The following is a 65,978-nucleotide window of genomic DNA, read 5'->3' as shown; positions in this document are numbered from 1 at the left end:
ACATCGCCCCCAGGGGCCTCTAGGTGCCTGCATCCCACAGAGCCCGGGGCCCACAGGAGCCACGTGAGGTCAGGGCCGGAGCGCGCGGACAGGGCAGAAGGGCCACGAGAAAGCTGAGCAGGAGAGCCAGTGAGGAGGAAGCGGCCGCGCCCGGGGCCCCACCGCCCGCCCTGAGTAACGGCCCCGTGGAGACCCGCCGCACACACCGGGGTTGGCCCAGGGGCGGCCATTCTCCACCTCACGGCCCAGGCACCATCACCCAAAGATGGCAACAAAGCCGGCCAAGCCTCGGTCACCCCAACAGCTATGCACCAAGCACGGCTGGACCCTGGCGCCCTCGACGCTGACTGTGGGCAGAAGGTCCCAGGGAAGTGAGTGGGGCACGTGCAGCCCCGGCCCCCGCCCCAGCCCAGGGGGCTGCCTGCCGGCCCCGCCCAGCCCCGGCCCCTCACCAGCGCCAGATCACTGTGCGGGCCCTGCTCCTCCACGGGTGTGTGCTGGGACAGGTAGACCAGGTAGGCGCTGACGGTCTGCGGGTCGGTCTCCATGTGGATGGCCTGGGCACGGAGGGCCGTGTGAGCCCCACCCGCAGGCCAGCGGCCCCCGCCGCCCAAGCCGTCCGCGGCGCCCACCTGCTGCAGTGCCAGGGCGGTGGTGGGCCGGACGCTGTCGAACAGGGGCAGCCGGGGCAGGTCCCGCAACAGCCACTGGTAGCCACGCAGCGCCTCTGGGTCCCCTGGGTCCTCCTCCATCGGGGGCTCCTTCTCCTCGCCGTCCCGCACACTGCCCTCCGACAGCACCAGGGACAGGCCCTGCAGGCAGACGTTGCCGTGCCACGTCTCGGCCCGAGCCCGCACGGGCGTCTCGGGGGACAGGCACGTGGGCTCACGGCCCCGAGAAGATGGGCGCTGCCCGGCCAACGAGGACGCTGCGACCTGTCACAGGTGCTTGAGCCGACACGACACAGAGGCAGCGCGAGCCGGTTTCAAGTCGCCCAGCACCACAGAGGACCGGGCAAGACCGGTTCCAAGGCCACCGAGTCCCTCTTGGGGTCCGGCTCTCCCAGACAGCACCCCGCCACCCCTTCAGCCCCCGGAGAGCCCAGGGGAATACGTGCCTGCTGAGGTACGAGAGAGGCCCATGCCGGGGAGCGAGGGTGTGGGGGGACAAACGGGCCTCACCTTCATGGCCAGCACCCTGGAAGCCACCTGGGAGGAGCCGAGGCGCCGCAGGAAGTAGTCCAGCACCTCGCACGTGGTCTGCTCGTCGGCCTTGGGGCCCAGCAACAGGTCCTGCAGGCGGCCCAGCAGCTGCCGCTGCTTCTGCTGCCTCTGCAGGGGCGAGGGAGACCCCCGGTGGGCCTGCGGGGCCGCGGGCGGGACACGGCACCCCGGTGGGCCTGGGGTGGGGGGCGAGAACACCAACCTGCCGCTTCTTGGCCTTCTGCTCTTTGCTCTCGCCCTCCTCCTCCTCCTCCCCGGAGGTGGCGTCATCAGCCGCGTCATGCAGCAGGAACTCACACAGGCACTGCACGGGCAGCACATCCAAGGAGCCCTCGCTCGATTGCACCAGGTCGGCCAGCCAGGGCATGGACTGAGACGAGGCCTGGGCCGGGCGACGTGCACCTTCAGCCCCTCACAGCAGGAACCCATCGCGCCCCCTGCTGTGACCCGTCCGCCCACCACCGCACGCTCCCGCGGCAACAGGTCAGGGCCACCGCTCACTGTCGACAGTTGGCTACAGCCAAGGAGTCCGTCCTCAGTGGCCCTAGGTCCCAGGGTGCCCTCTTCTGGCCACGGTCTCACTTAATGCCAGAGCCTGTGGACACCTCGGCCAGGCCCCGGCCCCCTCACCCCCTGCAGACGCCTCGGCCAGGCCCCCGTCCCCCCAACCCCCGGAGCCGCCGGGAACTGGCCTGCCTCTGGATAATGTTGAGGAGAAAATCAGGGCTTCGGCTCCGGCACAGCAGGTGCCCGAGACGCAGGGACTGGTTGAGACCTTTCACTTGGTCCAGGATGTGGGGGGGAGGCCTCCGAGGGGGTCCTCTGAAGGTCCCAGAGAACACGAGCGTGTTAAGAAGCCGCGTGTGCGCAGAGTCCCCGAGTAACAGCAGCAGGTGATGGCAGGGGGACTGCCTGTGTCCCACCTGAGGCAGCCCCCACAAAGGCCCGGCGGTCCCTCTGCCTCCCCAGTTGTTGAGTGCACCCAGCTCCGTGGAGAGTCCCAGGGGCCTCGCTCCCCCACCCCGCCAATGCCCGCGCGGCCTTGGCCCGGGCACGTGGGCAGAACATACTGAGGGTCCAGGCTGGTGAGCTGGGACAGGAGAAGGCTGCTACTCTCGGTGATGGTCTGCTTGGTGGAAGCCGCCGCCAGATGCCCCTCGAACGCCAGGATCTCCTGCTTTTCCCGCTGGGAGGTCTGCAGCTCCCGATTAATCATCTCTGTCCGGGTCTCCTCATCCGTCAGGGTGCACGGCGGGTACGAGTAGTTGCTAGGGACCGAACAGGAGGAACATGCTTCGGTGCCCATCTGAGGCGTGCGGCCACCAGACAGCAGTGCAGGGGTCCAGGAGGGTCACAACTAAAGCCCCGCGCACAGCCTCAGCTGCCAAGCGCTCTGGGGGACCTGGCTGGGCCATCAGCAGTGCCGCCAGGTCGGGGCCCCGGGAGGAAGCCCCTGTGCTCGGCAAGCCGCTCTCCCTCCACAAGACAGCGCACTAGCCACCTCCCGAGTCAGGCCCAGCGGGCGTCAGAATCCTGGACTCCCGCTCACCCAGCCCTCCCCGGGCCAGAAGCCCCTTGCGATGGGCAGGCGTCCCGGCCCACAGGGCATCGGCAGGCGGACCAGCTGCTCCGCCCAGCCACCCAGCGGTCCCAGGTTCGGAGAGCGAACGCACCGCCGGTCACGGCCACGCGTGTCAGGCCCGTCTTCCGGGCCCCAGCGGCAGCCCACTGCATCAGCCCCGGTCACCCACACGCCTGTGCAGACATGGCTGGTTCCCGCCCCGCACAGCTCACAGGTGCACGCACGTGTGTGCACGTGCCACGGCCTCAGGCCCTGCTCCGTCTCAACCACGGCCTTCTGCGTGGTCACCCTCCTGTCCCTCGGGAAGGTGCTGGCAGACGGACCCAGCTCCCACTCCCGACGACTGGCAGGGAGCGTGTCACACGCGCGGCGGACGTCACAGTGCAGTCACCCAGCCCAGGCGCCGGGCACCCATGGCCCCGTGCAGCACAGTGCCCCCCGCGTGGACCCCAGGCAGCGTTCAAGTTTGCACCCGGTCCACCCAGTGCCTCGTCTCCGTGCAGCTCCATCCGGCCACACCCCCTCGCCGAGTGCCACCAGCCGTCCACTGACCTGCCCCCACGACCCCACCTCAATCCCACTCCGTCTCACCCACAGGAGAGGGCGCTAACATGCAGCAGACCCAGCTGGACTGGGCTGGGTCTTCTCTCTCGCTACGAGAAAGCGAACCCCGGGCGGCTACGCGGCAGCAGATGCTTCGGAGCGAGCCGGGGGCTCTGGGTCTACTCTGCTCCCCAGCGTCCGCAGACAGGGCCTGTCCTCGGGGGCCCTGCTCCCAGCAGTGCGTGTGCTCACTTACTTGGTCATCACCATTTCCATGAGCATCTTCAGCGTGGGGTACTCCTCCCAGGCAGCCAGCCCTAGGGAGCAAGGAGACAGCAGGTGGCAGCCAGAACACGGAACTCCCGCCCCACCTAGGGTCCCGGCCCACCACCCAGTCCCCGGCCAGGCTCCACTCTGGGTCCCAACAGGCAAGGTGCCCCGACAGGACGTAAGAGCAGCACCAGGCACGGGTGACCGCGAGCTGGCCGGGGGAGGCTCACCGATGTTCTCGGGGTTGAACGCTGCGACCACCAGCAGGAGGGGCCACGCCTTCCAGTAGAGGGTGGAGATGGCCAGGTTCGGAGGCTGGTACCTGAAACGCAAGGACACTAGGGCGTGGCTCGGCCTCGGGGGTGCGAGGCAGTGATGGGAATCGGTACTGACCAGGGTGGAATGGCCCAGAGGCGATTTGGTGATGGACCAGCGAGGGGACTACTTCGAAGATTGAAATGTGGACACCTGGGCCTCCACAACCCCCGGATCTGGTCATCCAGCAACATTGGCGTCCCCAGGAAGGGCACTGTGGGCACCACTACGCTGCCCAGAGCCCAGCACCGGGACTCGCTGCCCAGGTCCCCGAGCCGGCTGAGCCCTGGCGTGCCGTCTACAAAGTGGGAACGAGGGTGGTCACGCTGCGAAACCTCAGTGTTCCTTTTATTCTCTCCCTCAGAAAGCCAGAAAGAGCCCTCTATCCACCCACACAAACTGCACCACTGCCACCGTGATTTAAAAATCACGTTTATGACGCACTCATGCTCAAAGTGCAGTTCTTTCAGGTGATGGAACGTTCCAGAGGGTGAAACAGAGCGTCGCTGTTGCAAAGAACAAAGGAGATCTGAGAAGCTGACTTGGAGAGATGAGCAAATGGGCTGCCACGTGAAAGAGAGGTCGGGAAGCAGAGCACGCGTTAGCAACCTAAAAGGGCAACGAAGGCAACGAAGAAGTGGATCCTGGGCATGATAAAGAGCAGCAGAAAGAAAAAGATACTTGGGTACAAACGTAACAGGGAACGCGTGAGACTAACCCACTAGAAGCTACGGGACGATGTTGAAAGAAACAAAAGATCTAAACGAATGGAAACCAGAGCCTTAATATCGTGACCGTGGCCACACTCCTCAAACCCATCTGTGAAGCAATACCCGTCAAAGCCCACGGGGCTTTTCTTTAGAAATTCTCTAGAAGCTGACCCGAAAATTCATGTGGAAACGCAAAACAGTCTTGAAGAACAAAGTTGGAAGACTGCTACTTCCCAATTTCGGAACTCAGCGCCGCCCACAGGCGTGAAGACGGTGGTACGGACGTGGGACAGACACACAGACCAACAGACAGAACCGAGAGCCCAGAAGAAAACCCACACATCATCGTCACCTGATCGCCGACCAGGGTGACAAAACCTTCAATGGGAGAGGGAACAGGGAACAGCCTTCAACGCACGGTGCTGGGACCACGGGCTGTCCACGTGAAGGAGAATGAAGTCGGACCTCACGAGCTAAAACTCTCAAGCCCTTAGGAAAACACATGAGAGAGCTCCGTGGCCCGGGTCAGCCACCAGAGCCACGCGGCAGCAGAGTGGCCCACGGGGCCACGTCGTCAGTGCATCCCGCACGGAACAGAGCCGAGGGCCCCAGACAAGCCACGTGTGCGCGGTCAGCAAACAGCGCTGGGGCAACGGCTCATCCACCTGTGGCGGAGTGAACCTGGAGCCAGCTTCTCCCTCCACCCACAAAACTAGCTCGGGGGATCAAAGGCCTAAGTTCCAGAGCTGAAACTGTAAAACACAGAGGTACATCTTCACGATCCCGAATGAGGCAGTGGTTCCTTAGAAATGACACGAGAGGACAGGAAATGGGAGAACCCCAGAGGAGCCGGGCTTTCCTGGAACTAAAGCGTTCGTCTCTCAAGGGCTCAAAGGGCACGATCAAGAGCCTGGGAAGACGAGCCGCAGGCCAGGAAAGACACGTGCAAGTCACAACCCGTTCGGGGTCTAGATCCAGGATGTATAAAGAACTCCCAAAACCCAACGACAAAAATCCACACCACCCCATTTAAGAACAGGTCGAAGAACCCGACAGACATCTCTCCCGACAAGACAGACGCGTGGCTGCACGGCACAGGAAGAGAGGCTCTGCGCCGTCGGTGCTCAGAGGCGCCCGTGGGAGCCACGGCGTGACAACTCCACACACCCGCCGGGACGGTGAGCACAGAAGACTCGGGCGCGGGCGTGGCGAGGACGCGGCGGGCACTGCTGTGGGCAAGTCGGCAGTGCCTCCGTTAACCCCGTAACCCCACCACGTCCAGCCTCACGGGCGTCTGCGCCCGTGGCCGCGGGGAGGGGCGGGTGTAAGGGGCGAGGAGCACCTTACCCAGGCGGGAGCTGGATGTTCTCGGGGTGATGGTAGGTGCACAGGTTCAGGACCGCGTCGATCAGCTGGATCCTCTCCACCTTCAGCACTTGCACATCTGAAACCCGAGAGCCATACGGAGCTTCCAGAAGCCCACTCACATGCACCAGGGGGCCCCGAGGCACAGGGTTCAGGCTGTGGAAGGGCAGCAGGCAGACGGGACCTCTCTCTCCAGCAGCTGAGGGGCACGGGGGGACAGACAGGGGGGCCCGAGAAGGGTGGGGCACAGACGCTGGCCCAGCAGCGGCCAGAGACGAGTCGCTCTCTTGGCCTGAGTGCCGTCCTCAGGACTGCTGGCGCGGCCCTTTAGAGGGGCAGACACAGCCCTGCCACGGTGCATCACATGGAGAACGTGCGCAAACCCCAGGGCGAGCTCCAGAATCACGGCCAGAGATGCGCACCTCCTACCCCATCCCCAATTCCAGAGACCAGTAGGGTCCACCGAGCAGGGGCTGCAGGACGAAGCAGACCCACCCGAGCAGCCCGAGGGCACGCACGCAGGTGCCCGGAGCGGAGCCCGGCTGGGGGAGGCCAACACTGGGGGCGGTGCGCGGACAAAGTCTGGAGAGACCCTCACCATCTGCTTGCACGGCCGCAGCTCGTTTCACCAGGTGGTCGGCAAGCTCCATGGCATCTGCGGGGCCCAGCGGGAGCTCCCGGGACAGCCCGATGACCAGGATGCGCATCAGTGTGTCCTCCAGGATGGGCACCTCCGAGCAGAGGCGGAGGAAGAAACTGCGGGCAGAGCAGGTAGAGGCTGGGCTTGGTGGGGGGCTGCACGTGCCCCCCCACCCCCGGTGCGGGGGAAGCCCCAGCTCGGAGTCTCAACGGGACAGGGAGGAGGGCAGCCATCCCGCTCCCATGCTCCCTTGCTCCTGAGGCCTCCGTGGACGAGGCCTGGCCATGCCAGGGAAGAACGTGAGATGGTGCGTGACCCCCAGGGGCAGACACACCGGCCACCATCCACAACCTCTGAAACCGCAACACAAGGAGCGGCAGAGAGCACGGGAGGGTAGGAGCCACGCAAGCTGGACTGGGCACCAGGGACCCAAAGGTGAAGACAGCTGGGAGCCACTCGAGAGCGCTCGGGAGGCGGGGCCACAACACTGACCCGGGGAGGAGGTCGCGTGCATGTGGCTGCCTGGAGGCAGAGGGAACAGTGGGTCTGAGGGTCCCGTGGGCACGGGTCGGCTGAAGCCCTGGGAGTGGACGGCAGTGCAGGGCCATGGCAGGTACAGCACGTGAGGACGGGGGGCGGGGGGACAGGGATGGCCATCAGGAAGAACAGACAGAGGTGGGGGCGTGCTCGGGGGAGCCCTGGTGTCCGTGGTGCTCACGGGAGCAGACCCTCCACCGCCCCGTGCGCGCGGCAGGCATGCTCACTTGCGGTCACTCTCGGGGGGCCAGTTGTCCCACTTGTAGTAGGTCTCCGGCTGCTCAGTGAAGAGCACCTTGTGCAGGCTGTGGGGGACAGAGGGGCTGTCGGTGCGGGTGCCCCGGGGGCTCTCCCCGCCCCACTAGGCCCACAGATGCAGGAGCGGCACGCTCCAGCAGGGGCTCCCGGGGAGTCTTCTGGAGCCTCCTGCAGCCCCGTAAGGCTGGTACACCGGACCCCAGAGACGGGCCCGTGTCCCCCGGCTCGGGGGCACATCTCTGGCTGAGAGGCCGGGCCAGCGGGCTCCCACACCTGGCGTGGCAGGTCCCGTGGGCGAAGCACAGGGAAGGGCCGCCGTGGAAGCAAGCCTGGCCCATACCAGTGCACGTAGTCCTTGGGGGCGAGCTTGCTGATGGAGGGGACAACGGTGTGCAGCCACCACACGGCATCCCGCTGGATTGCGGCAATCTGGTTCTGGAAGGAACGCAGCACCTCGAGGTCTGAAAAGGACACGCAGGGTTATGGTGCACCTGCATGGCAGCCTCCGGGCTCAGGTGCCAGGCGGGTGCAGGGACAGGAGCCTGGGCATCACAGGGCGTTCTGAGCATCCATCTCTGTGCCTCCTACGGGCTACGGGAGGGACACACAGATGGACGCTGACGCAGCTGGAGAAACGTTCAGGGAGCCGCGTAAGCCTCCGGTAGGTTGGAGAAATCCTAGATAAACGAAATCCCCAAATTCCAAATGATTTCATTTCTAAAGTTTTCATGACTTTGTTAAGACACTTGAGAGAGCTCTGTAGCCAGACTCCCGGCAGGCTTCATGATGAGGCAAAGCAGCAGAAAGACCCACCCACCCTGCCCTCCTGCCCTCCTGCCCTCGGAGGTGGGACTATGAGCCTGAAATGGCCCCCAGTGAGCAGATGACTGAAGCAGCCAGCAGGCCCTGGGCCCAGAGAACAGGCAACGGCAGCTTCCAGAAACTCCCTGAGTGTCCGGCGGTGCTGGGCAGGGCCCCCAGGGGACGGCCTGCAGCCTTGGGAATGCCCCCCATCCCTGCCCTGGAGCTGGGTGGTGTTGGGTTTGTCCTGGGTCCTTACTCTTTTTCTCTCCTTTGTCCCAGGCAGTGCCGGCCTCCTTCACCTGGGCGGTGATGCCCAGCATCATGGCCACGGCCAGCACGTCTGTGATGTGCACTACGAACCGCTCCTGCAACCACAGCCCCACACAGCCAGGTTCGTGTGGGGCAGGGGCCTGCACCCCAGAGGCCCGGCTCAGGCCCCCAGCCCACGAGCAGCCGGCCCTAGAGGACGCCCAGGGAGCACCATGCCTGGAGACGGCCCACGGGAGGAGGTCTGGGGACCAGGAGCAGGTCGGCAGCAAGGCTCAGACCACAGAAGGTTCAGCCGACAAAGCTGGGCAAGGCCCACCCTCCAGAGCGTGGGGCCATCTGCCGACTCACCCACGTGGCCCTCAAGACCCTCCACAATCTGCCCCCGTTCTCCTCCTCCCCATCTCCCTCCGCACCTCAAACTCTAACACCTCCCTGGGGCAGACCTGTGGCCCCGCCGGCTCCAACTCCATCCCACCTCCAGGCCAGCCGGAAGGTCGCCCGCGTGCGGCTATCCCTCCCCCACACAGAATGGACCCCAGGCTGCCCTCTGGGACTGGCCGCTGGCCGCACGGGATGCCACCCACAGATGGCAGGAGAGGCCGCGGAGCGCAGGAGGTGAGGGGCAGGCCAGCTGGGGTACCTTGAACTCCATGTCCAGGTACTGGGGCTCCTTGCGCTCCTGCATGAGCCCGAGGCAGAAGGCCTGGAAGTTGACCTCGTGCTTGGTCTGCTTGATGATCTCCCGCAGTAGCGCCCGTGAGGCCCGCAGGTAGTCCTCCTTATTGGTCAGCAGGTCCTGGAACACCATGGCCAGGAACTGGGAGGAGAGAGGACACGCAGGGAGGTCACTCCCCACCGCCGCCAGCTCCCCTCCCGTCGCAGGCCTGCCGTCGGGGCCTCCCTCGGCCCTTCCGGGAAGACGCCCCGGTTTCCCTGGAGCACGCCGGGCTCAAGCGAGCACGACTCGGCTTCCACACTGGCCGCTCCCGGACAGCAGGGGACATGGCTTTCGCTCTCCTGGCAGCTGGCTCGTGGGGGACTGGTCCTCATTAAATGAGGTGCCAGGTTAACGAAGACACTCGCTGGGGGTGGGGCGTGCCGGACACCTGGGCGGCTGGGATGGGCGGCGAGAAGCAGCACGACGTGCACCTGCTGCTGTGTGCGCATCCGAGCCATTTAAAGGCCTAGCTCGCTTCCGTAACAACTGAGGCTGGCGCCACCCCGGCTCTCCCTTCAAAAGCCCCTGGAATCCGGGACCCAAAGGCCGCACCAGAGACGCCGGCCTGGGTTGGGAAAGACCAGCCCTCAGGACGGCGGGACAGGCCTTGGCTTGGAAACAGGTGCCTTTCGGGGGGCTCAGTGCTGCCTGCTCCTGAACGAGCCCAGCTGTAGCCTCTGAGGAAGGCGCCCCTGGCAGGGCTGCCACCCCGTGCACCTGAGCTGCAGTCGCAAGCCTCCGTGCGCTGCTCCCTGGGCCCTCTGCCCCCTCCCAGGGCTCTGTCCACGCAGCCCGGCACCCCGCCCTCCTCTCCGGCCTGCAGCCCCGCCGCCCGGGGTGGGGCCGCTCTGCAGCGCACACACGGAAGGCTGCCGGCGCCGCAGCGCCCTACCTTGGGCGCCAGCTCCGAGCTGTGCTGCAGTACTGTGTACAGGACCTGCATGTTGTTGGGGTTCCGGGCGTTGGAGAGCTCGTTGAAGACCACAAACTTGATGGTGGTGCCCAGGTTGTCCTTGTGCGCGCTCAGCAGCTCCCTGGACACAAGGCGAGCCAAGGGGCACTGGCGCGGACGCGGCCACCCGCCGCACCCCGCCCCGCCCCGCCGTGCCCGCTCCTGCCCGGGCCGCACCTGACACACAGCATGTAATGGTTGAGCAGGACCTTGGGCTTGAGGCGGATCTTGATCAGGTGGGAGATGACGTCCATGTCCTCAACGCCGTGAGTGCTGCAGTTCATGCACACGGACATCAGCAGGTCCTGGGCTGGCCTGGTCAGCTGCGGGGGTCCGGGCAGCACCCCGTCAGCCTCACACACAGAGCCTAGGAGGAGGTCCCCGTGGGCACGGTCCCGCCTCCCGGCCCTCACCTTGGGGTTCTGCAGCCACATCTCCAGCCTCTGCACCGCCATCAGCCGCACCTCCTTGTAGCCACAGGTGGAGGTGAGGAGCCGCAGGAGGTTCCGTGAGACGTTGTCGATGGGCTGGCGCCGGTTAAGCTGGTCACGGAGCATGTCGAGGACGTACTCCTCCACGCTCTCCGCGAGGTCGTCGTACCTAGGCCAGAGGGCGGGAGGAAGGAAGGAGGGCTGGCTCTTCTCAAGGGCCCACCCCACTGGCCTTCCAGCCACACACTGGGCCCTGCGGGCAGGGGGCCGCACGGCGTGCCTACCTGGGCATGAGCTGGCCCTCCTGCTCGGGGCTGAGCTTCTCCTCGGCAATCAGGAGCTCTGTCTGGCTGTCCTCCTCCTCCGTGAGGGAAGGGTGAGGGCTGCTCCCTGCAGACCGAGCCACTCGTGGACACATCCCCCAACTGTCCTGCGAGCCCAACCCCCACCCACAGTGGGCTCCGTGGAGGGAGGCGACCCCAGCCCCTCCCTCACGGACTCTGTCCTCTCCCCAGCCCGGCCACCCGGCATCTCTTACCAGCACTGAGATCCCCGCCGCTGCGCCCCACCTCCCCCTGCAGAAGCATGGTCTTGGGGGGCATCTTGGTGTTAAACGCCGTCTGGATGTTGTCCACGAAGGTCTTGCAGTGTGGGCTGTCCACCCAGATCCGCTCTCCCAGGGAGTCTTCGATGTACACCTGCACGCGACAGACGTCCACACTCCTGGCCCCTGCCGGGCAGCTCGCTTCTGTCTACCCTCTGCTGCTCCCAAGACAGGTGCTTCCCCGAATGACCTCCCCAGTGACCAGTGCAGGAGAGAGACGCCTCGGGCCGTCAGACACGCAGCCTCCGGAGAGAGCACACTCAGGTCGGCCTCTTTTTCCTCCTGGGGCCCAGCACTCTGCCCCCATCACCCCAAGCAGCGCGGAGGTCCCAGGGGAGCCCCCCAGGAGAGGCGGACCCACCTTGACGAAGATTTCCGGCCAGTTCTCATCCTCCTCGTATGCAGCCATGAGTAGGTTACAGGCCAGCACGGACACCAGGCTGTTCCCCTTGGCCTTGAAGTTGATGGAGGCATCCCGCCGCAGCAGACTACACAGAGCCTGCGAGAGACGGCATGTCATCGGGAAAGCGGTGCCCTGCACATGGGGCAGAGCCAGCGAGCTGCCAGGGGAGGTGGCCTGAGGTCGGGGGGGGGGGGAACCGCAAGGCCAGAGCGAGGGCCTCACCAGGCCCGCCAGTCCTCACCTCGATGACACCCTCTGTGGCGAAGATGTTGGGCTTGATCTTGGCCAGATACATGAGGCTCAGGTAGAGTGCGCCGTCCGGCTTAGCCCGGGTGGCCTTCAGCTGCTTCACGGCCCCACACAGCACGCCCTCGATCCGGCCATCATTGCCGTCCAGCTCGGCGGCCTCGATCTCGTCCAGCAGCGCAGAGGGGGGCACTGGCAGGTGTGGGAAGGGCATCGTCAGAACCCGCCTTCAGGGTCCCCCCAAAGTCAGTGGACAGCAGGGCAAACCCGCACAAGCTCAGCGAGTGAGGGTCTCAGGGCGGACAGCAGCAACATCCGGGGACGGAGCAGGCAGGTGCCGCCCGCCTCACGGGCTGACCCAGCCAACGACGGGCCACAGCGGCAACAGCGCCCTCTAGCCTCCAGCGCTGGCCCAGCCACCTCCAGACCCCTCCCCACCTCCCGCACGGCTACCCTGGGGTTAGCTGTTCCTACGTTGCATTTTTCTACAAATCGGCTTTTTCTAAGTTTCCAAATTAACTGGCCCAATGCCATTCATCGCCTTTTCTCCTCTATCAGCGGCGGCTTCTCAGCGGCTCTCCCCTCCTGTCCCCGCTGACCCTGCCTCTACCCTCTCCTCAGATCCGCCCCGCACAGGGGTTTCTGCTTCAGTAGTCTGCAAACAACCCTCTTTGGGTTTTGACCTTCTCTCCCGTGTTCACTTCTGCCATCTTTTGAGCCCTTCTTTCTTTCCGCCGTCTTGCTTCGGCGGCACACAGAGCTCACCGACCCCCCTGCACCGCCAGCCTCCCGGGAGCGTGCCAGGTCCACCACGCCTCTTCCCGGCGCTACACTCGGTATCACTCACAGTTTGTAATCCCCACTGTGGCGTCTTCTTGGACCCGAGAGATTTTCCCCGGGGGTTTTTAAAGACGCAAACACACAGAGAGAGAGGTGCTGCCGTTGGTGTGAGTTAACTGTGCGAGGGCAGAGGATTGAGCGATACCCGCTGAACACTTTCCAGGTGTCCGGGACACAAGGCAAGCAGGCCGTGCAGACGCACCGGACTCAGGGAAGACCTCGACCTCCCGTGTGCCCGGGGCTGCGCTCGGCTGTGTTCCACCTTCTGTTCACTGATGACGTTTGTAAAGTGCTTCATCACTCAGAACACGTTTTTCATAACTGCATTTCATCTGATCTCCAGAAGCAACTTGTATGGGAGACGTCAGCCAGTAACTGGGAGAACTGTGGTGCAAGCCGGGGCCTCAGCCCTCGGTGCCAGGGGCGGATGTCGCCCCGGGAGGGTTGGGCATGGACGAGAGGTCTGATTCATCTCCCAAAGCCCAGCTAGCACCAGCCGTGTCTTCTGCTCCTCATGCCCCGGGGCTCCCCGCTGCCAACTGCATCTTCCCCGCCTGCCAGCTTGGGTTCTCGCCCCTGGGAGCTGCCCAGACCTTGCCCGTTCCCTGGGCACAGTCCCATTCTCCAGGCTGGATGCCTCGCTCAGCAGCTTATTCTCCAACATCCTCAACCACCCGTCAAAACCCTGTGCAGCTTTTAGGGCTCAACTTCACAAATCCCTCGTGAGCCTTCTGTGTGTCAAAGCTGTTGTGTGACTATCTCTATGCTAAAAACCTGGGGCTGGCTTGATATTTAGAATCTGATCTATGGGGTATCGTGGAGCAGCTAGAAATAACCAATGGGAAGATGACACAGAAAAGCAAGGGCAACCTGAGGTGTGTATAGATTAAAAAGCCCTTCCGTAAATAACACAATTATAAGTAATTTCTAAAAAAATTTTCTTGGACATCATTAACGTTGTAGTATTACTTTCCCAACTAAAGAGAACTTTAGTTGGGAGCTCTTCGTCGGTAGTAGAGATTACTGAAGTGCAAACGTCCACAACCCAGGCAGAGGGACGAACACACCGGAACACAGAGCCCGCAAGAACAAGGCTCTGGTCTCAGTTTCTGCTGATCCCCACTGCGTGGAGCAGAGCCTGTCACAAAGGAGGCGCTCAGCAAGGACATCAGATGAGCCACCGGGCAAAGGAAGGACGCTGCTCCCAAAGAAGAGCCGCCGTCAGCGCAGCAGGGGGCCCTCCACGACATGGGGACAGCCGAAGAGCCACCATCCGCCCACCTCCCTGCTGACGGAGCGCCGGCACAGCCCGTGCCCACTTCGCTAAGAGCAGGACGCTGAGCTCACCGCAGGGATGGGCCCTGGCCAGCACTTGTGGGCCCGCAGCATGCGGGCCCGAGACCCGCCTATGCCACGCCTATGCCACCCAAGCTGCCGCGGGTCCCGTTAATATTTCCCCATCTCCGTCACAGAGTTTGGAAGCACACGTGGGGTAAAGGCACCTGCGAGAGAAGTGCTCTGCAGAACAAACTCCCAGATGTCTCCTCTCCACCCTTCTGCCTGGAAGCAGCCTTCAGCGACCCCCAGGAGACGGGCAAGGTGTGGGGTGTGCTCTCTGGGAAGCTCAGAAACGGACTTTACCTTCGATTGGGACCACAGATGGCTCCTTAATGGATGGGGAGATAGCACGCTTTTCTGCCACTGCAGCCTCAGCCAGGCGCCCCAGGGCACTCAGGGGGGGTGTGGACGAGAGTTTGGGGCGCTTGGTGAGGCCGGTGAGGGCGGAGGCGCCCGCCAGAGCGGCTGCAGCGTCCCGCTTGCGCTCGGAAGGCAGGCCAGAAGGGGCAGGCTTCAACAGGGTGGACGCCGTTTTGGACTCATTGGCCTGACCCTTAGAGCCCAGAGCAATGAAGTCTCCCGGTGGAGGGTGCCCTGCAGAGAAGGGAGGTGGAGAAACGGGCCCTTTACGCGGTGCGGCGGTGCGAAGGGTGCTGGAGGCAGACGGCAACCTCGCGCTGTCTCACGGGGGCCTCCACCAGGGTCAGGCGGCCAGCAAGCCCGGGCGCAGCCGGTCCGGTGCGGTGGGCGACAACAGCGCCGACGGTCCCGCCGCGCTCGCTACAGACCAGGCCTCAACAAGACCCTCGACGGGCACCGCCCGCCGGCTCTGCAGACACAGCCCGCGGGGACAAAGCCGGATCTGAAGCCACGCGGCCCCCCGCCCCGGCCCCGCCGCGCCGCCGGCGGCTGCCTGCTGCCTCGCGTGTGCCCAACGGCAGGGAGCCCGCCTCCCGGAGGCCCCGACGCCCAGGAGCCCGCACCTGACGGCTTGGCCGCCGCGCTGGGCCTGCGGACCGTCGCGGGCTTGGCCCGGTTCATCCCGTCCCCCGCCCCGCGCTGCGGCTCGCCGCCGAGGGGTCACCCGAGGAGAAGGCCGGCGCCCGGTCCGCCGCCCCTCGCCGGCTCGCTCATTCATTCGTCCCTGGGCCGCCCGGGCCCGCGGCGCGCGGGCGAAGGGGCCGCGGCCCCGCCGGGCGGAGCGACTCAGGGAGGCCGCGCGAGGCCCGCCTCCGACCGGCCGGGGACGGACCGCTGTGGCCGGCAGCCGCGACCCACGCACCGCGGTGCCAGAACACCGGCGCCGCGCCGCCGCCACGGCCGTCCCGGAACCGGAAGCCGCCTCCACCGCCCTCGGCACCCAACTTCCGGAACAACCGGAAGCAAAACCCCGCAGCGGGGGAGGGCGCGCGGGCGGCGACGGCGGCCCCGCGACGCCTGCGTGCCGCCTGCCGCGCCCTCTGGCGGCGGGAGGCCGGCGGGGCGTCGCTGCCGCCGATCCGTCGGGCACCTGCTGTCTGCAGGTGAGGGTGACGTCATTTAGTGACGCTCCCGAGGACACGCAACAGGGGAGGGGGGCATGGAGATTCTGATCCAGACGTGCCGCACCTTCGGGGTCCTGCTGTCCCATTTAGTTGTCAAAGGGCAGGTTCTGGGGTCCCCACGGTGGGACGTGAGGAGGGACCTAGGGAGGGCTGGGAGTGGGCGGGGGTGGGGAGGGAGAGGCATCGGTCCCAGCCTCAGTTTCCCTGCCTGCACCGTGGGGCTCTGCAACCTCTCCCAGTCCCTTTTGATGGCAGAGGATGTGTCCACCCTCCCAGAGTGAGGGCTCCATGGCGACAGAGAACCCCACGCCCTCCTCCTCTAGGGGGTCTCTGGCTGCAGCCCCACCCCACACCAGGAACGAGGCCCCGAGCAACTGTCGAGCAAGTGTCCCGTCCACAGCCCCGCACTCGCAAGCCGGGTGCCTTCCTGTATGGAGCAGATGGCCTGGCGTGAAGGGACAGGCCCCGCGCACAAACACTGAGCTCGAGGCTCCTACCAGACCGGGTGCTTCAGCAAGGCAGCGGTCAGCGGTTAAGGGACCTTAGTCCGTTGTGGCTGCAGGCAGGAAGGGCTGAGCTTCAGGGGAGAAGGAGGGTGTGGGGCCCAGGTGAAGACTGGCAAAGGGCACGCAGTGTGGATGCATGGCCAGCTGTGTCCATGGGCGGGCAGGGACCAGAGAGGGGAGACGCGGCCCAGCCTCCTGATGGTCTCGCTCACAGGAATGGCTGTGGGTCCCGGTGTGTATCCAGAGGGACTCAGGACGGCTCACCATTGCAGGCCCTTGTTGGCCCTGCCTGAAGTCCCTCTGTCAGCAGCCACTGGTAGCGGCCTTTGTCACAGGGAGAGGGTGTCACTCAGAGCCCAGAACCGTGCTCCCTGGTGTGGCCGGTGCGGCCCTTCTGCCCACCTTGGGGAGGAGGGAGGCGGCAGTGGGGCCACCTTGCTGGGGGTTAGTGCAGGGTGTAAATCAGAAAGCCTGTGGGAGATGCCCGGCGCCCGATAGTGCTCGCACAAACGGGCCACCCTCCCTGCTGTGGTGGTTGCCATTACCCAGACCCTCGGGCTCCAGGAAGCAGGCCAGGAGGTCACCAGGGGAAGGAACTGAGGTCCAGGATCTATGCAGCCCCAGGGCTGGAGGGTGGGGCCCTGTGATGGGATTAGTGCCCTTATGAGAAGAAACGGGCAGGTCTTCTCCCACTGCTTGCCCCCCACCCCCCACCCCCCACCCCCACATGAGGACCTGCTGCAAGGTGCGGTCTGCAGGCCAGGAAGTCGGCTCTCACCAGACACCAAGGCTGCGGGCAGCTGAGTCTCCGACTCCCAGCCTCCAGACCCCGGAGAAAGAAATGTCTGCGCTTTGGGACCCACCTGGCACCGTGCTGTAGCAGCTGGAGCCAAGACCCCGTCCGAAGCCCTCCTTCTGCTTTTGTGGGCTGGGAGAGGGGGACAAGGGCCCTCATTCCAGCAGACGGGCGTGGGGCTCCCAGCACAGAGGCCGCCAGAGGCCTCCTGCTGTTCCAGCCACGCCTGCCTGCAGCTCCCCAACTGCCTTCTTTGTCTCTCCCACCCACAGCCCCCACCCCTGCAGGAGTGCCAGGACCCATGTGCATGAGCTCGGAGGGCAGGGTGGGCACTGAGTAGGAGCTCAGAGTGGAAGGATGACCGCTGCGCCCCATCACCCCCACGAGGACAGATGCTAACAAGTGCTGGTAAGGACGTGGTGCTGGTGGGAAGTGGGCTGTGGTCACGTGTGAACAGAGCAGCCACAGGACCCCGCAGGTACAGTCCGGAGCGCAGGCCCCAGAGAACCGAGAGACAGCGCTCAGATACACACCTGCTCACCCGTGTTCGACGCAGCGCGTTCACCAACACCAAGAGGTGGAGACCAATGTCCGTCAACAGATGAATGGAGCCAAAATGTGCTCTGTCCACACCGTGGAGTATTATTCAACCGTGAAAAGGAGGGAAGCACAGATCCACGCCAGGACACGGGTGAGCCTCGCCAACATGCTGGGAGAAGCCAGACACAAAAGACCACGTGTTGTCCGGTTCCGTGGATAGGAGATGCTAGAACAAATCCACAGAGGCGGAAAGCAGATGGGTGGTGCTGGGGGTGGGGGAGGGGCACCGCTCCGCGGGCTCCGGATTTCTCTTGCGGTGATAAACGCGTCTGATGGCGGTGCTGGAGGCAGAATCGTATACTTTGAAATGGCAAACGTTAGGGTCTGTATCTCAATGAAGTTATTGAGAAAAGAGCGGGTGGATGATGCGTAGTGGGGGGTTTTTCCCTGTAGCCAGAAAAAAAATGATCTTTTTCCAGCTTCACGGATGTGTAATTGACAACAGTCGTAAGCATTTAAGGTACAGAACGGGGCGTTTGACATACATGTTCTTTGTAAAACGATTGCTGCAATCCGGCGCGGATTCACGTTTCCCCAGCCTCACCTGGTTACTGCTTGAATGGCACCTGGTAGTTTCGACACAAAGCTGTGTGAGACCGCCGACGGCGAGAGGTGGGGTCTCCACTGCGTCCCTCCGGAGCCGGCGCCCGTGGGTGCTCGGCCCCCAGAGCATAGCAGCCAGGACACTGTGCCCGCCGCCTCCGCGCTGTCCCTGGGATGGCGGCTCCTGGAACCCGCCGAGTCTGCGACGCTGTGACCCCTGACGCCGTGGGGGGCAGAGACACACGGCGGCCCAGGGCGCAGACCCGTGAGCAAGGTGGTGACCGTCGTCACTCTAACTCAGTAAGGTGGGTTTTTTTGGTAAGATTTATTTATTTATATGGGGGGAGGGGCAGAGGGAGAGAGAATCTTAAGCGGGCTCCATGCCCAGCACAGAGGGGCTTGATCCCATGACCTGAGATCTTGACCTGAGCCGAAACCAAGAGTCAGACGCTTAACCAACTGAGCCACCCAGACGCCCCTTAAGTCACTAAGGTTTTAAAATCGGGGAACATGATTTCAAACACAAACCGTTGGCAAGAACGGTGCAGAGCGTTACTGGGTAGTCTTCATCCCGAACCCCTCGACGTTAACCGTGTACTGTCTTTGTTTTATCCTCTTTCTCCTTAATTTTTCCTGAACCATTTAAGAATAAGTAGAAGTTGATTCCCTTAACCCCCAAACACTGAGCGTGTATTTCCTAAAAACGAGAATTCTCTTACGTGACAACAGCACTATTATTCGCGTCAAGAAAACAACATCAGAGCAACGCTGTTTGTCAACCTAAGGCCTTAGGAGACCGTCCATTGTCTCAGCAATGTCTTTATGGCCGAGACCATCCGAGATCCGCATTGCATTCCGCGGCCCCATCCCCCCCACCCCCCCATCCCCCAGCCTTTCTTCTAGAACACTCTCCCAGCCCTCCTTGGTAATTTAGGACTTTGACGTTTCTGAAGCGTCCAGGCTTGTTACTTTGTGGAATTCCTAGCCCGGCTCGCGCACCGGCTCACGAACAGGCTCACATTACGCGGTTCTGGCAAAAATAGCTCACAGACGCTCACTTCTCGCCGCATCTTAGCAGCGACTTTAACTTAACTGTAGTTTATCTCGTTACTGGCAAAGTTAACTTGATTACTTGGTTCGGGGGTGTCTATTGGATTTCTCCTTTCTTTCACCACCCCCAACCCCCCAAAGTTTCAGCCACTCAGTTTCAGCTTCCTGGACCCCTGCCTGACTCCGTCCTGAGGATCACTGATTACCTTTGGCGAGTGGGCGCTTTTCATCCCTCATCCCTCATCCATCCTGGGTTTGTGGGCCGGCATTCCCTCGTCACGAGGAGCTGCCCTCCTCCCACCGGCCCACCTTCCCATCAGGATGGACTTGGGGGTTCCTTATTCAGCAGATTATTGTAACCCTTCACTATCGTTATTCATTTGAGGCACAAATGCCACAGATTTTGGACAGTGGGGACCTGCCTGGCTCACTTGTGGCTTGTGGTCTTTCGACATGACACCATCATTAGTGAAACTCGTCCTTTCTCTTTTCCCCTCTCCTTACTTTTTGAAGTCACTAAGCATGGAAGTTGTTTGGTAGGGACGGCTGGGTTGGGCAGACGGATTGGAGGAGGGAGGGAGTTGGGGCGTCCTCGGTCACCTGAGAGGGGGAGGTGCGGGAGCACGGGCTGGGTGGCAGCTGGGGGCGAGTGTGCTGGACGCACGAGGGACGGCTGTCAGCTTACCCACCTGCCCCTTCTAGGTTTCCCCGTCCTCAAGCCTCTCTGTGGCGGGCGGAGCTGGGCTGCTGGCCACAGGCGGCAAGGCTGGGGGGACGGCGGGAAGGGCCAAACCAGGGCCGGACTCCAGCAGAGGTTCCGCCCACTGCCAACCGCTTGCGGGGAAAGATGGGACGTCTAGCGAGAGCCATCAGAGGGTGAGCTGTGCCAACCTCTGACCCAGGATTTGAGCCCAAATGTGCAGAAATGCAGGCGCCGGCGTAACTACCATGGAGGCCCCGAGTCCTGCCACGCCAACTGTTCAGTGCCGCTGTGGGGCGTCCGCACAACCCGCTTCTCCGAAGCAGCTGTGAAAAGCCCACACAGACCCTCCCATGCAGAGAGGACCAGACAGTGCTGAAACAGAGCTGCTTGTAGCCCCGTCTGCGGGCGGCGACCACCTCTGTCCCAAGGGGGAAGGAGCGCATCCCTCGCTCATGGGGGCGTGTGGCTTCGTTTGTACAATCAGGTGGATTTCCCAGGGGAAAGAAAGTTTCCGTCAGAAAGCGAAGAGGAGTGCATGGCCAGGGGGCTGTATCAGACCCCTCCCCACGGAGACCACGGTGCCGCTTCCCCCTGCTCGGGTCCCACGGGCCGCCCTGCCCAGGACAGGACACCAAGGCCACCCCACCCCAGAACTGAGTGCAGGGACCTCCACGGGCTCCCCACGGACGCCAACGCAGGTGCCCCCAGGCTCCCTGAGACGCGCTGTGTCCCATTCAGTGGCTGCTGTGGAGACCTGAACGATGGAAGTTCGTTCTCCCCGTCCTGGAGGCCCAAGCCCGAGATCAAGGTGGCAGCAGGCTGTGCTCCCTCCAGGGCTCCAGGGGAGGGTCCTTCCTGGTCCCTCCTGGCTCCTGGGGGGGCGGCTGGCACTGTTCAGCCCGCCCGGGGCCTGCTTTCCCCCCAGCCCCTGCTGTCTCTTCCGGTCTCTTCCGTGGCTTCCGCCCCTCTGTGTCCCTGTGGCCTCCTCTCCTCCTAGTGGATGGAGGGCCCACCCCCGCCCAGGGGGATCCCAGACCCTTACCTGACTTACATGTGCAAGGAACTCTGTTTCCCAGCGAGGCCCGTTCTGTGTTTGGGGCCATTTTTCACCTGACTGCGGCTCCATGCCGAGGACCCTGGGGGTGCCGGGGGCTCTGCTCTCTGACCCCCTTCTTGCGCAGTTTCCGTGTCAGGAGCCCCCGGCACGCCCACGGTCGCCCTTCCCTTTCGCGGCTCTTTGCTCGGTGTGGCCTTCTTCCCTTGCCCCCGCAACCACGTCCTCAGCCCCACTGGACCTGGCTGGCACCTTGACACCCTCCGGTAACTGCCGAGCTGCTGCTTGGCTCACCCGCCGGGGGCCTGACTCGAGCCCCCAGCAGCCCCGGCTCCGCAGCCTCCTGCCGCGTCCCAGGGCCGCATGCCACGCACAATAAACGTGGGCAGGGCTGAGGAACAGCCCGCACAGAGCAAGGTCCCATGCAGGGAAGCCATAACCGTTAGGAGCTGGGCCCAGCCCGGAGGGGTGCATCAGTGGGCAAACGCAGGCCTCGGAGGCCCACACGCCCAGTCACCGTTGCCGGGACCCTGGGTCACCACGAGAACCTCATCCCCCACTGGCCCTGACCTAGTGGCTGTGTGGTGTGCTCCCTCCCTTCCAGAGGGAAGGAGGGAGGTCCCTGCAGTGGGGACCAGACGGGGCGGCCCCTCCCGGAACCTGAAAGGCCAGGGGCTAGTGGCCAGCAGGGTGGGGGACCGAGGTGAACGGGGACGGGCCTAGGCGCGCCTCCGGGCGGTGGGGGCAGATGGGGGAGGCGCAGGTCTGCAGCTGCCTGTGGTCTAACTGCCTCTAGGCCAGGAAGCAGCTGCTCCCGCTGCCTGGCCTGGGCCCCAGGGCTGGGCTCGGACCTGGGCGGTGTCTCCCTGGGGTCCAGGTCTCCCCGCCTGCCGCCTGGGTCAGGGGGCCCCCAGCCCCGGACCGGGCCTGGCCCTTCCCAGCGCTCACGGTGCGGGGACGGTGAGATGAGGCACAGGGCACCGTGGTGGGGCTGGTCGGTTCCCAACTACCTTGTCCACTAAATTTAGAAAGCGCTTCACCCATGTTGGAAGCCGCACCAGCCTGGCGACTGGGTTTCAGAGCCATGAGTCAGGGGTTATTAGGACTCAGATGCCTGTGTCGTGGGGGGGCCGGGGCAACTCGGAGACCCATCTACACTCAGGTAGACGTTTGGGCAATTTCCTCCACGAGCGAACATTCTGGCGCGGGGCGTTGGATGCTGGAATCCGCCAATGAGACGCCACTGTGCTGGGGCCAGCTGGCGGCGCGCGAGGAGGCCGTAAGGACGGCTCTTCGCCTGGTGCCCAGGAAGGCTGGGCGGCCTGATATCCGAGACTCCGCTGGGCAGACGCTGGCCAGCGAGCGGAAACTCCGGGGAGGCAGCCTCTGGCTGGAGGCGGGGAAGTGCTTTCCAACAATTGTCTGAAAATAGAACGGGCTGGCTCACAAGGAAATGAGTCTCCCGTCACGGGAAGGGAGCAAGAAGCAGCAGGAAGACTGCTTAGCAGGCAGGGGATCCAAGGTGTCTGAACCCGCCAGGGCCCGAGTCCTGTTTCTCATCTGCTGGGTCCCCCCCCAAATGCTTGGGGGCTGGAGATGAGAAAGCAGGACCGGGGTGCGGGCACCTTTCTCCCAGTCACGCTGCGGGGTGGGGGGGGAGCTGGGGCTGGCAGAGAGCACTTTCTCGGGGACCTCGGGTGTGCGGAGAACCAATGGGGGGACCCGCTGGTCACGTGGTCCCATCTGCCGACCCTGCACTCCCCCTCCTGGGTCTCAGCTTCCCGTTCCCTTCAGTTAGCGTCAGGCTCGCAGCTCTCCAGCCTGCACTCCGAGGGCCCCATGCTGGGGCTGCAGGCAGGTGCCGAGGCTGAGCGCCCGGCGGCCCAGCTCTGGGCTCGCGGGTGACAACGCAGGGAGGCACACACTTTTGTTCTGAACCCGCTGTGATCTCCCCGCCTTTGAAAGACTGCCGGGGGAGGGCAGGGCAGATAAAAGCCGGGTGCCCCCAGGGCCCCTCTGCATGGCTTGCCCCCGTGGGACCCTGGGGTTCCGGGGAGCACAGTTTAAGGACCAGTGTCAGCACGCCCGCGGACTAAGGCGTAAGGGGTCCCGTAGCCCAGCTACACACTCCCAGCCGGCACCTCGCCCACGTTCCAAAATTTCCCCTGGAATGGCTGAGGCTGAGGACGGGCCATAGGCTTGCTTTGTTTGGTGGCTGGTGGGAACTCCCGGGGACACTCTGGGACCCGTCAGCTGTGGAGGGGGGCAGAGGGCAGAGGTCACGGGCATGGGGCTGGGTAGGCTGGAGGTCGCAGCCCACATCAGGCAGGACCAAAAGGTGGCCTGGGTGGGGAGAGTCTCATCCCCCAGACACGGCATTTCCTCGGGGGACGGCAGACAGAGAAGCTGGGTCCCGGCCCCTGGGTCTGTGTCCTCCCGTTCTCTCTCTGTTCTCTGGCTGGGTGGGGGTGGGGGGTGCACCAGAGCGATGACCGCCTCCCTCCTGCCCTGCGCAATGCAGACCTGATTCCACGCCTTCGTCCCCCTGTCCCTGTGCGCCATCCAAGTGTCCCCAAGGCTGTTGGGGCCAGGGGGCCACACACGGTTTGGTTTCCTTGTTCGGCCTCGTTCAGATCTTCTGCGAAGAGCATGCAGTATATTCGAAATGAGAAAAAGACCCTCCTTGACTTTTCTTAAAAATAAGTAAATACATGAAATGCATGTCCCAGAAATTCGTGTCCCAATCACAGGTCCCAGGGGCTATGAGAAGCACCACCGCCCACTCAACACCGCATCCTGTGTCCTGACTCAGTGGTGCAGAGATTACGGTCAGTCCAAAGTGACATTCTCAGGCTCGGTGGAGGATGACGCATGTCTGATTTCCAGGTGCTTGACATCACGTGCAGGTCGGCATTTCTCGTGGTATCGATTATTTACAATCCACGTTTGCACAGGGAACCCGTGCCGTGATGGACCATGGCCAGGGTCCACTGGGCACCACTGGGTTTGTTCCTGAGGCTGGCCATGTTCCTCACGACGTGGTGTGAGATTCCCCGAGCAGGAGGCCCCAGAGACCGAGAGCCAAGCAGAAGCTGCGTGGCCATGAAACACGTTAAGATAAGGAAGATATGTTTGGTCTTCTTCTGGGTTCCTGGCCCTGAGCTCCTACAACCCTTGAAATTTCCTGAATGGTGGGAGCCTCTTTTGTTATTCCCGACAAGCCCCCTTGACCTGACCTGAGTTTGCACTAAGGAGGTGACTGCAGGTGGGGCCCCTGGACGGCCTCAGGATGGGGACCTGGGCCTCCGGGGAGGGAGGGGTGGAGGCGGCCCGCGAGCTAATCTGTCCTGCTCCCATAACCGAACTTTGATGCAAACTCGTGAGCAAGAGATTGGAAAAGCTCCGCTCGCCCAGGGTGACCCAGGGTGGCCGCCTGGGGAGGGCGGGAGGCGCAGCGTCCTCTGCCTCCTTCTTGTCCCTGCATCTCCTCTTCTGGCTCTCCTTTATGGTAACACCGTACCCTGAGGTATGATGCACTCCTGAGTTTTGTGATTTGAACCCGAGCCTGATTTTGTTGTCTGCAGGCAGAAGCGGGGGTGGCCTGGGGGCCCGGGACTTGCGACTCACGCCTGAGGTCGCGGGGGCAGCTGGTGGGACTGAGCCCTTCACCCCCTGCTTTGTGCGACCCCGGGAGGTCGCGGAGGACTGTAGTGAATTGTGGGACACCCTAGCCGGTGCCGGAGAGCTGGAGAACTGGTTGGTGTTTGGGAAAAGAGAACACTGGACGTCACGCCCGCTGTCCGCTGTCCGCCATCCGCCAAGGCTACTGGGAAGGCGTGGCCAGCTTCTGGGAGAAGACGCGCACTCCGCTCCTGGTGGGAAGACGCTGCCACAGCATCCCTGGAAGATGGGGTGCACTACAGTCCCTGAACTTGGCCCCTGGCCTGATGGACCACAGACATCCGGCCAGGGGCCACGCCCACCAGCTGGGGGACAAGTGGGTGATTTCCGCTTGGGAAGATGATGAGTCAGGCCAGGATAAATGCTTGCACACGGACCTCCCACTCGAACCAGATTCCACGTGCATGTGAGCACCCCGGCCCTAGGCCCGGCTCTCTGGTGCTCCCTAACCTGGAGTTGACCGAGCCGTCTTGCCATCAGAGGAGTCTAATGAATGCACGCTAAGTACCTAACCCCGGTCTGGCACAGAAGAGCAACTGAGATTGGCAGCTATCGTTGAGAGCCTGGTGCTGGTTTGGGGGCGAGGGGAAGGTGGCTGTCGGACGGTGACTCCCAGGTCCCGCTGTTCGCATTTGGTGCCGGACCAGTCTCTGCGTGAGGGGGTAGTCCTGTGTGTGGCGGGCTGCTGAGCGGCATTCCCGGCCTCTTACCCGCTAGATGCCAACAGTAACCCCCTACCTTGAGCTGCCACGACCAAGAATGGAAGAATGCCTCCAGACTTGGCCAAACGTCCCCTGGGGGCCGTGTCCCCCCCGGGTGAGAACCACTGCCCTAGAGCATCTCCACGTTCCACCGGCCGGACTGGGGTGTTTGTTTGTGGGGTAAATGGCCTGGGTCCTGGCGGAGGGAGCGAATGTAACACACACCACCTGGTGAGGTGCCCCGATGCAGGGGGTGGCCTCGGCCGTGGCCACGGCTGCCCGCCTCCCTTGTAACTCACCACAGCAAATTAGTATACCACAGCGATGGGAGTCTTTTCATTTGACAAAGACCGTCCCACGTCTGATCCGCAGTCAGTCCTGCTCCGCGTCGAGATGTGCAGACTGGCTCAGGGACCGGGCCACCGGCCCAAGGCCACACAGATGGCCAATGCCAGAGTAGCATCTGGAAGCCAGATTCTGCTCGCCCTGGATCTGAAGTGTGGAGCGACCCCTTCCCCCCCGCTGGTGGAAGAAAGTGCTTTCAAGACTGGCCCCGAGCCGAGCCGACCACCTCCCTTGCTCCAGAAGCAAGCTGGGGACAAGCAGACAGAGGCTCTCAGCCACCCCCCAAGCTCCCACCGTAGCCATCGGCGGCGTCCTGGCAGAGGACCCAGCCTGTCGGGGCCCGACCGCAGGAAACCGGGCTGGGCACACCTGGGGAGGGGATGCTGAGGCCCGAGGAAGCCCCCCAGCTAGGCTGAGGAATAGCCCTGAGAGCAGGTGCACGGCGGCCGAGGCAGAGGTGCAGGCAAGCACGTGCCCCCTGGGGCATGGGGAGGGGGCTCCTCCCTCATCCTCAAGGGCAGTCCTGGACAGCAAGGGATGAGGGAAGGGCATTGCTGAGCGCTGCTAGCCCCGTGCAGAAGCGTGAGTCATCTGTTCTAGGTCAGCAAACATCCGCCTACAAAGGCTGCCCCCTTACAGGGTGTGGGGTGCAAACACCCGCCCCGCTGACTTCCTAGAGGGCTGTACTGGCCTGCTGTCGGTGGGGGGTCATGCAGCAGGTTGTCCCCAAGGCCAGCCTATCCAAGGTTCAACCCCCCGCCTTCCTGGGGCCTGTGACCACTGGGGGCCCCTTCAGTGAGAGCAGTCGCCCCCACAGGCTACAGCTAGCTGCCTCTCCTTTTCCCCCAGTGATCGGCCTCCCTCCCTTGCCCTGGATCTTGCCCAGGGCGCCCTGAGTCCGCCCCATGGCACTCCCTGCATCAGCTCTCTGGAAGGAGGGCGGGGCAGCGTGCACCACTGGCCCGAGGCAGCCCTGCGACTCCCTGGGGCTGACAGTCTCGGGACTCGCCCGGGGTGAAGAGCGGCACTGTGTCTGGTGTAAGCAGACCCTTGTTATGAGCTCGTCCGTCTGCAGTCTCCCCTTGGCAGGGACAGACACACAGACACCCGCTTTCTCTCCCTCGTTCCTCATGCCGAAGGCGGCACCGTGTACACGCCGTGGGGCACCTGCGGGGTACAGCTGTGCCCCACGTCCCACACACCTGTGCCTACCCACCTGCACACGGGTCTCCGTGGAACTTTCACTGCTGCGTGGTGCCCCAGGCGCCCTTGTCCCGCCGCTCACTTAGCTGGCCCCTCAGCAGTGACAACCCGATGGCCCAGCCTTTAGCCATGACACCCGGTGCCCCCACGATGAGCCGCTACGCCCCAAGTTCACTCGCGAACAGGCACACCTGTAGCTCGGGGCTCTCGAAGGGGGCAGGCTGGGTCTGAGGGCCAGGAAGGTCCACGGCGAGGACCGGAGGAGCCGCCAGGTTGCCTTCCTGCAGCCCACCGGCAGCCGTGCCTCCCGTTCCCCCTGCCTTGCGATCGGAGGACACCCCTGACTCTTGGGCTCTGATGGACACGAAATGGAATTCTGATACTGCTTCAACGTGCATGCTCTGATTATGCATGTCTTTCTCTGTTTGCCATTTAGGGTTTTTTTATGTGAGTGATCTATGCCTATCCTGCGCTCCTTTTTATTTGTCTTACTTTTATATTCCTAGGAGCCTTTTGTAGATTGGGGAGGTAGACCTTTGCGACGTGGGTTGCAAATATTTTTTCCTAGTATATACTTTGTGTGGTGACTTTGCTTAGAGTGATTTTTGCCTAAAATTTTTTTATGTGTCTGGGTTTTGAATCGGGATTTAAAAACAATTTTCTCTCTTTGAAGTTTTTTTTTTTTTAAGATTTTTATTTATTTATTTGAGAGAGAGAGAATGAGAGACAGAGAACATGAGAAGGAGGAGGGTCAGAGGGAGAAGCAGACCCCCCACCGAGCAGGGAGCCCGATGCGGGACTCGATCCCGAGACTCCAGGATCATGACCTGAGCCGAAGGCAGTCGCCAACCAACTGAGCCACCCAGGCGCCCCCCCTTTGAAGTTTTAAAGGGAGACATTCATGTTCTCCGCAAATATTTTTAATGGCTTTCTAAAATTCATTTTTTTGGGTGCTTGGGTGGCTCAGTTGGTTAAGCGACTGCCTTTGGCTCAGGTCATGATCCTGGAGTCCCAGGATCGAGTCCCGCATCGGGCTCCCTGCTCGGCAGGGAGTCTGCTTCTCTCTCTGAACCTCCCTCCTCTCATGCTCTCTATCTCATTCTCTCTCTCTCAAAAAAAAAAAAAAAATCTTAAAAAAAAAATAAATAAAATTCATTTTTTTATTGCGGTAAGATATACATAACTTAAAATTTGCCATTTTAACCACTTCTAAGCGCTCAGGTGAGTGGCACTCATACACCCCCATGGCTGTGCAAGCATCCACCACCCGTTTCCAGAATGTTCTCTTTGATCCATCTGATGTGTATAGTGCTGATGTGCGGTATGGACAGACTGGACGCAGCTTCACCTTTTGCAAAGGGTCATCACATTGTTTCCACATCACTTATTGACAAGTGCATCTTCGTTCTATTTTTTTGAGCCCATTTTAGAGTTGGGGAACATGAGATCGGGAGCGCGTGCCCTCCCCTGGGTCCCAGCACCAAGCGTCCTGCTCTTCCCACCTTCAGGAGCTGCTCTTAGAAAGTGAACGTTGATATAACAGTCCACAGTCCAGCTGGGGGAAAGAAGACGCTCATGAGAAACCAAATCGTACACAATGTCAGGAGTCCCGCAGACTGGCCATGGAGCGAGCGGTGGTTCCAGCTTTGCCTCCGAGGACAGAGGGTTTGGGGAGGAGAAACGGCTTTCCCATTCCAGGGGAGGTTGATCAAGCCTGGAGAGATGGGTGGGCGTTGCTCTGGCGCTCCTGTTGAGGCCATCAGCCAACACCAAGCACCTGGTTGTCCCCCAAGGCCAAGTGTGCCCAATGAGAACAGGTCGCTCAGAAAGAGGCCCATTTCTCTGGAGCGAGAAGCCATGGGATGCTTCCTGGCACTTTCTCCTGCTTGGTTCCCAGGATGCCCCCCACAAGGCGCCTGAGCCCCATGAGCACCCCTCAGGAGGTGCAGCTGTGCCCATGGGAGGCCTGCTGTCACCCCCAAAGCTCTGGTGCGTTTCCTCCACACTCGGCGTCCCATCCAGGTGCTGGGGACGGGAGTGTGGCTCTGGTGGGCTGGCAAGGCCATGTGACTTGGGATGTGTCAAAAGTTTCCACCTAACAGAAGGAAAACCAAGGAATCACCCAAGTAGGACTTACTGTTGTTTATCGTGCACACACCAAAAAGACACTTGGCAAGCCAGGAGCACTCCAACCAGAACATGGGGCATGGCCTGGGGAGGCCGGGGGCACTCTGACCCGAACGTGGGGTGCGGCTCTGGGGTCATGCGGCGCCTTCCATGGTGAGAGCACAGTGAGTGTTCATTGTTCATGGTGATTGGTTATCATATCAGAAGTTTCCTAAACGACAGAGACCTGGTTAGTGGTTCTCTCCCAACAACCTCGGGAAGCAGTTTAGGTTTTGCTTATGATTTTCAGAGGCACAAGCGGGGGATGACCTGGGTCAACTTAGCCTTGCAAAATAAGCTTAATGAAGCTTTCTGCGACTAAACTGGGACTTTTCAAGGTTGGTCTCCATTTGTTTTGGGTTTTAGCAATTCTCCCCTTTTGGTGGTTGTGTCAGTGGGGTTCCCTTGCCTTCGCAAGTTGAGTCTTCAGGCTGGAAGGTCATGTCATCACCATCTTCATCGTTTCTGTGGTTCTTGTTGACTTCATCCAGGTGTCTAGTCCTCATGAACACCGTTCAGCACATGGGTGGCTGCCCACCAGCCTTTAAGCCCCGGAGAGTGTGCAACATACTGGAGAGGCCGGTATGACGACAGTAAGGAGGACAATAACCAGGATTGAAAAGTTCCCGGGAGCAGAGGTTCCCAGGAGCCAACATGTCACCAATCAAATACATTAAATGGGTTACAATTGTTTGAAGTTATTTACAAAGGCGCGCATGATGCGTTAGCCATCACATAGCCTCACAATTACTTAGGACGTTGTACTTCAGCAGCCAGCCGGCTTCCACCTAAATCAGGTCTCGATACGGTGTGAGCAGTCAGGGAATTTAATGACAGACGCTTCTATGGAAACATAAGAAAAACAAAGGTTAGTACTTCAAGCAAATTATAAATTCTGTTCCTGAGTTTGGAGAGCGGCCAGTTGAGCTCCTAGCTGTTGGGTTGGAGCCTCTTCAGATGGGGTGAGAGCAGGCTGTGGTGATCTGACCCTTTTTCCTGGTTTGCAGCGTGACTGTCCCTGGTGATCTTTCTGAGCAGGCCGCATGATAGCAGGCACGGAGACTGTCCACACGAGCTGTTGTGGGGATTTCTCTGAAGTTGACATCAAGTTGTCAAGCTTTCGCTCGCACAGCTCTGGGAAAAGGACGGTTTTAGTTTCATAGTGACTCCAAGTCAAGAGGGTGGGAGAATTGGAGATGATAGTTTGGAGCATTCTAGCCAAATTTTGGAGGAAACTAGATTTCAGGATCTAGTCCAGTCTACAGGTATAAAACAAATCTTCCAAGACAAGAAACAGCACTAGAATCTGATATCCACAAAGATGATTATTATTGAAACATATTTTTTCTCTCTACATTCATCCCCCATTTCTATCAAAGATAACCATAGTAAGACTAATTAGTTTGCAAATTAAGATTGGTTTCAATACACTCAGTCTGATTATTTATGCAAGTGCACAAGAATAGTGATTGATCATATAGGTGCTTTTAATTCTGCTTTGCTGGAACTTTTCACAAGGAAACTCAGATTGGACTTTCAAGAGCCTCTCCAGGCCAGGAAGCCAAGCCTGTTGTGTCCTGTTATAGGGAGGACAGATTCTTTTTTTTTTTTTTAAAGATTTTATTTATTTTTATTTGAGAGAGAGAGAATGAGAGAGAGAGCGAGCATGAGAGGGGGGAGGGTCAGAAGGAGAAGCAGACTCCCTGCCGAGCAGGGAGCCCGATGCGGGACTCGATCCCGGGACTCCAGGATCATGACCTGAGCCGAAGGCAGTCACTTAACCGACTGAGCCACCCAGGCGCCCGGGAGGACAGATTCTTATCGAACTTATGCCAACATGCATATTGTCATGAAAAATAAGAATATTTCCTAAGAGCTTCCGAATTCTGGAGGGATCACATAGGGGAAAAAAAAGAAACACTTTTCAATCTCTGTTGCAAAGATACACTTTACCAAATTGTTGTACATCATAGATAGCTTAAGACAGGAGAAAAGGGGTCCTTTACACCCAGAAAACAAGACATGAAAGAACCAGCAATGTTGTAATCGAGGTCATCCGAGTTACAGTCATCTCCATCAGGTCGCTCAGTGTTTTCTGATTAATTCTTGCATCACTTCATCTCGGGTTAGTGGCTTTATGAATCAATCAGCTTTCCATTAAAATTTTAGAAATTCTTGCTCAGTTCAGTGCTACGGTCTTGAGGTTATCGGAAGAGCTGCATTCTAGAGTGCTTGTCAGGATCGCTCCTGGGAATGTCTTTGAAAAGGAAGCACTTTTGCAGGAACATTTTTGCAAAAGCATCAGGGTAAAACAATAAGTGACTGTAAATGGCAGAAAGACTTAAAATGGCCATGGTTAAAGATCTGTGAGAGTTCATTATAATGCCATTGACAAGGAAATTTGGTTATATCTATGACATACATTTTAAAACAGTAACTAGAATTATGACTGATAACATTATAGCAGGACATGTCAGGTTTTTAAGAATCTCATAGAATTTCTGGAATGCATGTACTATTAACATATATTTATACAAATTTAAGCTAATGAAAGTTTATCTTCACTTCTTATTTGACAATGCTTCCCATGTAACGCAACATATCAAATAAGCCTAACTAGTTCAGCATTTCTCTATTATAAGGAGAGAGAACAAATCTTTTGAGATAGTCCAGGGACCCTTTTTAAAATCCCAAAGTTAGTTTGAGGTCAAAAAGACATCATTAGAATTTGGTTTTTGACAAGTTTGTCAAAAATAGCCCAAGGTTTAAAACACTTGATCAGATAGGATCACAGTTCACCATGAAAACAGTACATGGTCATCTGTTGGCACCAAAATGACAATTAAAAATTTCAAAGCCAAATACAGAAAGTTACAGAGTTGCGGGGCGCCTGGGTGGCTCAGTTGGTTAAGTGACTGCCTTCGGCTCAGGTCATGATCCTGGAGTCCCTGGATCGAGTCCCGCATCGGGCTCCCTGCTCGGCAGGGAGTCTGCTTCTCCCTCTGACCCTCCCCCCTCTCATGTGCTCTCTCTCATTCTCTCTCTCTCAAATAAATAAATAAATAAAATCTTAAAAAAAAAAAAGAAAGTTACAGAGTTGCAAAAATGACCTTAGTTCTTTCAATAGAGAAGACTCAGTTATTTTAGTAGGTAATCAAAGACTTGGTAAAGACAATGTGAAGCGCAGGAAAATTACATTCCTAAAATACAGAATCTGGGGTGCCTGGCTCAGTCATTAAGCGTCTGCCTTCGGCTCAGGTCATGATCCCAGGATCCTGGGATCGAGCCCTGCGTCTGGCTCCCTGCTCCGCGGGAAGCCTACTTCTCCCTCTCCCACTCCCCCTGCTTGTGTTCCTTCTCTCACTGTCTCTCTCTCTCTGTCAAATGAATAAATAAAATCTTTAAAATAAAATAAAATAAAATAAAATACAGAATCTTTGTTTCGTAGGCAGATTACACCAAAAGTAAAGAAAACATTTGTTTACAATTTCTGATTAGGGGTGGACTGATAATCTAAAAAAAAATTTGTGATTTTAACAGAGCAAAACCTAAATTCTAATTTTGTACCAGTGTACTTTTGATATTAAAAATCTTTTTTTTTTTTTTTTAAATTTTAAGTGGCTCCATGCCCAACATGGGGCTTGAATGCATGACCCCACCCAAGATTAAGAGTCACTCACTCTGCTGACTGAGCCAGCCAGGCACCCCCTAAAATTCTTTTTTTTTTTTTGAAGTTAATCCATTACGACCTTAGTCCGCTTGACCACACATTAAATTGCTTTTTTGAAATCTTTTTCCACAAACATCTTGCAACTTTCTATATCCATTTAGGCTTTTCCTATCTTTTCCCTTTCTTATTCCAGAACAGTCATTTTGCTCTAAGACAAAATTACTTTCTTTTTCCTTTACTAATCCCAACCCCCAAAACCAAACCCAAAACAATAACAACAGAAATCCATGTCTTTTATACCTTTTCCTGTTCAAAAACACATTCAGAGACAATGGAATGTATTCTTTGACTGGTATACCAAAGCTGCAAGACGAAAGGACTCCAAAACACAACTCCAAAAGTGCCCTTACAGGATGCAAAATAGAGAATGTTTCACAAAACCCCTTTGGCCATCTGGGCAGGTATGCACATTAAGTTGGAGAGCTTAGAACACAGAGAGCAGAGCTCAGATCCGAGAGACTCACCCGCAAACTTGAGGGTTGGTGAGAAAGTGCTGAGCACGGTGGGCTCTGTGGGAGGCAGGACCTGCCTGCACAGCAGCCTCAGAGTCATTGTGTGGGGCGGGGGGGTGTCCTTTTTTTTTTTGGATCCCACTTCTGACACCATGAAATGTTAAAAGTTTCCACCTAACAGAAGGAAAACCAAGGAATCACCCAAGTAGGACTTACTATTGTTTATTGTGCACACACCAAAAAGACACTTGGCAAGCCAGGAGCACTCCAACCAGAACATGGGGCATGGCCTGGGGAGGCCGGGGGCACTCTGACCCGAACGTGGGGTGCGGCTCTGGGGTCATGCGGCGCCTTCCATGGTGAGAGCACAGTGAGTGTTCATTGTTCACGGTGATTGGTTATCATATCAGAAGTTTCCTAAACGACAGGGACCTGGTTAGTGGTTCTCTCCCAACAACCTCGGGAAGCAGTTTAGGTTTTGCTTATGATTTTCAGAGGCACAAGCGGGGGATGACCTGGGTCAACTTAGCCTTGCAAAATAAGCTTAATGAAGCTTTCTACGACTAAACTGATTTTTTCTGTTCAGGGACTTTTCAAGGTTGGTCTCTGTTTGTTTTGGATTTTAACAGAGGGGTCCCCTCCCCAGCTTTGTCCTCCACTTGGGAGAGAACCAGGCTGCTCCTTTCTGGAGCGCACTGTTCTGGGCCTGCCTTTGCTACCATGAGCTGGGGCTTTAGCTGGGCACTGTTCCCCAGGCCCCCGGGGGCTTTGGAGCCCTTCACGTTGAGGCCCTGGGCCAAAGATGTTTATCACCATTGCTACAGAAGAGAAATAATTCTCTTTATCCACTTCTTCTTTTTTTTTTTTTTTTTTTTTTTTTAAGATTTCATTTATTTATTTGAGAGAACATGAGCAGAGGGGAGGGGTAGAAGGAGAGGGAGAAGCAGACTCCCCATTGAGGAGGGAGCCTGGCGTGGGGCTCAATCCTAGGACCCTGAGATCATGACCTGAGTGCAAGGCAGATGCTTAACTGACAGAGCCACCCAGGCGCCCCTCTTTACTCACTTCTTGATCAAAAAAGAGAAATCAAAGGACAGCTAGGGATGTCCCTGGCAGGTGCAATACCAGCTGCCCTTTCCCCACTCGTGGGGCCTGCGCCCTGGAACAGGGAGGTGTGCCCCGGAATGTGTCCACCCCTCTCTGGTTAGTGCACTGTCCCCTGGGATGCAAAGTCCAGCTGGACTCCCCTGGCGGAGCCCCCTGCCCCCAAGGCGGGCTCCCGCTGGGACCACCCCTGGGGACAGCGGGGTCTCCCGAGGGCTCAGAAGGGGCTGAGGGGATGCGCAAGAGGCCGGCGGGGAAGTGGGGACTCCAGAGGAGAGCAACGCGGCCAGGGCGCGCTGTTGTGGGAAATGGGTGGGCTCACTCAGCGGGGACGACTGTCATCACGGGGGCGCACGACACCTGCGGGCACAGGTGCAGCCGCCGGCCCAGCACGGGCCGGGCGGCGGGGCGTTGGCTCGCAGGGGGCCCGCGGCTTCGGCGGCCGAGGGGCGGGGCCCAGCGGTGGGCGGGGCCTGGGGCGGGGCGGGGCGGCGGCGGGCAGTGGCGCGCGGTGGGCGGGGCGGCGTGACGCGCGCCGACGCCGATCCCGGAAGCGGTGTCAGATGCTGGGGAGCCGGGCGGGCGGGCTGGCGGCGGGCGGCGGGGGGGAACTTGTTGTCCTTCGCGAAGTAGGAGCCCCAGAGCGCGGCGGAGGCGGCGGCCGAGGGGGAGCGCGAGAGTGAGCGCGAGCGCGAGGAGAGCGCGTGCCCGCGAGGAGCCGCCGCGCGCCCGCGCCCCCCGCGCGACGCCAGGTGAGGAGCGGCCGCGCGGGGCCGGGCCGGGCCGGGTTGGGGCCGGGGGCGGGTCGGGGACGGGTCGGGCCCGCGCGCCGCTGAGTCACGGCCGCCTCGGACCCGCGGCCAAGTTGGGCGGAACCTCGAGACCCCGGCCCGCGCACCTGCCGTCAGGTGCCCTGCCGCGAGCGCGCCGCGCGGGCCGGGGTCTCTTCTTTCTCAGGCCCGGGAGCGCGCCCGCGAGTCCCGGGCCGCCCCGAGCCCCAGCGGGAGGCCGTGGGTTCCCCGGGGGTAAGCGCCGGCGGGCCCGGCGGCCCCTGTCGACCCCCCCCACCTGCTTTGCCTTTAACCCCCGGAGGTCCGCTGCGGGGCGGGAAGGCGGGGGCGAAAATAAACGGCCACGTGCAGGGGAGCGCGTAGTCGCGCAGGGCCGACCCGGCCGGCGCTCCCTTGCCCGGCGGTGGCCTCCCACCCGCGTTCGGGGGGAGGGGGCGGGAGGGCCTGGAGCGGGGGGCTCCTGACCGATGTCACGCTCGGAGCAGCTGACCTGCCAGGGGATTCCCGGAGGGAGGCCTTGGTGTGGAAGCTTTGGGTGGGGAGGGGGACACTTCCCCTAAACCCCACGGCCCGCGGTCTCATCTTTGCCATCTGCGAGCAGGGGGTCTCCGTCTCTTCCAAGTCCAACTGGGATCCTGCTGAGTTGGGGAGACACTGTCGGTCCGCCGGCTCCCGCACGAGTCCCCGGGAGCCTCGGAGGGGCACCGGGCGTGCTCCGCTCCCCACCCAGCTCTAAGGTGCAGCAGATCGCTTTGCCTCCTGTCTCCCACGGCGTTCGGCTCGCCACGTGTTGTGAGAACACAGCCGTGGAGCAGTTGGTGTTCGGGCTTGCTGGAAGTTCCCTGTTCTCTCCTGCTCTTGTTTACCTTTCACACTGCTCTCGTGGGCCGGGCAGAAGTGCTCGCCCTCTGAATAAATTGTCAGTGGGGAAGATCCCCACACTCAGCTACCTTCCTTTGCCAGGCGCCTGGCCGCAGGAAGCTCCCGGGGCTGGTGCACGCTCGCCCCGCACGGCCGATAGAATCGGTGGGTCCTTGAGCCAGTGTGGCTTGGCCGCCCGGCCGCCCTCCCCTTTCCCCGTTGTTGGCATTGGCGCGGTTTTGCTGTTCCAGCCCTCACGGCACAGGTATCTTGACCGCGTGCCTCTGTGTGCTAGGCGAGCTGGGCCATCTCCAAGCACCCTGCCTTCTGGGGTGGGGCTTTGCAGCGAGTGTCGGTCTGAGCCCGTGGGAGGGGTCTGAGAGGTTGAAGGTGGGCTGTGCAGGCGGGTGAGGAGCGCCTGCAGCCGCCGTTGTCTTGTGGGTAGCTGACAGCTTTTGGAGAGCTTCCCTCCCTGGGCGGCCCAGCAGGCATGTTTGAGTTGAGCTCCTTCAAGGGGGTCTGCTTTTAGAACTTAACAGTGGTCCTCTCCTGATTCCAAAATAGTTTCCAAACTCAAAAACACAAAGCAAGGCTTCTCTCTGGAGCACATTTGCCTTCTGTGCTTGAACGTAGCTGGACTTTGAGGGATGCGTTCCAAGTTCAGCCCCACTCACTCAAGGTGGTTGCTAAAAATGGGAGTTGAATCGGGGCTACTTGGGGAAATCGTTTCTGGGGCTTGCTGCGTTCCAGCCCTGTCTCCAGGGCCCAGCTGCCGCCGAGTGAGGTCGCTTTCCCGACCCAGACCCACCGTTCTCTGTCCGTGTGTCCGCAGCCCCACACGCTTTCACTCTTGGGGCTTCGGTAGCTGGAGAGTCTGTTTACCGTCTCAGGCAGCGGAGAAGAAATCCTGCCTGTGTCCTGGCTCTTCCTGAGTCTAAAGGTTTCTGGAGTGGACTTTCTGGCTTTAGGGTGCAGTCCACACGGGAAATGGAACCCGGGCAGCTGTGAGCGTTCTCTGTGTGGCTACTCCTCAGAGCAGTAAACAGTGACTCACCCTCCCCTCTGCTCCCCGCCTCCCTGCTCCCTGCCGATGGAAGATGCACTGCTCCCGTGTTTACTTTTGCTTTTTGTAAGTCACAGACTGGTCATGTTTCCTCTTTCTTACAGTTTCAGGAAATTGAAAGTGTTCTCTTAAAATCATAGAACTTTAGAACAGGTAGAAATAAATGTAGGGATTATGCAGTACACATACACCCCCCGCGCGCCCCCCCCCCCCACTTTACATGAGGACACCAAGCCCAATACCCCTTACCTGGCCTGTGGCGTCAGAGTCCGATATCCGGGGTGTGGGGGACACCCTGCCTGCTTTTCTGTGTTGCACGTGGGCTGCACGGGACGGGGAGGGCCAGACAGGTCCCGAGCTGAGGCGCCCCCGACCCCCTCCCTTCAGGGCAGTGCTGACATGTGCGCTTAGGTGGCTTGCCTCTCACTTGCTGGGAGTTGAGGGGAGCAGGTGTGGTTAAGAACGTCCCCGCCCTCCAGCAAGGGAAGCAAACCTCAGACAGAAAGACCAGGACCAAGTCTTGGGCTCAGCCCTTGATGTGTACTTGTGAGGGGGTGCCCGCCCACCCCAGGGAAGGCAGGAGGCGGCTTTCTGGTGAAGCAAGGGTTGGGGGGAGAGGGTGGGAGTCCAGCACTGATTGCGGAGGCTCTAGAAGCCAGAGGTGAAGGCCTGGATGCGACAGGTGGCCAGGGGCGTGAGGGGCTCAGGAGGGCCTTCAGGCAGGGGGTTCTTCTACCCACCTTGGGGCCTACATTTGAGGGGCCAAGGCCCAGACAAAAGCAGCCCAGGGTTGAGCCAGGTAGTGCTGGAGGGCTGGAGCATCAGCAGAGAGACGGGCTGAGGCTGACAGGCCAGGCTCAGCAGGTGGACGTGGAAGGAGAGGTGAGGTGTTGGGGGTGATTTCCGCATGAATGGCATGATGGGTCATCACCTGAGCTGGAGACGCAGCAGGAGGGCAGGTGTGGGGACAGGGCACATCTCTGGGGCCTGTCAGACACGCGGGCTGTGTAACCTCAGTGGGATGTGGGGCTTGGGGCTGGTCGAACCCCTGGGCAGCTGTGGCACGAACAGAGCCCCAGAGGGGAGCCTGGAGACAGGAGGACCACCCAGAGGGGTACCGGGGGAGTGAGGGGCCAGGGCGTGGCCAGGGAGGTGAGGCGTTCAGCCTGCTGTCAGCCTAGCAGCCGCCTGAGTCACCTCTGGACAGAGCCAGGATGACACAGCTTCCTCGGACTGCAAACGCAAGGTGACCAGACGTCCTCCAAGCCAGGCAGACAGTCATGTCTTGCCGGAGGGCGGCCAGCCAGGGCCAGCCTGCAGGCTGGGTGTGGGCTAGGCTGATGGGGTGCACCCGCACGTGGAGGGGAGTTGGGCGGGAGGTACGAGCCCTCCCGGTGCCAGGCCTGTCTTCAGTTGGGTGAGGCGTCAGCTTGGGGGGCAAGCTGGCCATGTCACCCTGTGCTCATGGGACAGTTGCCTTCTGTGTCGGCCCCACTGTGCTGCCAGCTGGGAGGGGCGCTCAGCTTTGGGTCCTCTGTGAGAAGGCCCCCAGCCCCCCAGGACAGAGGCTTCTGGCTTTGGGGTTTGCACCCATCAGGGTGAGTCAGATGCTGTTCTGCTGTGTGAAGTGGAGATCTGCTTCAGGACAGAACCCTTTTCCTCCCTTCCTGTTTTCCTCCTGCCCTCTTCCCTCTCCCTGGATCTGACCCCCTCGGAGACCTGGGAGGGCTGAAGGGGGCAGGCACGGGGAGTGGCAGCCGCCATCACTCCACACTGAACAGGAACAAGAGTTTTTTTGAGCGTCTACCCTGCTGGGCACCAGATTCGGCTTCCTGTGCACGGGAAGCTCATGGTGTAGGCTAGTCTAACTGAGGTAAGGGTTAGAGCCCCGTCAGACTCCAAAAACCCCTTTTCTGACATCATCTAGACCTAGGGCTGTTTGAGTTGGGGCCATTGCGCCCATCAGCCACCTGGCTTTACTGGTGGAACAAATGTTCCCCCCACCCCCCAAGGCCCTGAACCTGAGTCTAGCCCAGTGAGGGCCTGAGCGCACTCGGGATGGCCTGGGTCGTGAGTTGCCCCAGATGAGCCGAGTCAGAGGGTGGGCAAGCAGCAGGTGTTTGCTGGGGGATGGAGGGGCTGAGACCCTGGCCTCCAGCTCACCTGCCCCTGGAAGGGCTGTCCTGCATTGTTGAACCTGGACGACTTGCCTGTTCTTTGTGGGTCCCGGAAGGGAGGGCCACCCCCGGCTCCTTTACTTGTTCCCAACTATGCCATCCCCAGAGGTGACTCCCATCTAGGCTGCTGGTCCATTGTTTTTCTTTTAGGGCAGTCTTTCCCTTGACTTTGTTCAGATGCACACCAGGATGAAGTTTCTGGCTTTGGGTTGAAAACCACCCTCTTCAGGTAGGAAAGCAGTCACCTGAAAGGTGTTCCAAGGTCTAAGTGCTGACCGAGCAGCCTTTCTTGACCAGCAGCGTCTTGAGGGCTGCGTGAGCTGAGCGTCTGGCTCTTGTTCACTCGGTGGGTGGGCATGTGCGCCTCGGAGGTTCACACCCGCCTTCGGGGGTCCCCGCCTGGCTCTGGCTGCCAATTTACTGGAATTCCAAACAGCCCATGCAGAAAGCGTGCACGTGTGGCTGAGGTTCTGTTAGTTGGTGGTGAGGGGACTCGATGCCCCGAGCGTCCTCCTGTGCAGCTGCTGGAGAGCCGTGTGCGGGTGCTGAGCGGGGGCCAGTGTGGTGGAAGGCGAGGCCGCCTCGCCGCTCCTGCCCGGCCTGTCGGGGCCTCGGTCTCTAACCCTGGCTGCGGTCCGGCCCGGGACCAGAAAGCAGTTCCTCCTGCGTGCGCTCTGGTGGCCGTGAGGTTGCCTGAGGTTCAGGGCTTTATAAATACACGTTTTAGGGCAGTTGTTTTAAACTCAGTTGTCCAAACTCGCACAGGTACGAAACTTTTCTCTGAACCTGTTTTCCAAAAGCGAACTGTCGGGTTTTTTGCCCGTCATGTTTGAAGTGATCTTAGGTCACTGCTGCATGTATTTTGCGTAGCTTGGCATAGGGGAGTAATGGTGCCGTTTCTGTCCATAAACTGAGTTCAGGAAAGACGGGCAGTGCCCAGCCATTGCCGTGCTCCTGGAGCTGGCTCCCTGGACCAGCGGCTGAGTCTGCGTATGTAGTGCCCCCCGGGGCAGCCCGCTCTCCAGCAGCTGGTGGAGACTTCCAGGGGTGCCTCGGCGGCGGGGGGTGGGGGAGGCAGGAGCTGAAACCTGGTCCGCCCGAGGCAGTGGGGGTTGTGTCTGTGAGCAGGGGTCCATGGGACGGTGTCTGCCCTTGCCTGGGACTTGCCCACCCATGTCTGGGTCTCTGGTTTCTCAGGGGGGCCCTGGTGCGGGTCCCAGCCCTCTGGGGGTTGAGTGGAGCCCCCAGTCAGGGTCTCTCCTGGCTCAGCCCAACCGAGGCTTTTGCGAGCTGGACAGAACTCTGGGACCCCTGGTTCCGATCCCCTCATTTTCAGAGGAGGAGAGTAAGACCCACAGAAGTGCTTTACTGGCTCGTTCCCCAACTTTGTCTCAAGGCGATGATCACCTCCACATGTACTCCTGTTCGCTCTTAGGCCTCACGTCGCTCTTGTTGAACGGGAGGTCCGAGAAGGGCAGGGAGTCCCCAGAGGTCAGACCCCAGCGTGGAACCCTCCCACAAAGAGAGACGTCCCTCCTCTCTTGGACCCCAGGTGGGCCCCAGGGCCGCTCTTCTCCCATCCCTGCCGAGGCTCTCATCTGTGTCCTGTGCCCAGAAGGCAGATGGGGTGCAGAGCTGGTGGATATGGGGCTTTGCCCAGGTGACCTTGACCTTTCAGATGCAGCCAACGGACCCTCATGGGGCCTGTCTGGAGGGGAGGGGGCCGAGCCCTTGCAGTGCTGTGGCCCAGTCCTGTGCCCATCCTGGTTACCTGGACATCCCACCACTAACTGTCACGGAGGGCCGGTCCCCAGGGGAAGTGTACCTGCCTGCCCTGAGCGCAGCCCTGTGGCCCTGGGTGCTGGCTGAGCTGGCCCGCCACCGTGGGGGAGGCACAGAAAGCCCTGCTGGTCGGGGTCTGAGCGGAGCTCCCTCCTTTGCTGGGGCCTCCCTTTTCTCATCAGGCGGGCTGGGCGGTCCGTGCAGGGTGGGAGGGCCTTAGGTCTGTGGGAATGTGAGCTCCTTGCTCTGTAAACAGCTGTGACTCACCGCACAACTATGCCCTGGCGTCTCCAGGCCCTTGTGCGCTGACGTGTGCTGGAATGACACCCGGTGGTGGAAAAGTTTCTCAGGGCTCTCCCAGCTGCCTGGCTCCTGCTGGCCCTCCAGGTGCTTTCTCTAGCACGGTGTGACCCCCGCACCCGGAGGGAGGGGCGCTAATTGTGCGCCCCCTGCCCCCCACAGATGCCGGGGGTCGGCCTGCTGTCAGGAAGCGGCTCCTGCTCCCTGCCGTGACCACCCCATGCTGCTGCGTCGTCTGCGTGTCTGTCTCGGGCACACGCGTGGGGGTGTGGAGGAGCCCGGAGCCCCCCGGGGGTGTGCCCGGCCCCGGCCCTGCTGCTGTCCTGCTCGCCGTCATCCAGCATCGGCGCCCGGGAGTGTTGCCAGGGGCAACTGGGGGTCCAGCGACCTGGGTGCTGAGACCCTCTGGTGGCGGAAGGCAGGCGAGCCGTGGGGACGGGTTAGGGTCCCGGGGCTGTGGGCGAAGGAAGGCAGGGTGGAGACACCCACCCGAGTCCCGCTCACCCTCGAGATGGAGGCTCGGCTGAGGCTCCCTCTCTGGGGCCCGCATCCCCCCGTCGTGCATTTCTCTGGTGTTCTCTCTGCTCAGTTCACCGTGCCTGGCGTTTGGAACGTAGACCCGGGTCCCTAACCCAGTGACAGAGCGTGGGGGCAAGTCTAGAGCCGCGGGGTCACACGGGTTTGTTTACTGTCCCGCAGCCTGTGTGTGTGCACCAGCCGCCCGAAGCCATTGTTGCTGTGGGCTTCTCTGTTGCCATGGCGACCACCAGGGGCTGGCTACTTCCCAAGGTCGCCATGGCAACTATCAGAGGGGAATCATGCTTGGGATGCTTTGGCTGGCTTTTTCATGAATGATTAGAATGTGTGACACAATGCAGACGCGAAAACTCGAAGGGCGGGCAGCGGCGGGGCTGGCGGGCGCCGGGGACAACTCCCGCCAGACAGCCGCCCCATGAGCTCGTGCAGCCGCGGCTCCCCACCTCCCAGATCCTGCCCTGGCCGCGCAGGGAGACCCCGCCCACCCCGAGGGCCTCAGGTCATGGCTCTGGGGCAGCCCAGGTGGGGGTGGTGATGTCACAGCCGCAGTGCCCTTTGCAGAGGTAGGTCTGCTAGGGAGGGCGGGGCTGGGCCAGGGCGGGTGCGGGCTCCACCCGGGGGGCGTGCTCCCCCGGGGCCCTTCCTCTCTGGAGCCAGGCTAGGTCAGGGGTACCAGGGGCTCTTGCCCGGGCAGGGTGCCGTCCTGGGGGCCAGCGGTGCCCTTCAGGTGCTGGGTGCGGCTGATCTCGGGAGGGGGCTTTGCTGCTGCGTGCTTTGGCCCCTGAACGGGGCAGCCTGGGCCTCGCGGGTGCAAGCTGCTCAGCTCGGAGGGAGAGTGAGAACAGGAAGCAACAGCTGCTCATGCCTGGGGGGCCCAGGCGCTGGAGGCACAGGCCTGGCCGGTGGGGCGGCATGGGACCGCTGTGTGGCTGCCAGGCCCTGGGCCAAGGTGGGTCCGGGTTGCTCTGTGGCCTGATGCTGGAGTGGGGGGTGTGGCCAGCATGCCCACCCTGCAGGGAGCCCCTCAGGGCTGGCTGGCTCCCATCTTGCTTTTGGGGTGACAGGGAGCAAGGAGCTGAACCTCGTTGGAGCCTCTCTGCAGTGGGCATGTCCCCACTTTAGGTCACTTGTGACGGCAGCAGGCCCCGTCCCCAGCCTGGCCAGAACCTAACCTCGCTCATTTCTGTGTTCTTGTGTGATTTTCTAGTTGCAGTTTCCAAGCCCTTCTGTTCGGGTGACTGTGTCCAGGTTATGACGACTAATCCCAAACCAAACAAGGCGTTAAAGGTAAGCGGGGTTGGGGGTGAGCAGATCCTGTTTCTGTCCCGGGCTCAGGCCTGGGAAAGGTCCCTTCCGGCCCCAGCAGCGCCTCTTTCCCAGGGTTGCCCTGAGTGTGAGGAAGGAAACCCTGTCCTCTGGAAGAGAGCAGGGGGGCTGTTGGCTAGAGGACGTGTCACAGAGAGGTGGTGACAGAATTGGGGGTCGTGGCCTTGGGAGACACCAGCTCTGACATCTGGGGGGATCCCTTCTTGGGAGGGAGTGATAGGGGTGGATCCCCGTCGGCTAGGATGTGCTCATGACCCTCACTCCCAGGGGTGAGCAGTGTATCCTCCATCCCGTGGAACCTGGCTCCCAGGGCCTGGCCGTGAGCAGCGTGTGCTTGGGTTGGCTGTGTCATCTTGGGAGCGGAGCTGGGTGTGCAGGAGAGGGCACTGTCCATGCATTTCTGGGCCGAGCACGCCCAAGCCGCATCTGAGGTCCCACTGGGTCCGAGGCATGCAGAAGGATGGGCTGCCGTGCCGTCCCGTCCCTCCCCTGCCTGTGTCCGTCCTGCCCCGGGCCCTGGAGAGGCACAGAGGGTAGCAACACGTGGGCCCTGGCCTTGCAGAGTGTGGGCGGCCAGTGGGATCCAGGTGATGGCCGGGTGTAGCCAGCAGCCCCCATCCGAGAACCGCCTGCATGATGCTGTGTGCGTGGCGTGCAGACCTGCACCCCGCAAGGACCGTCCCCGTTCCGTGATGGAGGAGCGAAGGCCCGCTTGCGCAGTGGAGGGGGGTGCTGTCCGGAACAGCTTGAGCCGTCCTCTGGGGTCCCTCCGTGGCCAGTCCTTCCCGCCGCGCCCCGCGTCTCCGTGCTGACCGCTGTGCCGTGGCCCCCGCAGGTCAAGAAGGAGGCGGGCGAGAACGCCCCGGTGCTCAGCGATGACGAGCTGGTGTCCATGTCGGTGCGGGAGCTGAACCAGCACCTGCGGGGCCTCACCAAGGAGGAGGTGGTGCGCCTGAAGCAGCGGCGGCGCACGCTCAAGAACCGCGGCTACGCGGCCAGCTGCCGCATCAAGCGGGTGACGCAGAAGGAGGAGCTGGAGCGGCAGCGCGTGGAGCTGCAGCAGGAGGTGGAGAAGCTCGCCTCCGAGAACGCGAGCATGAGGCTGGAGCTCGACGCGCTGCGCTCCAAGTACGAGGCCCTGCAGACCTTCGCCCGCACCGTGGCCCGCGGGCCCGTCACCCCCACCAAGGTGGCCACCACCAGCGTCATCACCATCGTCAAGTCCGCCGACATCTCCTCCACCTCTGTGCCCTTTTCGGCCGCGTCCTAGTGCCCGCCCAGGGTGGGGCCTGGGGGGCTGCGGCCGGGCAGGTGGTGGGCTCCTCCCTTGTGCCCATCAGACGAGCCTACGGGGAGCAGACCCCTCATCACCTGAGTCAAGCACAGACTCGCGGCGGGGACGGGGCTGCCGGCCGAAGATGGGGTCTCGTGAGACTGTGTGCTGCACGCCTTCCCACACGCACGCACACGCAAACACGCACACGTATGCACCTGGCCTTCCTCTGGGCCCCACCGGCTCTCTCCGGACCGTCCTTTTCTAGGGGTGTGGGTCTCGCGCCGGGGGCGGGCGTCGGGATGTACGGAGGGAAGGTCCTTGGGAGGTTCCTGGCCCTGTGGCCCAGACGGCGGGGGCTCTGTCTTCCACCCATCCCGAGAGTGGCCCGCTGTGGTCCACCAGCCGGTGCGGGGACCCCCTCGCTGCCCTGAGCTCTGGTGCCGCAGGACGAACCATGTGCTCCTGGTGACGAAAAGCACCATGACCCTGCTTTTAGCCTTACGGGAGACCTGCACCCTGCGAGGCGGAGGGAGGGCCGCCCGAGGGGCTGTGTGCGCGTGCACGCGTGCCCCACGATGTGCCAGCCATCGCACCAGCGTACCGGCAGCAGCGGGGCCTCGGGGGAGAGGCTCGGAATGGCCGGTCACTGGGGGGCCTCCGGGGTCCATGCGGCAGACGGTTGCATGGGGGTTGGGAGCTTTGCCTCCGTCGGACCTGCAGAGGAGTGGTAGCTGCTGGGTGGGGAGGGGGGCAGCCAGCCGGGGAAGGTGGAGCCCTGCGCAGGGAGGGTGGCGGGGCCTGGGGGTGGGCGCGTGGAGGTTCTGTGCAGAATGGGGGTGAGGTTGGCAGGGGCCTCGGGAGTGGGCTCTGGTTCTGCTGGAGGGGACGGATGGGGTCTGAGGGTGAGGAGGGCGTGGTGACAAGGGAGGTGACATGGCAGGGGCCCAGGACCCCCCTCCTGGGGGCACTTGGGCGGTCTCTTGGTGCAGACGACAAGGGGACGCAGCTACCTTGGTGCTTAATCCTCGCCTGGAACCTTTACTAGCTCTTTCTGGCACCTGGAGCCCCTGATGACCTTGGTGACTCTTGCCGGGGCTTCCCTCCCGTGAGCCTCGATCGATCGGGGCTCCCAGCTCCCGTGTGCCGAGCTTGGACTGCCCCTTCCTGGCCCTGCTGGAGAGAGGCTGGGGCTGCAGGGTCTGGGAGTGGGCGTTGAGCTCAAGCTCCCGGCCTCCTCTTGGCCCTGCCACCCACCACCGAGGGAGACCCCCACCCCCAGCAAGCCATGGGCCACCCGCACAGGAAGAGGAGGATTGGGCAGGGCAGATGGCCCCAAGGGCTGCATCCTCCTCCTGCGTCTGCTGTCAGGAGCGGCTGGGAAAGGTCTGGGGCCCCCGCAGCACTGCTGTGTGGCCTTCGCCTTGGCCTTGTCCTGGGGGAAGGTGAAAGGTCAGGGGTGTGCTGGATCCTTACGGAGAAGAAGGCCCAGTGTGTTTAAAAAAAAAAAAAAAAAGAGTTGATACCATAGCCATGGTAGGTAATCCACATTGGATATCAATAAGGACCATGGGGAAATATTTAAAAGAAAGAAAGTATATATATATATAAAATTATATACACATTTTATCGTACAGATTTTTCGTAACTTTTCCTGTTTTTACTGTAAATCCCTAATAGAGCAGAGCTGCAGTTGGAGTAGAGTGGGGGTGGGAGCTGGTCGCCCCCGCCCCCAGCTCTGGGGAGGGAGGCCCGGGCTGCCCGCCCGACGCTTCCCTCTGCGTTCCCACCAGCCCTCGGGAGCGCCGAGGCCCCACCTGGGGGGACCCGGGGCCAGGGAAGGAAGACCAGAGCCTTTCCCGAGTGCTTTTCCTTTCAGCTCACCGAGATTCCATTGTCACAGGTTTAATATATGGATTTTTTTTATTTAAGAGAAAAGGCAAGGACTTGTGTCCCTGGAGTTTGCTCCCCCTGCCTCCGGGGCTTCAGACGCGGGTCCTTCCTGGGGACGGGGCCTCCCGCTTCCTCGCCTCCGTCGCTCGGCTGCTCCATTTCCATATTTATTTTTGTGCTGCTTTTATCATGGTATAAATTATTGAGAAGAGATCCCACGTCATGGTCCTCGTGCGTAGGACTCGTGCCCCGCGCCCGCCCTGTCCCCTCACGGCCACCACCTAATTTATTGCTGTACATCTCTGCTGTGATGCTTTTGTACCTTTGCAATAAAGAGTTTTCTGGTTTCAGACCCGCCTGGTTTTGTGACTGGGGCTGGGGGTCAAGTCCCCAAGTGCAGGGCACCATTGGTCGGCCGCCGCCCCCACGTCCCAGCCCCCCAACGCGGTTGTCCTCGCCTGCAGTGGGTCTCCTAGGCTGGGAGGTCCGTCGGGACAGCCACGGGCTGGGGAGGGGGTCGGGCGGGTGGAGGCGGCCGGGTTGGCTTTCTGAGTGTGGGCCCAATTCCCCAGTGTCCCATCCGCCCTGACCGGGAGCCCCCAACCTTCAGACACAGCCTCTTCCTCTCCAGCTCGGACGGCTCCCCCCTACCCCCTGGGTGGTGTGTGCCCCGGTCTCAGGCCAGGTCCTGCAGCAGGTGAGAGGGACGCTCGGCCTGGGGTGGAGAGCAAGGTGCCTAAAGGAAGCGGGCTCTCCCAGAAGCCAGGGCCAAGGGCCTGTGTGCTCCTCACGGGCCTTCCCCACCCCAGTCCCTCCCAGGGACAGACGTGTCAGCACTCGGCCTCAGCCTCTGAAGGAGGTCCAGCTTGCAGGTGAGGTCTCGGGGTTTCCAAGATGTGCCAGCCTTCCTGCCTCACCTCCGCCTGAGCTGACGGGACGGCTCCTGCCCTCGCTGTCACTGAGGGGGGGCGTCACCACCAGCCACTCGGGGTTCGCCTCTGGGGGGCCTGTTCCCTCCCCTTCCAATCCACCAGCTCCCTTCTGTGAAATTGGCGGGGAGCAGAGTGTGCCAGCACCGTGGGGTCACCGTGGCCCCCGGCTAAGCCAGACCTCCCCAAAGCCAGGCCCGCTCCCCCCGTGGGTGTGAGCTGGGAAGTCATTGAGGGTTACCCCTGTGCCCCCGCTGGGCCCTCCAGCTCTCTCGGCGCTGCCTGGTTTGGATTGCTGGGGCCATTTCCCAGATGAGAGCGCCAAGGCCGGGACAGCTTCGAGAAGCTGGCCACTCCTGGCCCCGTGCGGTGGGGCCCGGAATTGGGAGCCCACAGTGTCATCACAGATGGCAAGATGTGCCTCCCTCTCCCCACCTCGAGAGCACCCACGCTCCCCCCAGGAGGGCGAGGCCGGCAAGGCGGGCGGCAGCTGTGACCTCCCTGCGGGCGGCGGGGGTGTGGTGTCAGAAGGAGAAGCTGGGCCTTGTCCACGGCAGAGATGTCTGTGGGGGCTGGACGAGTGCGAGAGTTGGCTTTTGTGGGCCGGCCCACCTCTTGCTGGCTCTGTGACCTCAGGCAAGTGGCTCACCCTCTCTGGGCCTTGGGCCCCTTTCCCGGGGCTGCCGTGAGGATTCAGTGTGCACCAGGGTCCTGGCCCCGGCCTCACACACGCTGGACACAGCACACCGGCTGACAAGGCCCTCCCCGGGCAGGGGCCTGCAGGCTAGCACCGCCCTGCTGCTCACAGTGGGGCTGGCACCGGGCCCTCCTGCATCCTCCAGACAACTTCCCACCGTGGTCGCTCCCAAACCTGCTGACTGAGAGCTGCGGGGCCAGGGCCGGACCCACCGTGGTCCGCCGGCTGCGGAGGACGTGATAAGGCGGGCGGGGGACTCTCCAGCTGGGCCGCAGGGAGGCGGCATGCCTTATCTCACTGGGCAGCCGGCCGGCCCTCCAAGAAGCTGCGGCCTTGAGTCCTGGGTCTCCAGGCCTAGGGAGCAAGGAGGCCACGGGGTGACCCCGCTCTGGCCAGGACACTGCTGGTCGGCTCCTGCCCTGCCTAGTCTCTCCGGACCCTCGGCAGAGGGGCGTGAGTGGCCAGGAGGGAGGGAGGCCATCACTGGGTGGTGCCCACCAGGCTTTCCTGCCCGCTGCTCTGGCCTGGCCAGCCAGCCCTGGCTCCCCACACCCTCGGGCTCTCGGGCACACAGGCCCTGCCCTCAGGCCCTCCAGGAGGCCTCCCCACTGGGCTGGCTGCTTCTGGCCCCTCTGGCGGGCTCCTCGCAACTTTTGGAGGGCAGGGCATGTGTCTCCCTGGGCACCGGCCTGGCACATAGGAGAGAGAAAGACGGGGGAAGGCAGGCTCCAGTTGCGAGCCCCGTGTGTGCCCCGTGCTCTCTCTGGGCCTACGTCCATCTGTGGCCTTCATGGACCCACTACAGGCGGGGCCGGCCAGAGGCCCATCTTATGGAGGAAGCTGAGCTCCTAAGGGAAGGGGAGTGCCTTGGGTATCCTGCGGGGGCACAGGGAGCGCCCTGGGTCTCCCGCGGGCACGGGGAGCGCCCTGGGTCTCCTGCGGGGGCACGGGGAGCGCCCTGGGTCTCCCGCGGGCATGGGGAGCGCTCTGGGTCTCACGCGGACACAGGCCAGGGCACTCGGTCTTCCTGTGAGCTCTGTGCCCCGCTCTGCTCTGAGCAATGATCCGGACCCTTGCCCCAATGGCAGACTTAACACAGTGGGGCTCGTCTGACCGCCCCACTACAGTCTGCTCACCCGGGCACTGACCGGTGGGAACAGAGGCCACTGGAGTCACTAGAAAACCCAGGTGTTTATATATAAATAAGTGTGATTCGTCCGTAAGCCCCATGTCCTCTGCGGGCTGCTCAAGGTGAAGGTTCTGTGCAGGTGGCCCCGGGCACCTCCCGGACCCTTGTCAGGCACATTGGGGCGGGGGCTTTTCAGGAATCTCCACGGCTGGAGGGGTGCGCAGGGGCTTGGCAAGGCCCAGCTGAGTCCCCCACCATGACCGCCTGTCCGCGCCTGCGCAGCTCCCGTGTTCTCAGGGCGGGCTGTCTCGCTCTCCTGAGGCCGTCCTTCCCTGCAGGGGCCCAGCCTGGAAACTGTCCATCCAGCAAGGCCCTGCTGGTGCCCGCCTCACAGCAGCCCCCTGAGCAGATGGCCAGGGGAGCCCAGTGGGTCCCAGGCTCCTCAGATAAGCTCAGACGTCCCCTCCCAGGGCCACGAGCCCGCCGGTGGGAGGCAGGCTGGGAGGTGGCCCCACAGGCCTGGCAGGAGGGCTCCCAGAAGGGGCTTCACTGTGGGTGAGGGGCCCTGTGCTTGCCCAGAGGCCCGGGCAGCCTGGTCTCAGCCAGGTGGCTGGTGACCCGTGGCTCTCCTACAGCTCCTCCAAGGGGATCAGCATCCGTTTTTCCACGTTCCGACTCTTCCTGACCCCACCGGGGCCTCCTGCCACACGGGGGTGGGGGCCGGGGCTCGGGGCCTCGTGTGTGGCCTGCTGGGTGTACTGCTGGTAGGCCGGTGAGAAGTTGTGGACCGCGTCCTGCACGATGTCCTGTGGGCTTATGGTCTCCTTGAGCCCACTGGAGATACTGTGCATGGGTGCCTCGGGGGCTGGGGGCAGGCGGCACGTGTGGGGGTCGGGGTGCCCCAGACCCGTCATTTCCCCCTCAGGCCCCAGCCCCGGAGGCCTGGCCCTGCTCCCCGCCGGCCTCCAGGCTGCCCAGGCCCTGGGCTCGGCCGGCAGGGGGTGACTTCAGGACCTCTGAATCCCGGCCCAGCTCCCCCACCCTGGGCCTGTTCCAGCCCAGACCCCCAGGGGCCACAGAGACTGCCTTGGCCGGCTCCTGCCTTCTCTCCGGCCTGGAGTGAGCCCTTCACACTCGTGGTTACGCCAGGCTGCGGGAGGAGGTGCAGGCCGTCCCTGCCTGAATGGGTCATTCCCTAGGGATGCCCAGGCCCCTGGGTGTGGTGGGCGGGGCACCCCAGGCTTGGGAGGCACCAAGCCCCCCATCCCAGCAGGGGCCGTGGGGGCCCAGACGTCCAGTCCAGCCCATCTCACTCAGAACTCAGGGCCTGGGCCAGATGCAGATGTGGCACTTGTCTAGGGCGGGGGTCCTCCCAAGGGGCTGTCTCTCTGTCTATGGGGTTGAGATCCCCTGGGCCCATGTATGGGATGGGGGCCAGAGATGTGGTGCTGAGGGTGCCCAGAGGATGCAGGGCTGGCTGCGCCCCTCCCCAGGCCCACCCTCCACATGCCCCTCCCCCACGCCCGCAGGGCCCGGCGGGCATACCTGGTGAGTTCTTCTTCTCTGCATACACCTGGTCGGTGAAAGCATAGCGCAGGGCAATGGAGGCAAACAGCATCTCGATGCAGATGATGAAGTTTTGGTAGCCAGCGGCCACCGTGCCGGCCCCCACCTTGCTCCCATCGATGACCTGGACCTCAGGGATGACCCCACACTTCTCCAGGATGGCCAGCAGCATCCCTGGGGGATGGTGACAGCCACTCAGACCCGCCCTACACAGGCCTCGGGAGCTGGGTGGGATCTGTAGGGGAGGACGAGGTTCCGGCCCTGCAGAGGCTCCTCTGGCCAGCCCTGGGACGTCCCATCCGTGTGGTCCATTCCATGGAGGGGGAGGCTGATGTTCAGGGGTGTGGGTGCCTCCAAAGCCAGGGTCGTGGCACAGTGGGCATCTGGGAGCTCCCCACGTGTCTGCCCTGACCTCCCTGATCCCAGAGCTGGGGCCCGCCCCTAGCCCCACCCCGCACTGTCTGGTGGCCACCCTCCCCTGCACGATGGGGTCTGGGAGCGCCCCCAGCCTGGCCCCGGGCCTCTGCCTGACCTCTCCACCCACAACGGGCCAGACCCACTGGATGGAGCCTCGCCATTTCCCCCCACGCCAGGGGCTGTATTGCTTCCGGCTGAGGGGGGCGGTGGTTCTGACCTGTGCTCTGGCCAGGGAAGCTGGGGCCAGGCCTGAAGGCATGTGGGGAACTGGGGGCGGAGGTGGGATGGGGACAGCCTCTAGGCTCTAGCTGCTGCCCCCACAGCCCACCCACCCTGCCAGAAAGAGAGGAAGATGACGGCCTTGATGGTGAAGAACTTGAGGATGGGCTCGAAGGGCTGCAGGAGCTCCCTGGTGGCGAAGTAGAAAAGGAACAGGGCGTAGAGGGCCAGGCTGACAGAGATGTTGTAGATGAGGGTGATGTAGAGGTAGCCGCTGTGGATGCTGGGGCCAGAGCAGGTGCCGGGGGTCAGGGTGGGCCCTGTGCCCCATGTCCTCCCTGCTGTCCCAGCCTGGGCACCAGCAGTGACCCAGACCTAGACCCTCCCTGCAGGGTGGGTGGGCGGTACCCGAGCGCAACAACCAGGGAGCTGGGGGTGCCGGCGTGGGGCCCCTTGTGGGGAGTCCCGACACAGCAGTAAGGATGTAGCCCTTCTCCCTACGAAGCCCCCCACCATCCCTCTTCCCCCGTCCACCTGGGCGCGGCCCGTTCCTTCGGGCCTGGACTCTACATTGTGGACACATGGGCGGGTGTGTGCCAGTCTGTGAGTGTGTACGTGATGTGTGTGCCCCCTGTGGGTGTGTTCACACGCACATGTCAGCACTGTGTGCACATGAGCGTGTGAGCGGGTGTGTGCGTGCGTGCATGGGCTCGTGTGAGTGTGCATGTGTGTGTGTGTGTGTCTGCTCGTAATCACGGGCTCGTGTGAGTGCATGTGTGCATGTGAGTGTGTCTGCTCGTAATCACGGGCTCGTGTGAGTGCATGTGTGCATGTGAGTGTGTCTGCTCGTAATCATGGGCTCGTGTGAGTGCATGTATGTGAGCTGTGTGTGTGTGTGTGTGTTCATGTGGACTGTTTGTGTAAGCGCGCGCGTGTATGTGTATGGACCTGGTGCAGGGCTCCTTCGGGGTGTGGGGGAGGCACTGCCCGACGGCTCCCTGGGCCTGAGTGCCTGAAATCCCCCCTCACTCTCCTTGGGGTGGGCGGGCTGCAGGGTGGGGGCCGGGGGAGGGAGCCCATGGCCGCCGAGGCTCCGCAGCCCCGGCACCCCGCAAACAGGGACCCGCTCCTCTGGGTCTGTTTGCCGCGGCCTCGCCCTGGCAGTCTCCCGAGAGCGGGGGAGGCCTGTCCGGCACACGTGAGGACTCGGCCCTGTGCTGAGCGCCCCCCGGCCTGGGGCCCGCACCCCCGCCCCCCGGCAGGCCGGCCCACCCCCTCCCAGCCCGCACGGCAGCCAGGCCTTACTTGAAGTCCCCGTCGTGGTATTTGCCGAACGCCTGCAGGACGATGGTGACCAAGGCCATGATGGGCTTCACGATGCAGAACTGCAGTGTGGCCTGGGGGGGACGGAGGCATGGGGTGGTCCGGGGGTGGCTGGGAGCGGCAGGGCAGGGCAGGCAGGCCCCCCACTCACCTGCTTGCAGAAGCGCAGGAAGCCGATGGAGTAGGACATGCCCTGCAGGCAGCAGGTGCCGTAGAGGCAGCTGGACCTGGGGTGTGCAAGTCTGTGAGGCAGGGCCCCCGGGAGGATCTGTCCCCAGCCCAGCCCTGCTGCCTGGGGCGCGGAGGGGCCCCCGTGGGCTCTGGGGCGAGACGCTTACCGGATGGGCTTTCCCCGAATCTCAGCCATGATGGCACTCTCGCCCCCCAGGTACTGGAAACACAGGCTCAGGAAGCTGTAAATGACAAAGGCTGCAGAGCAGAGGGCCGGGGCGGGCGGCAGTGAGCCTGGGCTCCCCGGGGCCCCCACTCCCCTGCCCTCGGCTTCGGGACCACCCGCCGTCCCTGCTGACCCCCGGCCGTCAGCAGTCCCTGTGGCAATGAGGCCCCACCCCGTCAGGGCCCAGGCAGGCCCAGCTACAGGGACCCCTGCTCGGCGTCCCCGATCCCGACCATCAAGCGACCCCTTCCCACAGGGCCTCCCGAGCTGGACTTGGCCCGGAAGGGTGGGGTTGCCGAGCTGGCCGTGGCCTCTCTGGGGCCCTCCCCGGATCTCGCCAAAGCCTGGATCCGGGCGGCGCTCACCTTCGTAGCAGTCACGCACCGAGTCGAAGTAGACGTAGTGCTGGTGGCCCCCCAGGAGGAGGAGGCTGAGCCAGGAGTCGAAGGCGTAGATGGGCACGATGAAGAGCAGACGGATGATGTAGCGCTGCTCGTTGGGGACCGTGTAGGAGCGCAGGTGCAGGTAGATCTGGGCGGGCAGAGCAAGGGCAGGCTTGTGGGGGACGATGGGCACACGCCCCCGCTGTGCGGAGCAGGGGGCAGCGTCGGAAGCAGCGCGAGCTTCCCAGGCGCGGCTGGCCCCTTCTTCTGCATACTCTGCCGCGGCAATGCTCGCTCACTCGCGCACTTACTTGTGTGTTCATTCATTCGGGGAGAATTTCCCCGGGGGGGGGGCGTCCGTGGCCCCGGAGTTTCGCATCTCAACGTGGGCAGGCATCCAAAGGGCTGATCCCCTGGAGCCCTTTCCGGGATGTGCCCCATGGAGCAGGTTACATCCGGAAAGAAAAGGTCTGTGTACGAGGATGCGACACAGGGGACCACGTGGTGGGGCAGGCGGGTGTCGGCAGAGCAGCCCCACCAAGGGGTCTCAGCCAGCCAGTAAAAGTGGCGTCCCAAGATGCCCACGTAGGGACCTGCTCTGAGATAACGGGGCGTGTAGGCATCAGATGACAAAGCAGGTGCAACCCCATGCGAGTTGGAAACACGTGGTGAACACAGAAGGAAAGATGGCTCTGTCCTGTCCCTGGACGGTAGGAAAATACGGCTGATTATAGTTTGTAGACCTTTCTTGATTTTCCATGATTTCTGCGGGGAGGGGGAAAAGTAGTGAGAGGGTCTTGAAGAGGTGGAGGCTCAGGGGAGCGGGGCACACAGCACCTCTGGAAGGCTTCCTGGAGGAGGTGCCGCTGAGCGCAGGTGGAGAGAGGGCTGTGGGAGGGCAGGCTGTGTGTGGAGCCCCGCGGGCACCCAGCTTCAGAGGGCACAACGCAGGGAGTGGCGGGGGCGGGTTGGCGCCCGGAACAGTCCTTATCAGTCCCTCGCTCCCCGGCTGGTGCAGTGGGCGGGGCCCGGCATGCCCAGCCATTAGGAGACGTGGATTCTGTCCCGGGGCTCGCACTGCCTGGCTGGGTGGCCTTGGCCCCCTCCGTCCTCGCCCGCCTCACCTTCCCGTCTTGAAAGTCAGAGGCTGAGTCCCTCTCTGTCCTTGCGGGCCTGGCCGTGGGGGTGGGGGCGGGAGCTGCAGCCCTGGGGTCCCTGTCTGCCCCATGCAGGGGTGGGGCCCCAGGAGTCACAGACAGACACACAGACACATGCGCGGTCCCCACAGTGCGGGGGTTAGGCTCACACAGAGCGGGAGTCCGGGACGCCCACCCAGGACTCTGGGGCCTGGCCCCGTAAATCATAGGCTACCCCAGACCTAACCCGGTCCACTGCCAGGGAGTAGGCGGGTCCACCACACAAGTGCGCCCGCACCACCCACCGGTTCAGTCTTCCTGTCCAGGGGCCTGGGAGCAGCTTGGTAAGACTCAGGGCCAATCCCGCCTCCTCTGGGCAGCCCTCCCGGGTGGCCCCTGCTCCTCTCGGCTGTACTGTGCCCCCCCCGCCCCCCAGCCCCTCTCACGCACTTGGGTCTACTTCTGTTGTGGTTGTTTGAGGCCGAACAGCAGGTGGCTCTCACTGTGATGGGAGTCTGCTCACCCTCCCTGCCCACCAGCCTGCTGACGGCCCCTGCCCCGGGCCCACGTCCCCACTCATTCCCTCCCCATCCTGCAGGCCGGCTCCGCTCTCGGCCCCCCCGACAGCCTGCCCTGGCTCCCCACACCCCCCAGGTTGAAGGCCAAGCTGCCGCACTGACGTTCAAGGTCCCTCTCTTTTGTCCCGAGTGCGCCTTGTCCAGACAGCCCCGTCCCCGGCCTGCACCTCGCGCTCGCCCCACACGGCCAGCGCGTCCTCCTGGCCCCCCTGGCCCACACCCTGGCTCCTCCCTCGCTGCCGGGCCTGGCCAACCCCCTCGGAGGGGCTGCCCCGTCTGCCCGGTGCTCACCGCGAGGGGCTGGGGGCTTGTGGGGCTCTCCTCTGCTCCCCTGAATCTGGTATCCTCCCAGCCAAGCTCCATCCCCGGCAGAGACCTCCCACCTTCAGGCCTGGCTCCCACATGCGGCTTTCTGGAGAAAGCCCCCTCCCCTGCCCCTGTGCCCTGGCCTGATGAAGCGTCAGAGAGCCCTCCACGCAGCCGGGCCTCTGGTGGCCGCCGCCAGCCCACGGCTTGAGTCCCAGATCGCAGCAGGGCCAGCCAGGGCCATGTCCCGTGGAGAGTGGGGTCCCAAGAGAGGTGCAGAAGGGAGGGCCTACCTGGTGGCAGGTGAGCACCAGGGCAGTCCACACAAAGACCCCCGAGACGCCGCGGGCCAATGCGGTGGTGAGGAAGAGCCGGGAGGTGCCCTGGGAGCTGTTCCCCACGGGGTGCGTCTGCGGCTCGGCGGGCACGGAGGACGCAGAGGGCACGGTGGGCATGGTGGGCGGGGGGCCAGGCTGTGGCCAGGTTGCTGACACCAGGGGGCCGCGGGCTGTTCCCAGGAGCCCTGAGGCATTAGTCATCTGCAGAGGTGAGGGAGGACACAGGGAGGACTGAGGGCAAAGGTGCGCCAGGCAGCGCAGGCAGCCCCAGGGCCAGCCAGCGGGGGGAGGGGCGGGGGCGGGGAGGGAGGGGCTCCTCCAGGCCACCGGCAGGCCGGGGCGCATGGGCTTCCGTCCGTCCCTTCTGTGTGGTTCGAGTCTGACCGTCTTGCCCACTCCCCTGACCCGGGGACAGTCCTGCTCTAAGCAGGAGCTCAGCTCCAAGGCCGGGGCCTGGGGCGCCCTCCTTCCCCAGGGCTCAGCCACCTGGGCAGAGACTCAGGCTCGTGGGAGCCCACGTTTGAGGGGCCCGAGATGTGTGGGAAAGTGAGGGAGCCCCCGCTGCCCTGCCTGCCCGGGGTGGAGTCAGAGAGGCCAGCCAGGCCCTGCCTGCAGCGGCTGATAGGGGTGCAGCCCAGCACCCACCGGCTCCCTGGGACCTGCCCAACTGTCCACGGGCCCGACTGTGCGGCAGGGCCCTTCACCCGCCCAGGCCCGCTCAGTAGCCCTGGAGGCTGGTTCTTCCGCTGCTGGCCAGCCAGCTGGGGCACCCGGGTCTCTCCCCTGGCCTCTAGCCCACGGTAGGTAGGGACCCAGCGCCTACCTCTCAGGCAGGAAGCTCCGGCCCAGCCCTGCGAGGCCCAGCCCCCAGGGAAGCCTGGCTGGTCATTTGCGTGGCCACGTGGCCCCAGGGGCAGCCCCACTGGGGGTGGGGCAGGGCCCCTATCTGGAGGCTGCACCAGGCCTGGGGTGGGGGGGCACTGCCTCAGCTCCCAGGTGATCCACCTGAGCTGCCGCCTGCGGGGGGGGGGGGGGGGGGGGGCGGAGGGGGAGGAGCGGACGCTCGTCCCCTCCCCTCCTGCCTGGCTGACATTCTATCTTTGCTTGGCGCAGCGGGCTCCCAGGAACCTGCGGGACGCCAGGTGCCCTCACCTGCCTGCGCCGGACGGAGGGCCAGGTGGCTTCTCCTGGGCCCCAGGGAGGCAGGAGGGGTCTCGGGTGGCTGGGCTGATGTTTGCCTAAAAACAGGTGAATTTATGTTGTGTGAGTGTCGCCGAGTCTGCAAGAGGTGCAGTGGAAACATTGCTGGGGTTGTGGGGTCGGGGGAGAAGGACAGGCAGGTCACTGGGCTCAGCCCGATGCCAGAGACCCCTTTGGGAAGAGGCTCATCCGGCTCTGTCTCTGGGGCCGTCGGGGTGGGGACACAAACGCGTGCATGCCGCCGCCGCGGGCAGCACAAAGGGTCTGCTCTGTGCCCCCGATGGGGTCACACGTTCATGTCCTCTGTGCCCACCTAACGCTCCCTGCGGGCCTGGGCCATTCAAGGGCTGAACTGTGGGAATGACAGATCCCTTTTTGCTCGGAGAGGTTCATCCACACGTCCACGATCCCCAGGACTGTGGGAGGCTGCAGGCCTGGACACACGACCCCTCTCCCCACCCCTCCACAACCCCCTCCCCCCCTGCCGGGACCTTCCACACTGACTTCTCTCCCAGCCATCTCCTTGTCCTGCCGGCTCAGGTGTCACCGTTCAGTCCTGTCCCCCCTTTAAATCTCACCTGGGATTCCTGTCCACCTGTTGGCTTTGTGCTTGCTGCCTGCCCTCCCTCCACGGGAGCTTCCCGTGCTGGGCCCAGCCCATCTCCAGTGCCCGGGGAGTGGGCAGCCTCTGTGTGGCCAGCCCTGTGCGGTGGCTCCTACCTCCTGTGGTTGGGGTGGCAGGTGTGGTCCGTACCTCAGCCAGCCAGAGTAAGTCTCCCCTGTGTGCCCGCATCCCGCCACCTGCCCTGGGTGCCGGGAGTGTGGGTCAGCGCGTGCGGACCCCTGGTGACAATGGCTTGGGGACCCTGAAGGGCAAAGACTCAGCTTTGGGGACGTGGATGGGCCTGGCAGGGGCCCAGGGACCCACCCATGCCACAGGTGGGGGAAACGAGGCCTAGGTCCTTCCCAGGCTGGTGTTGGGGGACCGAGCCTGCAGCAGGATGCACTCTGGTTAGATGTCAGAAGGACTTCCTAGCTGGAGTCAGCGGGGCCAGGCCTTTGGGAGCATGCAGAGGGGCCCTGGCTTTGGGGAGGCTTGAGGCCTGGACCCTGGGCCCAGATAGAGGGACTTCCGAAGCTCGGCTGTTTCCTCGGAGGTGGAAACACTGTGGGGGCGGGCAGTTCTTTCTGACAAGGCTGGTTGAACAGAGGGGGCAGGCCTGGGGGCCTCCTCCCCCTGCAGCTCTGCCTGCAGCAAGTGGGGGCCAGGGGTCCATGATCCCGGGAAGCCCCTTCCGTTCAGGGCCGCCCCTGCTCTGATGGTGGAGGCTAGGCCCAGTGTCACTTCTGGGCTGTTCCTGCAGCTGCCTTACCCTGAGGTTTTCTTGTTCAGCTGTTGCCTCCAGGAAGGCCTCCAGGGATCCCTGGCTCTGAAGCCTCCCCACTCCAGAACCTCTTGCACACTGCGGGACTTGGCTTTGCTCAGGCCCTTCCCATCAGCACCAGGCCATGCGTGCACTTTAGAATCCCGGGCCTCCGCAAAGTGGGGGCCTTCTGCCCTCCCGCTCTTTCTCTGGGTCCTGACCTGTCTCTCTGGAGGCAGCCTCAGCCCTCAGTGCCTTGCTCTGCCCATGGCCTCGGGGGCCACCTCGGCAGACCCCTTCACCTCTCAGGGCCTCTGCTTTCTCATCTGTACAGATGAGTCTGGGGTTCTCCTGCCGCGCCGTGGGTACGGCAGGCAGGTCCCTGCCATCACTGGGGCCTGGGACACCCCTCTTGCCTTGCTCTGAGCTCAGGGAAAGGCCTGAACCATGTCGCCCTCCCGGGGGCCGCCGGGGTGTGGGGAGTGGAGAGCTGCAGGAGTCTGGGTGGGGGAGGCACGGGAGACAGGGAGGGCAGGGAGAGGGGCCTGCACCACAGAGTGCTGGGGTCCAGCATCAGGGGCACGGAGCCCAGGAGAGCAGCCCCGCCCCCGGCAGCGGCTGTCATGGCCACGCACTCTCAGCAGAGGTGGCCTGGCCGGCCCGGCCTGATTTCCCTGCCCGGGGCTGGACGCTGACCAAGCCCAGCACAGGACAGACCTGCCTGCCCAGGTCCAGGCAGCTGGGGCCTCTGACCCCTGTGTACGTTGACCAGGTGACTAGGTTCTGGGCAGGTCCTGGCTGGGCTGTGGGTGGCTGAGACGCTGTGGCCGGTGTCGGGCCTGTGTCCTCATCCCCACGCCCGCCCTTTACTAATGACCCAACGCCCATGGCTCCTTGGCCTTACTGCTGGCCCTGGATGTCCTTCCAGACGCGCCCTGCCATCGGGGAACATCTCTAGAGGCCTGTGGCTCCTTCCCTGCCGCCAGCCCTGTTCAGTGCCGCCTGGGCAGGCAGAAATAGGTTGGGGGAGGACAGCACGCTCCCTCAGGCCCTCCCCACTGGGGTCCTTTGGCTCTCCTGGGGGTGCCTGCTCCTGGCGTCCAGGGAGCGGCAGGCAGGGTTTGCCTCTGAGCTTCTGTTCCGGCCCCTGCGATGGCCCTTGACTCAAGCAATAGCCACGGTGGCGGAGGGCCTGGGGGTCACTGGACCACAGCCACTCTCAGCCGAGGGTCCTGGGCGCTCGGGCCTTTAAGCCACTCAGGTGGGAGCTCGGAGAAGTGGGGAGTGGCGGTGGGGCCACGGGGCCTCTGCAGGCCGTGGAAGGAACCTACCGTCCTGGGGGCCCCAAGCCACTTCTCCTCTCCTCTGGGCCCATGGGGGCCGCGGGTCCCTCCAGCTCTAGTTCTGGGATTCCCTGCGTGGCGGGCGAGCAGGGAGGCAGTGCCTCCCGGAGGCCGGGACGCAGGCTCGTCACCTGGGTCAGGGCACTGGGCCCCAGAGCCGCGGGAGCAGGGCCCCAGGTCGGACACACGAGGCTGGGACCCTGACGCGGCCCTCCCTGTGTCTGTGGCCTTCCTCAGTTGCCCCCGCGATTGGAGCCCCCGCGTGCAACAGGTCAGCACCCGTCTCCCTCCCTTATGAAGGTGGGCCCCGGTCCCTGCGGCCCAAGGACAGCTCTGGCGGGCCAGCCGTCTCAGGCGGCCCACCGTCCTGCCAGCCAGGTCACCATCCGGGGGCTTCTAGGCTGGTCAGCTCCCAGCATGGGATCTCGGGGACTTCACTCCCTTCTTCCTGGGGCTCTCTGTCCTTTCTGTGCTGCCCAGTCCTGGCCCGTGTCCCTCCCCCAGGCCGGTTGCCTTCGTCCCCAGAGAGGGGCTGGGTGTTCCCGGGGCGTGCCTGTAGCTGCCAGTCCTGGGTGTGTCCCCGGGGACAGCCCTCCGGGTGGAGCTGGGGCAGGGGTGCTGGCCTAAGACCCTTTTTGGTTATCAGGTGGCATCGCGGGGCCTGGCAGGGCCCCGTCCTCTCGAGTGGAGAGGGGGTGGTGCAGAGAGGCTGGGACTCTCGGAATTTCAGGGTGTGAGGTTTTTTCTCCTGGAGCCCCTGCCCCACTAGAGTGAATAGGACCCCGCCTGGACCCCACAGCCCTCCTGTGGGTGTGCACACATGCACACACGTGCCTGCCCGCGCTTACCTCTCTGGTGGCTCCCTCAGTCGTCTGGTCGGGCCCCTCTGGCAGCTCTGTTGCAGGGCGGCAGGCCTGGGGATGGTGGCTGGGGGTCCAGCCCCCACCGTGGGGCCTCCAGAGCTCCGTTGCTCCTCACAGCAGCCTGGGTCGGTCCAAGATACTGTTGCTCCTGGGACGTGCTGACCCTTCCCTGGACCCAGAACACTCCTCCTTGCCACCGCCCACCCTGCCAGGCCGGTCCTGCCAGCTGGGGTGCAGCCCAGACCACACCCTCTGCCGTGCCCTGCCCAGACGCTGGGACCTGCTGTCCCTCCCATTGTCCACTGTCCAGCGGTGGGTACAAGCTGACCGCAGAGTCTCTGACATCCGGGTGTAGCCTTGGGTGGCCACATCTCTCCAGTCTGTGTGGTCGGGGGTCCGATGCCCCCCTCCTACGGTGCAGTGAGGGGCAGACGGGGGGACGTGTGCCGTCACCAAGGGATGGGCTCCTGGCTCCGAGCAGCCCACGCAGGGTCTCCGAGGGGCCTCCTCCAAAGACGCAGAGCCACTGAGAAGTCGGCCAGCCACCTGCTCCCGCAGGAGAGATGGTCCCCACCGTCTCCTCACAATCTCGGAATCAGAGGATCCTCACTTCCCACCGAGCCCACCTTCACTCCCACCCCCACCGCGACGCCGTCTGTCTGCTTCCGGCCAGGGTGCAGACTATGAAGCTGCGGGGGCAGAGCACCTCCCTGCACTCGGTCGCAGCTCACTCAGGGCCCTCTGATTTTGCGCATCGGTCGGGCGTCCTTCCAGTCACTCACCCGCGTGCCCCTCTCCTGACCGCCAGTGTCACGCCAAGGCACTAAGACGCCGGCGCTCAGCGGTCCTGCGTGCAGCTTAGTCCACCGCTTCGTTGTCGTAATGGGTTCTGGAGGATCGGGGGCCGCCAGGAGAAGCTGCTCGGAGTGATCGCCGAGGGCAGCCGCCCTCCCTGGCTTCTCTCGTTCGCTCTCGGCTCTGAGCCACGTCCCCACGTGCACTGAGGAAACGGGAGGGCGTGCGAGGGAGCGGGTCTGGGGGGCCTCTGCACTGGGCAGATCGCATGGTGGTGGGAGGGCGTGACCTTGACGGAGGAAACCCTCTAGCAGGCCGGGCTGCAGAGGCTGTCGACGAGCCCCGTGTCCGTTAACTTCCATCGCCTGCGGACCGCTGGGCACGCGCCATATGCAGCCTGTCCGTGCACAGGAATGACCATCCCCAGGGCGCGGACCGCCGCCTGCAGGGACTGCGGCCTCCCGGATTGCTCCTCCTGAACCGTAGCGGCAGAGGGCCCAGCGCCTCCCCACCCCGTCCCGTGCCTGGATTTATAGGGCAGGGCAGCACCCAGGCACAGGCGAAAGTGACAGGAGCGCGTAGCGTCCGGCCAGTTTCCACGAGCCACCAGACAGTTCCCGGCAGCTGTAAGGGTGCCACGCGGAGAAGGTGCTGGCGGCCCTGCTCTGTTCCACGCCAGGCCCGCCACCCCCACCAGGCTGCCGAGGGCCTGGGCAGGCACCACCCTGGGTCTCCGAGCCCCGTGTCTCTGGGGCCTCTTCTTCAGGGCGGCCTCGAGGGGTGGGTGTGCGGCTTCGTCGCGCAGTCAGGCCACCAGCGAGTGGCGGTGAGGGGCCTGCACCCAGGTTCAAGTCCCCGCTTTGCTGCGCTGGGGCGGCTGGGCGATGCTGCCTCCGTCCCCCTCCGGAACACGCGGATGATAAGAGGAATGACCTCCCTGGGTCTGAGTGAGGACACGGGCTGTCCCCCGAGCCTGGTCACCGTGATAGGCAGGTATGCTAGCCCCAAGGAGACGCATTTAGGGACCACACCAGAACACCGAAAGTTGCAAATCTGATCCCAGCCTCAGGTTCCCTTGTAAAATGGGAGGAGTCCTGACCCCACAGCACAAACACCTAATTCTTAGATAACAAGCGTTGAGTAACTGCTGAGTATTAACCTGAGGACGCCACGCCTCTCCTTGGGGGGGTGGGGCGGTGCTTCTCCAGCAGCCGGTTCCTCCCCACCCGTCAGGACACCCCAGTCCTTGGGGGTCCTCGTGTGTGCACGCCCCTTCCCTTCTCTGGTCGGCTGCTGTGTCCTTAGAACTTGTGCTGGTCCCAGTCCCCCGAGAGGCCCACCAAGTGGGGCTCAGGGGGCAGGATGTAACCGGGGGAGTGCGGTGCGAAGGCAGGTGGGGTGGGAGTGGCCAGGCTGGCTACAGGTCTGCCCGAGAGGCCAGGAAGTGGGGCGGAGCTGGCCACAAAGGAGTCCTGTGTCTCTCAGGGACGGGCCTGCCTCAGTTTCCCCGGTCACCCAGGCTCCCTGCAGCAGCGTCAGCGCCTCCTCTGGGAAGTCTGGCAGGATTCCCATGCATGAGCCCCGCGGTCGCCGTCTGCCAGGCTGTGCCCCGGGCGGGGCGGCGCTGATGGTGACCCCGCACATTCTGCTGACAGAATGAGCCCTTGAAGAGTTTCCCTCTGTCCCATCTTCAGCGAACTCATGCTCACCTCTAAACCGGACCAGCGGCTTGAACCAGTCCTTCCCATCGCCTGTTGGAGAGGAGTTTCTAAAGTCAAGAACCTCAGGGTCTCAGAAACCATTGGTTCTGAGGGAAACCAAATAAAAACATCTCTTCTGCTCTCACAAGGACATGGACGCCACCCAAGCGGATGTTTTACGGAGATCTTGTTTAAGATTTTATTTTTAAGTCACCTCGACGCCCACCCTGGGGCTGAAACACAGCCCCAAGATCGAGAGTCGCACACTCCACTGAGTGAGCCAGCTGGGCCTCCCCTCTTTACACAGGGACCCCAGCTTCCAGACCCCGGGCCCTCATCCCCTCTAGTCTCCGGTCCTCTGCAGGGCGGACTCAAACAGCACACTGGAGCCCCACTTCTGGTGCGGACAGTGACGCGCCACCATGGCTAGTGGGGGACAAGGACCAGCCTGGAAGGTCCGAGCTGCTGTCCACCAGAGGCCCGGGCGGTCACAGGCCACGAACGCCATCCTGAAGCCCACGCCTCACCGTAACTGCCGCACGGCAAGACGGTAAGAGAGGTTCGCGGAACGGAAGGCAACGGCTGTCCGGCAAGCCAAACCGGCTCAGGGAAGCCGGGGGAAGGAGCAAGGGCAGCGCGCACAGCGTGTGTGAACCTTGCCAAACAAGCTTTCCTCCCACTTACGGTGCGCTGAACCGAACCTACGCCACGTGACGTTAGTTTCTCAGTACTGCCAGGAAAGATGGTGAGGTATCCGGGGACAGGCATTTATTGAGAATAAAAAAAATTTCCTTCAACAACAGATACTGCACGTGGGGGGCCAGGACTCATGCCTGATGACTCATCTTTCAAGTCTCAAACATACGCAGCGATCTGGACCCGGGTAAGAACCGTTCACAGCCCTCAGACACACTCCGCAGGTTTCCTCCACCCGCGGATAAGTTAGCGCCCAAAGTACCAGTCTGCCTGGGATGCGCACGTTTCTTCTGGCTTCTAGAGCTAAAGGCAGAGCTCCTCCTCCTGCCTGACCCCGGGTGTCGCGTGTCCCCTCAGCTCGCTGAGTAGCAGGTGTGTCTGCTGCTCCAGGGTCACCACACCTGGCAGGACTGGATCACCTCCTTCAAGGCCTTCAGCCCCTCCACACTCCTGTCCTTCACGGCCATGGCCAGGAGGACCGCTTTGTTCCCAGCTTCCTGAGACACAAATGTCACCAGGTTCTTTGCTAAGACATGGATGAGAGGCTGGTAAAGGAAAGAAGAGAAACCATTTTAATCGCGACAAATCTGTTTTCCCTTAGCGCCTTCGCGGTGTCCCCTAGGAACCCGACTGGCTTTCTACAACCCCAATAAATCACACCCCGCCCCGTAAGTTCAAAGCAACAGTCGTGCAGACTCCAGAACGCTCCAGTCCTAACCAAAACGCTGAGGAGGCACCATTCTACTCATTTTCTTGGTGCCTTCTGATTCCCTGGTCTCTTCTGGTGGCCGTCATCTAGAAGGAATCGTGAAACGTATTCTGCACGGCTGGGGTGGGGTCTGTCAAACCTCACAGGCGATCTCGTCAGAGCTCGTTACTCCAAGGTAGCATGAGAGGCTCAGACCTTACAAGACCAATACCCGCCTGTCCGCCAGATACAACACCGACGGGCTGGGAAAAGCACGCGCCTAGGGCAGGCAGGTGCTCTCTCAGCTGCGCAGGCTTCAGGAAACGCCCCCACCGGCCCCTCCGGCCACTACTCACAAACCGCAGTCACCCCAGCGGGTGTTCCTCCACCGTGGGGACCCCTTCCCAGCCACTTTACCTCGTCCTGCCCCAGGAGGACCTTCGTGGTGAGCACAGGCTTGCTGATGTCACTGGCCACGGGGCTGGGCTCCAGGGAGACCAGGGTACCCATCTTCCCGAACTGGGTCACCACCACCAGGATGTGAGTGCTGAAGGCTGTGCAGACCACCTGCGTGGGGACCCCACACACCACTTCCGTCTTCTGCTTGGAGACCAGCAAGGGTTTGCCTTCCATGGATGGGTCTCTCCAGGGGCACTTTCATGTTTAACAAGGAAAGGGAAAAAAGCGGAGTAACTCAGCCAAGCCGCGCCGGACGTGCCCCGTGGCCCCGGCGTTAGTGCCACCCGGCACCGGACACGAGCGCGCCCACGGGCTTCAGCGGAGCCCCCGGGGGCCGCTCCCAGGCGCACGCTGGTCTCGGTGCCCGGAGGCTCCCGCCCTCCCGCCCGGCTCCACCCCGGCCGCGGACGGGGCCGGCGGGAGCGAGCGCCGCAGGTGCACAAGGCTGGGCTCAGCAGGTGGCCGCGCTCCCGCCGCCCGCCGCGCTTCCCCTGCCGTTTGCGGACAGGCCAGGGCAGCCTCCCGCGCGGGCGAAGGGCAGAGAGCGACGCGAGGCCGGCGGGCCGGGGGCCCCGCGGGGACGCGCGCCGCCCACCCATCCCACCCGCCACGCCGCCCGCGCTTACCGCGCCGCGCCGGAAGTGACGCCTTGGGCGACGCGGGCCGCCCCCGCAGGGGCCCCGCCTGCTCGCGCTGCGGCCCCTCCCACCGGAAGGGCGCCTGCGAGCTTCCGGTCCCGGCACGGTCTCCGGCGCCCGGAGCGGCGGGGTTCCGCGCTCCGGAGAGGGGACGCCTGCGAGGGGCGAGGGGCGGCAGCCCCCCGCCCGCGGGCCTCGCCTCCCGGCCTCTGGCTGCTCCCCCGGGGTGTCCTCGGTAGTCGGGGCAGCGCCTGGCTATGGGTTCCCTACCCGCATGGCGGCCCGGGGGCTGTCGGAGCGGAGCCGGCGCCGTGCAGAGGTCGCCCCACGCAGAGCGGGCCGCGAGGGCCGCCGCCGCCGACACAGGGACCTGGGTGTGGCCGGCAGGAGTCGGAGCCCGGGCGCGGGGCGTCCTGCTGACCCGGGCGGGCGGGACGGCGCGGAGGCCCCACGGCGAGGCCAGGACTGAGGGCCCCGGGGCGGGGGCGGTCCGGGGGGGGCGAGCCCTCCGCCCCACTCTCCCGGGGCCCCCAGCCCTCCTGGGGTGGTCTGCAGGGGTGGGGGCGATCTGCGGGGCCGGAGGG

The 65,978-nt window shown here is 62.7% G+C and overlaps 4 protein-coding genes across 16 annotated transcripts in view; 1 reads left to right on the top strand and 3 right to left on the bottom strand.

The window, feature by feature from the left end:
- Nucleotides 1-15,391, bottom strand: part of INTS1 (integrator complex subunit 1) — a 29,611-nt gene extending 14,220 nt beyond the window's left edge. For 8 of the 11 annotated variants that reach the window (XM_064593432.1, XM_064593438.1, XM_064593434.1 and 5 more), the window contains exons 1-24: nucleotides 15,033-15,391; nucleotides 14,353-14,643; nucleotides 11,867-12,063; nucleotides 11,584-11,721; nucleotides 11,157-11,316; nucleotides 10,903-11,008; nucleotides 10,601-10,787; nucleotides 10,365-10,510; nucleotides 10,128-10,269; nucleotides 9,158-9,334; nucleotides 8,504-8,612; nucleotides 7,784-7,904; nucleotides 7,413-7,490; nucleotides 6,607-6,764; nucleotides 5,991-6,087; nucleotides 3,849-3,940; nucleotides 3,605-3,665; nucleotides 2,294-2,491; nucleotides 1,916-2,045; nucleotides 1,426-1,605; nucleotides 1,182-1,331; nucleotides 633-812; nucleotides 453-557; nucleotides 207-347 (exon numbers count right to left, since the gene is read on the bottom strand). In XM_064593432.1, the coding sequence (XP_064449502.1) occupies nucleotides 207-347; nucleotides 453-557; nucleotides 633-812; nucleotides 1,182-1,331; nucleotides 1,426-1,605; nucleotides 1,916-2,045; nucleotides 2,294-2,491; nucleotides 3,605-3,665; nucleotides 3,849-3,940; nucleotides 5,991-6,087; nucleotides 6,607-6,764; nucleotides 7,413-7,490; nucleotides 7,784-7,904; nucleotides 8,504-8,612; nucleotides 9,158-9,334; nucleotides 10,128-10,269; nucleotides 10,365-10,510; nucleotides 10,601-10,787; nucleotides 10,903-11,008; nucleotides 11,157-11,316; nucleotides 11,584-11,721; nucleotides 11,867-12,063; nucleotides 14,353-14,643; nucleotides 15,033-15,090 (3,402 nt within the window). In that variant the 5' untranslated portion in view covers nucleotides 15,091-15,391. The remainder of the gene's footprint in view (nucleotides 1-206; nucleotides 348-452; nucleotides 558-632; nucleotides 813-1,181; nucleotides 1,332-1,425; nucleotides 1,606-1,915; nucleotides 2,046-2,293; nucleotides 2,492-3,604; nucleotides 3,666-3,848; nucleotides 3,941-5,990; nucleotides 6,088-6,606; nucleotides 6,765-7,412; nucleotides 7,491-7,783; nucleotides 7,905-8,503; nucleotides 8,613-9,157; nucleotides 9,335-10,127; nucleotides 10,270-10,364; nucleotides 10,511-10,600; nucleotides 10,788-10,902; nucleotides 11,009-11,156; nucleotides 11,317-11,583; nucleotides 11,722-11,866; nucleotides 12,064-14,352; nucleotides 14,644-15,032) is intronic. The other 3 variants (XM_054507743.2, XM_064593436.1, XM_045875929.3) reach the window with 3 other exon arrangements.
- A 19,396-nt stretch (nucleotides 15,392-34,787) lies between these two features.
- On the top strand, nucleotides 34,788-46,580 carry MAFK (MAF bZIP transcription factor K). 3 transcript variants are annotated; one of them, XM_064593430.1, is made up of 3 exons: nucleotides 34,788-34,979; nucleotides 42,946-43,025; nucleotides 43,900-46,580. In XM_064593430.1, the coding sequence occupies exons 2-3, from the start codon at nucleotides 42,990-42,992 to the stop codon at nucleotides 44,332-44,334; spliced, it is 471 nt and encodes a 156-aa protein (XP_064449500.1). In that variant the 5' UTR covers nucleotides 34,788-34,979; nucleotides 42,946-42,989; the 3' UTR covers nucleotides 44,335-46,580. The 3 variants fall into 3 exon arrangements, with proteins under 3 accessions (XP_064449500.1, XP_064449501.1, XP_064449499.1); XM_064593431.1 differs by lacking the exon at nucleotides 34,788-34,979 and adding an exon at nucleotides 37,576-42,301; XM_064593429.1 differs by lacking the exon at nucleotides 34,788-34,979 and adding an exon at nucleotides 42,381-42,687.
- A 2,448-nt stretch (nucleotides 46,581-49,028) lies between these two features.
- TMEM184A (transmembrane protein 184A) lies at nucleotides 49,029-60,986 on the bottom strand. The gene is made up of 9 exons (XM_064593428.1): nucleotides 60,404-60,986; nucleotides 55,604-55,849; nucleotides 53,273-53,438; nucleotides 52,849-52,939; nucleotides 52,662-52,737; nucleotides 52,493-52,584; nucleotides 51,301-51,470; nucleotides 50,531-50,725; nucleotides 49,029-49,850 (listed from the first exon to the last, which is right to left on the bottom strand). Exons 2-9 carry the CDS (start codon nucleotides 55,847-55,849, stop codon nucleotides 49,615-49,617), a joined length of 1,272 nt encoding a protein of 423 aa, XP_064449498.1. The 5' UTR covers nucleotides 60,404-60,986; the 3' UTR covers nucleotides 49,029-49,614.
- A 2,680-nt stretch (nucleotides 60,987-63,666) lies between these two features.
- Nucleotides 63,667-65,529, bottom strand: PSMG3 (proteasome assembly chaperone 3). The gene is made up of 3 exons (XM_045875927.3): nucleotides 65,383-65,529; nucleotides 64,715-64,951; nucleotides 63,667-64,154 (listed from the first exon to the last, which is right to left on the bottom strand). The coding sequence occupies exons 2-3, from the start codon at nucleotides 64,928-64,930 to the stop codon at nucleotides 64,002-64,004; spliced, it is 369 nt and encodes a 122-aa protein (XP_045731883.1). The 5' UTR covers nucleotides 64,931-64,951; nucleotides 65,383-65,529; the 3' UTR covers nucleotides 63,667-64,001.
- Between the last annotated feature and the right edge of the window lie 449 nt (nucleotides 65,530-65,978).

The sequence above is a fragment of the Mirounga angustirostris genome, unplaced genomic scaffold (assembly GCF_029215605.1).
Source record: "Mirounga angustirostris isolate CCGP_5_RB_7025 unplaced genomic scaffold, mMirAng1.0.hap1 SCAF_5, whole genome shotgun sequence".
Classification (NCBI taxonomy): Eukaryota; Metazoa; Chordata; class Mammalia; order Carnivora; family Phocidae; genus Mirounga; species Mirounga angustirostris.
This window is presented reverse-complemented; position numbering and strand designations above follow the sequence as displayed.

Bases quoted from the DNA above. Each gene is read 5' to 3' on its own strand.
- PSMG3 (XM_045875927.3), bottom strand. From the start codon at position 64,930: ATGGAAGGCAAACCCTTGCTGGTCTCCAAGCAGAAGACGGAAGTGGTG. The intron at 64,155-64,714 runs GTAAAGTGGCTG...TTCCTTTACCAG, and splicing joins TCCTCCTGGGGCAGGACGAG to CCTCTCATCCATGTCTTAGC.
- TMEM184A (XM_064593428.1), bottom strand. From the start codon at position 55,849: ATGACTAATGCCTCAGGGCTCCTGGGAACAGCCCGCGGCCCCCTGGTG. The intron at 51,471-52,492 runs GTAAGGCCTGGC...CTCTGGCCCCAG, and splicing joins TACCACGACGGGGACTTCAA to CATCCACAGCGGCTACCTCT. The intron at 50,726-51,300 runs GTGGGTGGGCTG...ACCATCCCCCAG, and splicing joins CTTCCTCTCTTTCTGGCAGG to GGATGCTGCTGGCCATCCTG.
- MAFK (XM_064593429.1), top strand. From the start codon at position 42,600: ATGCCTGGGGGGCCCAGGCGCTGGAGGCACAGGCCTGGCCGGTGGGGC. The intron at 42,688-42,945 runs GTGGGTCCGGGT...GTGATTTTCTAG, and splicing joins CTGCCAGGCCCTGGGCCAAG to TTGCAGTTTCCAAGCCCTTC. The intron at 43,026-43,899 runs GTAAGCGGGGTT...TGGCCCCCGCAG, and splicing joins AACCAAACAAGGCGTTAAAG to GTCAAGAAGGAGGCGGGCGA.